This window comes from Grampus griseus, assembly GCF_964374135.1.
Source record: "Grampus griseus genome assembly, chromosome: 6".
NCBI classification, from domain to species: domain Eukaryota; kingdom Metazoa; phylum Chordata; class Mammalia; order Artiodactyla; family Delphinidae; genus Grampus; species Grampus griseus.
The window spans coordinates 87,404,332-87,476,420 of record NC_139000.1 but is presented as its reverse complement, the minus strand read 5'-3'; the positions used below and the strand labels follow the sequence as shown (position 1 = coordinate 87,476,420).

At 39.9% G+C, this 72,089-nt stretch overlaps 1 protein-coding gene and 1 pseudogene across 2 annotated transcripts; one reads left to right on the top strand and one right to left on the bottom strand.

Moving 5' to 3' along the window:
• Window positions 1–9,709: 9,709 nt before the first annotated feature.
• On the bottom strand, window positions 9,710–10,234 carry LOC309824176 (dnaJ homolog subfamily C member 15-like; annotated as a pseudogene). The gene has a single exon. The product of its transcript is annotated as a dnaJ homolog subfamily C member 15-like (transcript).
• A 33,890-nt stretch (window positions 10,235–44,124) lies between these two features.
• Window positions 44,125–50,168, top strand: LOC309823901 (procathepsin L). The gene is made up of 8 exons (XM_082656552.1): window positions 44,125–44,237; window positions 45,418–45,554; window positions 45,862–45,984; window positions 46,081–46,227; window positions 46,326–46,550; window positions 47,005–47,170; window positions 48,045–48,162; window positions 48,916–50,168. Exons 2-8 carry the CDS (start codon window positions 45,429–45,431, stop codon window positions 49,013–49,015), a joined length of 1,005 nt encoding a protein of 334 aa, XP_082512678.1. The 5' UTR covers window positions 44,125–44,237; window positions 45,418–45,428; the 3' UTR covers window positions 49,016–50,168.
• The last annotated feature ends 21,921 nt before the right edge of the window (window positions 50,169–72,089 follow it).

Sequence of the window (72,089 nt, the reverse complement as noted above, 5' to 3'; positions counted from 1 at the left end):
GATGTGGCACATATATACAATGGAATATTACTCAGCCATAAAAAGAAACGAAATTGAGCTATTTGTAATGAGGTGGATAGACCTAGAGTCTGTCATACAGAGTGAAGTAAGTCGGAAAGAGAAAGACAAATACTGTATGCTAACACATATGTATGGAATTTAAGAAAAAAAAATGTCATGAAGAACCTAGGGATAAGACAGGAATAAAGGCATGACCTACTAGAGAACGGACTGGAGGATATGGGGAGGGGGAGGGGTGAGCTGTTACAAAACGAGAGAGTGGCATGGACATATATACACTACCAAACGTAAGGTAGATAGCTAGTGGGAAGCAGCCGCATAGCACAGGGAGATCAGCTTGGTGCTTTGTGACCGCCTGGAGGGGTGGGATAGGGAGGGTGGGAGGGAGGGAGACGCAAGAGAGAAGAGATATGGGAACATATGTATATGTATAGCTGATTTACTTTGTTATAAGGCAGAAGCTAACAGACTATTTTAAAGCAATTATATCCCAATAAAGATGTTAAAAAAAAAAAGAATACATTTTGAGTTAATTTTTGTGAAAGGTGTAAAGTCTATTTCTAGTTTCTTTTTTTAAAACATTTGACTGTGCAATTGTTCTAGCACCATTTGATGAAAGATTATACTTTCTCCAATGTGTTGCCTTTGGTCTTCTGTCAAAAGTCAGTTGATCATATTTGTGTGAGTCTGCTTCTGGGCTCTCTATTCTATTCTACTGATATGTTTATCTTTTCTTTCACCAACACCAGGCTGTCTTGATTATGTAGCTTTATAGCATGTCTTGATGTCAGGTAGTATCTGTCCTCCAACTTCGTTCTTCTTCAGCATTGCTTTGGTTATTCTGGGTCTTTTGTGTTTTCATATAAACTTTATTCAAAGTTCTTTTTCTTTATTTTTTTTACTGAAGTATGGCTGATTTGCAGTTTTGTGCTAGTTTCTGGTGTACAACAAGGTGATTCAGTCATACATACATATACATATTCTTTTCATATTCTTTTACATTATGGTGTGTTTTCATATAAACTTTAGAATAATTTTTTCAATATCTACAAAATAGCTTGCTAGGATTTTGATTTGGATTGTGTAGATTCAATACATAAAGTTGGGAAGAATTGACATCTCAAAAAAAAAAAAAAGAAAAAGTTGCCATTCAATCTAGCCAGAGTTTACTTCTTGAGGCATGTGTAACAAATTGCAGGCATTTATTACATGCTTAGTTGCCTAGATGGTATGTCCTAAAGCTAGAGTCTTTTAAAATGTTGTTTTCTTGACATTTGATTGTTCACTTGAAGCCTTTACACATCTTTCATTGGTGGGGTGTGAATAAAGATTGAGGTTACCTCAGATGGGACCGGAACAGTGGTAGTCATTTCAGAGAAGCTCAAGGCAGGGAGGAGAGAAGCTGAAAAATACAATGCTACCTCTGCCTTGGGTGGATGTTTTTGATTTTCCAAAATTATCAAATGAAAAGGCAGCTGTTCCAGAGACTATCAAGCCCTGTGACTGAACATGACATTTAGCTTCAATTAGCACACATTACCTGCCTTTTATGCTTGATATTTCAGAAGCACTCTGAGGATTGCTCATCCTTGGGTCTAAAAGACTAGAGGTGGACACATAGATGCTATCCCAGCTGCATACAACCAACCGCATTTTATCTACCATCCACAACATGTATGGTTTAGTCAAGATTCTGTCATAGAGCAGCTTTTCAGAAGAAGAAAAAATTGTTTTTGTCAGCTGTCCAATGGAGCAGACTGGGTGTTCCTTCTGTTTTCTCTCTTGGGAGTGGTCCTGAGTCCTCACATGTCCCATGACAAACGTGTCTCAGAGAACAAGTTGTGCTGTGAGCCAGGGAGCATCACTGGAAACTCTACCAGAAATTAGTGTGGGCCTCAGTTAACCCAGCACCAATGCCGCATGCGTAGGTTCCCCTGCACTGGCAGCTGCAAACTTCCTGAGGCTCACAAACTCAGCATGTCAAAAACAAGAACCATGACCCACCTCTCCAAACTCCTTCTCTCTGTGCTTCCTGTCCCAGTCACTGGAACCACCATCCATCTGGAAACATGGAGATCTTTCTTGACTGGTTCCTCCCCTCACTCCCAAAGCAAACTTTCAACAAGTTCAGCCATTGGCCCTCTGACTTTTCTCAAATCTATCCACTTCGCTCCATCTCAACCTCAACACCCTAGTCCAAGCAACACCCATCTCTCTTCTGAAGGACTCTGACACCTTCCCAACTGGTCAGCCACATCCACTGCCCCTCTACCCACTGTCTACCCTAGTCCATGGTAACTTTTCAAAACACAATTCTATTGCTGCCCTTATGAAAGCTCTTCAACAATTTCCCACTGATCTCAGGACAGAGATCAGTATCCAGGTTTGTGGTGGTCTGGCCTCTGCCTGTGACTCCTCATCTCAGGCCATAAAACATCCTCCAAATCTTGACAAACCAGCCCTGCTGGCTTTCCTCTCATCCATGCTCCCTCTCCCCACAAGACATTTGTACCTGCTGTTCCCTCTGTCTGCAATGGAACCATCCCAACACCATTCCCCTTTTATTATTGTGGTAAAATATACATAACATAAAATTTACCATTTTAACTAATTTAAATATACACTTCAGTAGCATTAAGCACTTTCACATTGTTGTGCAAAAATATGGAACACTTCACAAATTTGTGTGTCATCCTTGCACAGGGGCCATGCTAATTGTATTTTTCCAATTTTAGTCTATGTGCTGCTGAAGTGAGCACCTTCTCCCTTCTGACTATAAAGTCTGACTCATCTTCCATTTATTCAGGGAAGCCTTTCAAGACCAGGTCCATCACAATCATACATTCCCCTTGAATGCACAGCACCCAGTATGAGTTATATCAGCCGTCCCCAACCTTTTTGGCACTAGGGACCGGTTTCGTGGAAGACAATTTTTCCACGGGCTGGGGTGAGAGATGGGTCATGTGGTAATGTGAGCGATGGGGAGCGATGGGGAGCGGCAGATAAAGCTTCACTCACTCGCCTGCCGCTCACCTCCTGCTGTGCGGCCAGGTTCCTAACAGGCCGAGGACTGGGGATTGGGGACCCCTGAGTTATATGCTTGTTTCATTGGTGTCTGTTCTGTCTCACTAGACTATGAGCTCCTTGAGGGCAGCACTCAGGGCATAGAGGAATGTTAGGTACACAGTGGGAGCTCAGTGCATCCTAGTTAAATGAATAAACACAGAAATGCAATTCTACCTTCAGTGGAAAACATCTTTGACTTTATTATAGAAAATTATGAAGTTCTGCATTGCCTTGAACTCCATTCCAGAGCAGAATCTTGACTTCACTTTTGAAAAACTAAAATCAATAATGAGGGATTTTTTTTTATCCTTTTCTCAAATAGAAGAATTATTAATGCAGACTTTATCTCTCATAAAAGAGGAAACACCTGATGGTCTTTATTTCTTATATTCATTGAATATATATATTTATTTTTCTATTAAAAATGTTTTTTCATTTTCTGTGATATTTGTTTTTTAAATTTTTAATGGAGTATAGTTGATTGACAATGTTGTGTTAGTTTCTGCTGTACAGAAAAGTGAAGCAGTTATACATATACATATATCCACTCCTTTTTAGATTTTTTTCCCAATGTAGGTCATTACAGAGTACTGAGTAGAGTTCCCTGCACTGTACTGTAGGTCCTTATTAGTTTCCTATTTTATATAGAGTAGTGTATATATGTCAATCCCAATCTCCCAGTTTATCCCCCCCCCCCTTCTCCCCTGGTAAACATAAGTTTGTTTCTTTACATCAGTGACTCTATTTCTGTTTTGTAAATAAGTTCATTTGTACCATTTTTTTTAGATTCCACATACAAGCGATATCATGTGATAGTCTTTAAATAGTAGGTTTTCCTTCGATTCTATGCATCACGGTTTCACAACTATTGACACTCAGACCTCTGAAGCAGTTTGTAATTTCCAAAAACTAACGTAAAGTAGAGCCTATTTTGCCTAAGCCTGCAAGATACCCAGCAAGATGCTGCCCCACCACATCTGTAAAGAAGTCCCCACCTCTCATTGGGGCTGATAGTGGGTTCTGAAGATGGCTTTCCCTGGAACCTGAGGTATGTCTGCAGCCACCAAGTTCATGGAGAACTTGTCACACCCAACTCCAAGAAGGCCTGCTATGGGCCAGACTGGGTAGGTCTGAGATTTCATGAGACCAAGGATGCCAACACTGAGTTATAGCAAAGACAGCTGACATTCACGTGACCCTTCACACTTTATGGGTTATTCATAACACCAAGAGCTCTTAGGAAGCAACATCAACAACAGCGTTCTCATTTTACAGACGAGAGGAAAACACTTAGAAGTCAAGCAGCTGGTCCAACATCCCTTAGCCAGGAGCCAGGCCAGATTTAGCACATGGTTTTGGTGCCTAAACCCTTGCTTTTGTTACTCCACTTTGTGCAATATGTCATTAACTACTGCATTTTTTAAAGGCAACTTCTATTCCCACAGCACCCTAGAAATGGTATCAATAAAGTTCTTCTGGTCACTTTGCACCATGGGTGAAGCCATGGAAAGTAAAAAGAAATGTGGCCTGTGATTATAAGGCCCTTTAATGTGCTTGACCATTTACCTTACCACTTGATCGCATACTCTGTGGTTATTCATTAAGTGTGTTCTGGTCCCCTGGCTGATCAAAAGTCTGGAGGTATCACACGATGATCAAGACTGCTTGGTAACACACAGAACTTTAAAAGCCCTGGGTCCATGAGCTATCCCCAGGCTCTGTCTCCACTGTAGAGTGTGTCTTCGTGCAGACACAGTCTTGAAGCTGGTTCCTGTCCTGGCATTCTGCAAAGTTTCACTTAATCTTTTGGAAAAACTAGAATGCCCTCTGTCTCTAAGCATAGCTTCTGGTAGGCTGAGTCCATTAAGTTTCCTATAAATCCTGCTTGTTCCCACCCTCTTCACAGAGAACATGGTGAAAAACACACTAATCTCTTGGATCAAAGTGAGAACAAATGCGTGATGCTCCCACTGCAGGATGAGAGCGTGCTTGGATAACCCTGTGGGCTCTTGGCTGGGGAGGTGATGAAAGGGAGAGAGGTGCCTGTCACGAGGTCACGGACCAAAACCTTCTGACACCTGTCCCCTTGCCACCATACTTGGCCCTGCTGAGCCCAAGATTCCAGTAACCAAAAATATCCCTCTGTCTGCATGTCCCATCTCCCCGTTAGGTTTTCCTTTTTCATATCTATGAATTTGCCTTTCATCACCTCTGCCACATGGTCCCCTGAGCTCCGTATGACCCTTACCTCCTCTCCCCTTGGCCACAGCTCATTTCTTTTCATGTTAACCATCAAAAATTCAACAGGAGCAGAATGTAGGTAACTTAGCTTTATTCACTCAGCAGTGCATGCACACATCCCCCAAACTTTTATTACCTACCTCCATCTTAGGATTTCTTTTTTAAACAAAGCTGCTTTGTTTAAAAAAGAAATCTTCCCAGGCTTCCTTCATCTCTTACTTCAGTGGTCTCACCTTCCAATTAAAAGACTTCAAACAGTTCGGGGACAGAGGGAAAGGGTTTTATGTTGTTTTCATGATTCTTTAAAATCAACATCATCTTCATCATTGTCATCATCACCGTTATTATTGTTATCATTTAGTATTGATTTTCACTCTGATCCTTACTTACAAAATCCTCTCTCCTAACATAAAAACATTCTACTTTTGTATTACTTGAAATTAATGGTTCTGTTGTTGAATTTTAACTGTCAGCTTAAGAATAGTTTCCACTGGTGTCTGCATTTTACCGTCCATACATGCTCATTTTTCCCCTCAGGTGTGTGTTATTTTTTTAACATAAGGGCTTCACACAAGGAAACTGTGTATAAAAGGCATCAAGAACATATCTGTGGTCAGAGATAACAACTCAGAGGCATAGGAAGACCCTGGTTATTCACGTAGCTATTCCTGTCCTTTAACTTTTCTTACTTTTTCAGAGAAAATTGATGCCCTGAGAAAACCACTAGTGGTTTTGGAGAACTACTGATTTTTTTGAGGGGAAAATCTTGCATTTCCATAACCAGGTGCTTACTTACCAGCACTTATAAACAAACCATTTTACTCTTAAAATTATTCATGACAATGTATCTTGAAGAGCTCATTTAACAAACTTACTATGGAAACCATGGACTGAATGGAAAGGCTACAAAGCAGAAATGGAGAAGAACAGCATACTGATTTGAAAGCACATTAGCAGCTTTCTCTCTGCTAATACTGAAAGGGCCGATCTGAAAAAGAAACCTTTGGGCTGCAAAGCATGGCATTGTGTTGGGAATTAAATTTCTCTTAGCGCACAGAGTATTAAGCAAAACGGATTGCTGTAAGTGTCTATGTGTGGTCATTCAGCGTGTGTAGGAGAATTTGTGTCTGGTAGGAACAACAACAGTCATTACAAAAGTTGAACGTGCCTGGCGAGCACAGGCAGCCAGCTGGGGAGGCAGCCGTGGTGATGGCGACACCAACCTAACCAGACATTCATCGTTGGGTGAGTACCAACCTGACTTCTTGGTGCTTCAAAAGCATAAACAGGAATCACTATATTGTACATCTGTATATTATATAATATTGTACATCAACTATACTTCAATTTTAAAATATGATATTAAAAAAAGCATAGGGCTTCCCTGGTGGCGCAGTGGTTGAGAGTCCGCCTGCCGATGCAGGGGACACGGGTTCGTGCCCCGGTCTGGGAAGATCCCACATGCCGCGGAGCGGCTGGGCCCGTGAGCCATGGCCGCTGAGCCTGCGCGTCCGGAGCCTGTGCTCCGCAACGGGAGAGGCCACAACAGTGAGAGGCCCGCGTACCACAAAAAAAAAAAAAAAAAAAAGCATAAACAAGATGATTTATAGGGACTTGAAATCTAGTTTAGAAAAACAAAATTAGTGGAATGAGACCAACATGGAACTGGTTAGATGCTAAGAGCTGTTCCTAGAGTAGGGGCAGTTTCCTTATTCTTCTGTCACTTTGTTCACTGCCACTTTGACAAGAGACGTCCTCAGTCTTTGTACCTTGGATTGCTACTATGGAAAAATTCCCCAGAGAGTAACTTTATTATGATTCTCTCATTCTTACTCAGTAATTTGTTCCAACATTACCCACCATAGTTATAGAAAACCTATTCTGAATACGCAGAGACTATATTCATTTTGGGTCCCAAAGTAGAAAGGGACAACTTTCTAGCTAATTAATTTTACTTGCATTTTTGTTTTCAGGCCTACATATTTATTTTAAGTAATGCCTTATACACAGCACTCAAAACTGGTTTTTCAGATTAGAGTATACGATATAAAGAACCTCAGACATTTCAATCACTTATAATCATGAAGTATTCTACTGAAACATAACCACTGACCCTGAGCACAGATATTATCTACTGCTGTGTAACAAATTACTCCAAAATTTACTGACTTAAAACAGCAATAAACATTTACTATCTTTTACAGTTTTTGTGAGGCAAGAACTTAGGGTGGTCCTGGATCCATGTCTCTCACAAGGTCATAGTAGGTAAGGGCTGCCAGGATCTGATAGCTTGGTGAGCTGGAAGATCTACATGCATACTAGCCTATCCACACGGCTGGCAGCCAGTACTGGTTGTTGATACCAAGCCTCAGGTCTCTACCATGTGTGCTTCTCCACAAGGCTGGTTGAATATCTCCATGACGTGGTGGCAGGTTTCCCACAGACCAAATGTGATGTGAGAGGTGGAGATTATATCCCGTTTATGACCCAGTCTCAGTAGTCAAATAACATCACTTCTATTCATTAGAAGTGAGTCACTAAGTCCAGCCAGCATTCAAGGGGAAGGGAATTAAGCTCTACATTTTTTTTTTTTTTTTTTTTGCGGTACGCAGGCCTCTCACTGTTGTGGCCTCTCCCATTGCGGAGCACAGGCTCCAGACACGCAGGCTCAGCGGCCATGGCTCACGGGCCCAGCCGCTCCGCGGCATGTGGGATCTTCCCGGACCGGGGCACGAACCCGTGTCCCCTGCATCGGCAGGCGGACTCTCAACCACTGCGCCACCAGGGAAGCCCAAGCTCTACATTTTGAAGGGATGGGTGTCATAATTTGCAGAAGTGTTTTAAAACCATCAGTGGTTATAGATAAATGTAAATTATTTTAAAGCTTTATAGCTTATTTTGAGATATAATTTATGTAAATAAAATTCATAAATCTTAAGTGTAGAGCTGAGTAGTTTTACATGAGTATATACCTGTGTAACCACCACCTAGATCAAAATATATAACATTTTTGTTGTGTATAATGTATAATATTTTTCAGCTCCTTAGAAAGTTTCATCATGTGAATTACACTGAATTTTCTATGTACACAACCACCATCTACAAAGACACCTCTAGTTCTTCCTTTCTCATCTTTATAACTTTTCTTTATACTTCTCTTGATTTTTCTCTACTGTCTGGGACCTCCAGTACAATGTTGAATAGATGTAGTGTGTGTGGACATCCTTGTCTTGTTCTCAACTTAGGGGAATATGTTCCGTATTTCACCATATACATCTGTAGGTTGTTTTGTAGATAACTTTTATCAGATCAAGGAAGCTCCATTCCTGATTTGGTTAAGCATTGGCAGTAGACATATAAAGAGAATCACGGTTCATGACTTTACTACCTGCTCATCAGTATTAAACATTAGCCAGAGTATTGCCTTTAGCTGCAAATGTCCCTTATCTAATTTAGAGAAAAATTATACCAGGTCTACACATTAAAAAAAATATTGCCCAGAGCAGTCCTCAATTTCCAAACATACCGATCTTCAAAAATGTATTTGTTTGTCAGTCCTTTGTAAATTGCAAGACTTTTTCACATGTAAGCTTAATTATGTTTGGTGCTTAACTATAAAAGCCAACTACAAAAGTGTATTTAATCTACCTTGTGCCCGAAGTTACAGTCTCAGCTACTGGCAGGGGATGGTGGTGGAGCTCTGAAGAGAAATGGAAGGAGGAAGAGAGGAAGCCCAAGCAGCAGCAGCAGCCACAGCTTGTGGGGAAGGCAGTTCTTGTTGCCACAGTCTCCCCAAGCAACCCCATAGCTGGGTGTGGCTGACACTTGCAAATTAGCATCATGTAAATCAGGGCTCTCTGAACCTCACCATATGTGCTGAAGAATTTTTAAATGTCTCAACACCCAATTCGTATAGCTCTAAAAGCAATAAACTTTAAAATAAGAACACTGGAATAGCACTGACAAAGTGGTCTCCAAATTCATTGTCACATTTACTCCCCACAGCAGGCCTGTGAGGTTAACAGATGAGGACACAGGCTTAGAGACATTCAGTGACTTGCCCAAGATTTCCCAGCCTAGAACATTTGCACCCAGGACCTGATCCAAGACTAGGAGCATGAAGTCTTTTCACTGTATCATGTTGGCAACTGATTGTCTTTTTTTTTAATGTTTTCTTTTAATCCCTGCCACGGGTGTGTTCATGCTTAATGTAACTTTTTCTGATTGTTCATCTTTTACTATTATATAGTTTAGTAGTGGAAGAAATGATTGTGGTCAGTACATGTATGACAATTATGAAGGCCATGGTTTAGATTAACTTGCAGGACATTTTTTATGAGGTTCCCCCTTTTTCTGCTTCAGAGTTGTCCTTGAGCATCAGTCAACGTTTGGTGGTTGCTTCTAGCAAGTCTTTTGCTTCATTAATTTTGGTTGCTAAGTAAGGAGATCCACCTTTATCTGGGTGATTCAAAATCATGATTCTCCTGTGAGCTGCTCTAATCTTGGCCTTGCTGGCAGATGGGCTGACACCCAAAATAAAACTCACTTCTCACCTATTCATTTTCTGTTCAAATCCTCCTTTATAGTAGGATGAAAAGCTAGGAGTTGAAATCTTCTTTGCAGTTTCTGTGATTTCTTGTCCTAGAGGTTTCCAGATCTGAAATGCACAATGACCTGAAAATCCAAGAGCTGCAATATCCAGCCCCACAGCTATCAAACTTCTTGCCAGTCCCCGGTCGCCGTTGGCATCTGACCGCTTGGTGTGGGGTGGGGGGGTTAGACGGCTGGGATGCCACCGCCAAGGGCTTAATGTAACTTTAGATGTTACTTTGATGTAAATTGAAGCAACTATTATAAAAACGGCTATTTTTAGATTCCCAACCTTGGTCACAGTGCATTTAGCCATTTGGTTGAACAAATAGAGAAATTTTCTTCCTCGTCCTCCAGTGTGTGTACCTTTATCACATTTTAAGACTTCTGCTACAAAACATCTATCAATAGAAGACTTGTCAAATAAATTTTGACATCTTAAAAAAAAAAAAAGGAATTCTGCTTCAGGTGACAAGGTATAAAAGTGGGACAAAGCTGATAAAGGAATAGTTCTGTAATTTGGCAAGTACCCTAAATATTACCCACCAGAAGACTAATAATAATAATGAAAGTCATTCAGCATCATCATTTCATTATGTCAGCACATCCATTTCCCACCGCCGTGTGCAAGGTCCTGCCTTGAGCATTCTTAGAGCCATGACTAAGTAAAACTTCAGCAAGCAAGTCTCAATTTACTAATACTTCCTAATGCAGATGTTGGGATCATATTTGCTTTTCAAATGGAAAAACACAAAACACACACAAGGACACTGTAGGATATACACATTTTGGACATCATATTGATTTTTACAGTAGGAGGTGTTCTGCAAGGCTGCTTTTGATACCAGATATGCAGGCATTGGTGAGCAGGTGAGGGCTGTCTCCGATCTCCATCTAGAGAGAAAGTCCCATTTATCATGTGACATTCACATGCACCAGAGGGGAATGGCATTAGGGCACAGAGAGGCCTGGTGATCCCACCTCTAAGTGACGCAACTGTAGATCCATCCAAAGGGCTGATCAAAGAGCAGCTGGCTGGGCTGGATGTGTGCCAGGGTAGCTATGACTTACAGATCCAGCAAGGACAACGAAGGGACTCTCAATGTTTAAATAATAAATGACAGCCTCGAGGGGAGACAGACTCACTTTTCTCAAGGTTTTCTATTTGAACAAGATGACCTCAGCATCAAGTATGAAAGGGCATCTTTCCAAAGGCTGTTAATATTAGTCTCGCTTGCTATGTAAACAATAACAGAAGGCATCAAAGCCAGAATGCCATTACTCCTTGGCTTGTGAACATTCAAGTAGAGCTGATTGCTCTGTTTTTATTACTATTGTTATTAAATCATTGATTGGATCATCCCATGGAACATGAAAGTTTACATCAAGATTGATTTTTCCAAAAGTAAAGCTGCAACAGTATTTGAGTGTGGCTTTTACCTCCTTAATTTTCTGAAGTTCTCTTAAGTGAGAAAGCCAGTGATCTAAATAGTTGGTAGGCAGGATTTAGAAGGCTTTTTCAGGTCTCTAGTTAGCATGAAATCTTTTTTTAAATTACTGCTCCTCTAGACATTTATTTTGAAGTGCCCTGCCATGGCTTTGATGACTGCCAGTCTAGGTTTCAAACCTCTCCCCTGCCTACCATGCGATTAGGAGTACATCACTTCCTGCAGATAAAAGGATGACAAGAACCCCTGGCTCCACTGGGAGAATCAGAGGATAGACACTGGAGAGAACTTGGTCTTTTCTGGAGGTCACCTGAGAAAAGTAAGGTGTTCTGTCATCCTTCCCTGATAGGTGATTTCTTAAGCTAATTACTCTCTCCTTTAAATGTAGTCTCTACAAGATATCACAGGAAATGAATTTTTGGCTCTCTCTCACTGAGCTGCTTTTCAAGTGCTTTCTAATGAAATTCACATTGTTTACCCCAATTTCATCTATTCATAGTTTGTGGCATTTTTCCAAGCTCTAGTTTATATTTTTTCATGCTCCCTTTTTGTTCTTTGATATAAAGCTTTCAGAGTTTTGCCATTCTGCTGTGAGGCTGTGTCTTACTCATATTAGAAAAATTAATGCCAAGGAAGGAAGGTTTCAGTTGTTTCTTCTGAGGTCCTGCTTTAGACAGGTTTGTCAAGTTCCTTCATGTGATTTTTTATGGCTCCCCCACCTAAGTATAAAAGTAGGCACCAGTGATCATTTTATCAAATGAACTGACTCAGAACTTTGATAAAGACTAATACAAGTATGTTAAGACCTAAATTTATTTCTTCCAATCTGTAGTTTTGTTTTATTTTGTTTTTTACTAATTACTAACTTATAGAGTAGTTAAAGGGGAGTGGACAAGATAATGAAGTAGGAAGACACTGAACTCACCTCCTCCCGTGGATAAATCAAAATTACAACTATTTACAGAGAAACTATTGATGAGAAAAACCATATGAATAGCAGAAAAGATGTAAAGAAGGAACCACGACAAGATGGGTAGGAGTCAAGACCCATACCCCTGGGTAAGCAACCCACAAATGGAAGGATAATTACAATTTCAGAGGTTTTCCCCAAGGAACAAGGAGACTGATACCCACACTGGGCTTCCTGGCCCAGGAGTCCTGCACAGGAATAATAAGCCCCTAGAATGTTTGGCCTTAAAAGCCAGTGGGGCTTACTTTCAGGAGAACCAGAGGGCTGTGGCAAGTAAAGACCCCAATCCTAAAAGATGTATACAAAATTTTGCATGCTCTAGGACCTAGGGCAGAAGCAGTAATTTAAATGAAGCCTGGGTCAGACCCACCTGCTGATCTTGGAGAGCCTTCAGGAGGCAACTGGAGCTCACCCTGGAGACATAGACACTGCTGGCAGCCATCTGGGGGAGCTTGCTCTACCACGTGCATACTAGTGCTGGCAAGCACCATTTTGGAATCCTCCTTCTAGATTATTAGTTCCAGGACCAAGCCCCACCCACCAAGCTGTCAGTACTAGTCTGAGACTCCTTGGGGCAAGTAACTAGATGGGTGCAGCCACAGCCCACTCATGAGCAGGTAAGCTGCCATAAGACCCCCTGAGCCCACAACCACCCCAGGACCCAGTTCTGTCCACCAGAGGGCCCAGGATCCAGTGCACTGGCACTAAACCCCAAGGGCTCTCCAGGCAGGGACCCTGGGACCCACATCTGCCAACCAGCGGAACAGCACTATCCCCAAGACCCCCTGGGCCTCAGCCCCACACACCAGTGGACAGGCACCAGTCCTGGGACTCCAGAGGCCTTGACCCCACTAATCACTGGTGGACACCAGCCCCAGGACCATCACAGCCCTGCAGCTATATCAGAACCTGGGCTATTCACCAGCAGACCGGCATCCACACCAATACCACCTGGGCCACAGCCCTGCTCACCAGCAAGCCAACAGCAGCTTTAGGACACCTTGGGCCCCTCAGCCAGCTGCCCCAGGATCCAGCCCAACCAACCAGAGGGCTAATACCAACTTCAGGACATCCAGGGACCTGCAGCCAGGGACTGGGGAACCCAGCTCCACCCACCAATGGGCTGGCTCTAGTCCAAGGACCCCCTGGGCCCCAGCCTCACCTACCAGGAGGCTATACAATCTCTAAGATATCTTGGACCCATCATCCAGCCATCCTCAGATCCAGCCCCTTTCACCAAGGGACTAACACCACGGACCACACAACCAGCTGTGTCAGGAACTGGCTCCACCCATCAGAAGACCAACAGTAGATCCAAGACTTCCAGTCCTGCAACCACCCACCTGGAACTCAGCCAAACCCATGAGTGGGCTGGCAGTAGGTCTGGGACCACTCAAGGCCTACAGCCAGTAGCCTCCAGACCAGGCTGCACCCACCAGCAGCTGGCAGCCTACAAACAAGGCAAGGCCTGACAATCAACTTGACCAAAAGCCAGCCACACCCACCAGACCACCCACAGTAGTCAACCCTCCACAACAGAAAGACCCACACAGCCCACATGGGGGCATCCCAGAGAATATATACTTTGGTGACCAGAGGGGAGTGTGCTGTGTGATGCATAGGACATCTCCTATGAAAGGACATTTCTCCAAGGTTGGGAAACATGACCAACCTACCTATTTCTATAAATAGAAATAAAAACAGCAAATGTGGCAAAATGAAAACACAGAAGAAAATGTTTCAGATGAAGGAACAAGGTAAAAACTCAGAAGAACTAAATGAAGTAGATAGGCAACTACCCAGTAAAATGTTCAAGGTAATGATCATAAAGATATTCAAAGAACTCAGGAGAAGACTGGAAGAAGAGAGTGAGAATATAGAAGTATTTAATGAAGAGTTAGAAAATATAAAGAAAACAAAACAGGGGTGAAGAATACATTAACTGAAATGAAAAATACATTAAAAGGAATCAACAGTAGATTAGATAATAAAGAGGAACAGATAAGTGAGCGGGAAGACAGAGTAGTGGAAATCATTGAAACTAAACAGATAAACAGAATGAAAAGAAATGAAAACAGTTTAAGAGACCTCTAAGAAAAATCAAGCATACTATCATTCTCATTATAGGGGTCCCAGAAGGACAAGGGACAGAGAAGGGGCAAAGAACATATTTGAATACATAATAGCTGAAAACTTCACTAACCTGGGAAAGGAAACAGACATCTAAGTCCAGGAAGTGCAGAGAGTCCCATACAGGATTAACCCAAAGAGGAACACACCAAGACACACTATAATTAAAATAGCACAAATTAAAGATAAAGAGAGAATATTAAAAGCATCAAGGGAAAAGCAACAAGTTACATACAAGGGAACTCCCATAAGGCCATCCACTGACTTTTCAGCAGAAATTCTGCAGGCCAGAAGGGAGCAGAACAATATATTTAAAGTGATGAAAGGGGAAAATCTACAGCCAAGAATACATGGCAAGGCTCTCATTCAGATTTGATGGAGAGATCAAAAGTTCTACAGACAAACAAAAGCTAAAAGAATTCAGCACCATGAAAAAAGCTTTACAAGAAATGTTAAGGGGACTTCTGTAAGTGGAAAAAAAATAGGCTACAACTAGAAACATGAAAATTATGAAAGGAAAAAGCACATTGGTAAAGGCAAATATACAGCAAAGGTAGTAAATCATCCATGTGTAAACCTAGTAGGAAAGTTAAAGACAAAAGTGATAAAATCATCTATATCCACAATAAGTAGTTAAGGGATATGCAAAATAAAAGGATGTAAAATATGATGTCAAAAACAGTAAACATGTGGGGAGGGTATGAAGGCAGGGTTTTTTAAAACACATTTGAACATAAGAAATCAGCAAATTAGAATAATCAAATATACATAGATTGCTATATATAAACCTCACAGTAACCACAAACCAAAATCTATAACAAGTACACACACGTACAAACACACACACAAGAAAGTAATCCAAACATAACACTAAAGATAGTCATCAAACACAAGTGGAAAGAAAAAAAGAGAAAGAAAGGAACAGAAAAGAACTACAAAAGCAGCCCCAAAACAATAAACAAAATGACATTAAGTACGTACCTATCAATATAATTTTAAATGTAAAGGCTCCAATCAAAAGACATAGAGTGGCTGAATGGATAAAAAACAAGACCCATATATATGCTGCCTACAAGAGACTCACTTCAGATCTAAAAACAGACTGAAAGTGAACAGATAGAAAAAGGTATTCCATGCAAATGGAAATTAAAAGAAAATCAGGGTAGCAATACATACATCAGAAAAATAGACTTTAAAACAAAGACTCTAACAAGGGACAAAGAAGGACATTACATAATGATCAAGGGATCAATCCAAGAAGAAGATACAACAACAGTAAATATATATGTACCTGATACAGGAGCACCTAAATACATAAAGCAAATATTAACAGACATAAAGGGAGAAACTGACAATAGCACAATAGCAATGGGAGACTTTAACACCCCACCTATATCAATGGACAGATCATCCATACAGAAAACCAATAAGGGAAACACTGGCCTTAAATGACACATTACACCAGTTGAACTTAATAGATAGAACATTCCCTCACAAAGCAGCAGAATACCCATTCTTTTCAACTGCAGTGGAACATTCTCCCAGATAGATCACATACTAAGTCACATAACAAGTCTCAGTAAATTTAAGATTAAAAGCATATCAAGCATCTTTTCTATCCAAAACACTGTAAGACTAGAAATCAAATACAAGGGGGAAAAAAAGCAAAAAACCTAGACACGTGTAAGTTAAACAATATGTTACTAAGAAAATCAATGGGTCACTAAATAAATCAAAGAAGAAATTTAAAAATACCTAGAGACAAATGAAAATGAAGGCACAATTATCCAAAATCTATGAGATGCATCAAAAGCACTTCTATGAGGGAAGTTTATAGTCATACAAGCCTACATCAGGAAACAAGAAAAATCTCAAATAAACAACCTAACCTTACACCTAAAGGAATGAGAAAAAGAAGAGAAAACAAACCCCAAAATTAGTAGAAGGAAAGAAATCATAAAGATCAGAGCAGAAATAAATGAAATAGAGACTTTAAAAAACAATAGAAAAGGTCAGTGAAACTAAGAGCTGGTTCTTTGATAAGATAAACAAAATTGACAAAACTTTAGTCAGACTCATGAAGAAAAAAAGAGAGAATGCCCAAATCAAAAATAAGAAATGAAAAATAAGTTATAACCAACATCCCTAGAAATAAAAATGATCATGAGATTACTATGAACAACTATATATGAATAAAATGGACCTAGAAGAAATGAACATATTCCTAGAAATGTACAATCTCCCAAGACTGAACCAGGAAGAAATAGAAAATATGAAGAGACCAATTACCAGTAATGAAATTGACTCAGTAAGCAAAAAACTCCCAACAAACAAAAGTCCAGAACCAGATGGCTTCACAGGTGAATTCTACCAAACATATAAAGAAGAAATTATAACCAGCCTTCTCAAACTATTCCAAAAAATTGCAGAGGAAAGAACACTTCTGCACTCATTCTATGAGGCTAGCATCACCCTGTTACCAAAACCAGACAAAGATATCACACACAAGAAACTATAGGCCAATATCACTGATGAACATAGATGCAAAAATCCTCAACAAAATATTAGTAGATTGAATTCAAAACATATTAAAAGGATTATACAGCACAATAAAGTGGGATTTATCACAGGATGCAAGGATGTTTCAATACCTGCAAATCAATCAATGTGACACACCACATTAACAAACGGAAGGGTAGAAATTTCATGATCATCTCAATAGGCACAGAAAAAGCATTTGACGAAATTCAACATCAATTCATGATAAAAAAAAAAAAAAAACCTCAACAAGTTTGGTATGGAGGGAATATATCTCAATATAGGCCATTTATGACAAACCCACAGCTAACATCATACTTAATGGTGAAAAGCTGAAAGCTTTTCCTCTAAAATCAGGAACAAGATATAAATACCCACTCTCACCACTTCTATCTAACATAGTATTGGAAGTCTTACTCACAGTTGGCAGACAGGTAAATGAAATTAAAGGCATCCAAATGTGATGGGAAGAAGTTCAGCTGTCACTATTTGCAGATGACATGATACTATATATAGAAAACCCTAAAGTCTCCACCAAAAAACTATTAGAACTAATAAATGAATTCAGTAAAGTTGCAGGACACAAGATTAATATACAGAAATCTGTTGCTTTCCTATACACTAATAATGAACTATCAGAAAGAGAAATTAAGAAAACAATCCTGTTTACAATCACATCAGAAAGAATAAAATATCTAAGAATAAACTTAACCAAGGAGGTAAAAGACCTATATTCTTAAAACTATAAAACACTGATGAAGGACTTTGAAAATGATACAAAGAAATGGAAAGATATTCCATGTTCATAAATTAGAAGAATTAATATTGTGAAAATGTTTGTATTACCCAAAGCAGTCTACAGATATCATGCAAGCCTTATCAAAATACCCATGACATTTTTCAGAGTGAGAACAAATAATCCTAAAATGTGTGTGGAACCACAAAAGACCCTGAATTGCAAAGTAATCTTTAGGAAAACAGACAAAGCTGGAGGTATCATGCTCCCTGACTTCAGACTATATTACAAAGCTACAGTAATCAAAACAGTGTGGTGCTGGCACAGAAACAGACACATAGATCAATGCAACAAAATAGAGTTCCAGAAGTATACCAACACACTTATGGTCAATTAATCTATGACAAAGGAAGCAAGAGTATATAATGCTCTTGGGAAAAGATAGTCCCTTCAAAAGTGATGCTGGAAAAATTAGACAGCAACATGTAAAAGAATGAAATTGGAACACTTTCTCACACTGTACAAAAAAATAAACTCAAAATAGATTAAAGACCTAAATGTAAGACATGAAACTATAAAATTCATAGAAGGGAACATAGGTAGAACACTTTTTGAAATAAATAGTAGTTTTTTTTTTTTTGGATCTGTCTCCTTTTTTTTTTTTGTGGTACGCGGGCCTCTCACTGCTGTGGTCTCTCCTGTTGCGGAGCACAGGCTCCGGACGCGCAGGCTCAGTGGCCATGGCTCACGGACCCAGCCGCTCCGCGACATGTGGGATCCTCCCGGACTGGGGCACGAACCCGCGTCCGCTGCATCGGCAGGAGATGGAAACAACCTAAGTGCCCATAATCGGATGAATGGATGAAGAAGATGTGGCACATATATACAATGGAATATTACTCAGTCATAAAAAGAAACGAAATTGAGCTATTTGTAATGAGGTGGATAGACCTAGAGTCTGTCATACAGAGTGAAGTAAGTCAGAAAGAGAAAGACAAATACCGTATGCTAACACATATATATGGAATTTAAGGGGAAAAAAATGTCATGAAGAACCTAGGGGTAAGACAGGAATAAAGGCATGACCTACTAGAGAACGGACTTGAGGATATGGGGAGGGGGAAGGGTGAGCTGTGACAAAGGGAGAGAGTGGCATGGACATATATACACTACCATACGTGAGGTAGATAGCTAGTGGGAAGCAGCCGCATAGCACAGAGATATCAGCTCGGTGCTTTGTGACCCCCTGGAGGGGTGGGATAGGGAGGGTGGGAGGGAGGGAGATGCCAGAGGGAAGAAATATGGGAACATATGTATATGTATAACTGATTCACTTTGTTATAAAGCAGAAACCAACACACCATTGTAAAGCAATTATACCCCAATAAAGATGTTAAAAAAAAAAATTCTTTTCTGAGAGAAGAGTTTTGAAGGTCCAGCCGTGGCATCCACCTACACCAATAACGAATCACGCTGAGATCTGAGCCAACAGGAGGACAGATAGGCCCAAGGAAGCTTGGTCAAAAATCCTTCTGTTTTTCTATATTGTATGCTTACTCATGGAAGAAAGCAAGTAATAAAACAAAGAAAGAAACTATATTGAAATGATTACATATGCAGGATAACGTACCAAGAGAAGATATCGCAAAACGCTTATTAAAAAATAAAGTATGTCGTAGGCTGACAACAGAGAGCAAAGCTTGACAGGCTCAGACACCATCTTAGAGCACAGCGCTCTGCTGACTCCTAGTGGCTTCTTTGCAAATGGTAGATGTGAACGTGAGAAATTGAGACTATAACATCCCTTATCAGAATCTACCCTAAAACTAACTGGTCCTAAATCTTTTTGTTTGTTTCTTTATGCGTTTCAGATCCTCTCATGGTTGCTGGTTATTTTCTAGGGCTACAGACCCTGCAGGGATGACAATGGTCAAAATGTTTGAATAAATCAGGTTTATCTTTGTCAGGGTTTCAAAAACCTTGTTTCTTTCTTTCTCTTCACATAGATACTTCACATTCCCTGACCACTTGGTGTAGCAAACCTTGCCCCCATCCATCTCTTGACCCCACAAATGCTTGCTCCATTAGGTGCCACAGGTCAACGCAGCTGTAGTAAGGTGTTCAGAGGAAGCCCACTGATCACACCAAAGGGGAAGTGGGTGCTGGCTTCAGATTAACTGTGCTGGTTAAACAAATAAATCCCTAATCAGGAGTTGAGGCACAATGACAAAGTGAAGAATTTCAGGGGAAATATTCAGGAGCGACGGTTACTTCTAAGGTCTCCTTTTGAGCCTAGCTCTGCCCCCAGAGTGCGAGGAATGGTAGGAGGGGAAGTAGAACTTTCTTTTTCAACTTTGAATAAAAGGCCCAGGGGAGCAGACACCCATACTCGACCCATGGGCAGAAGGCCCATTCTGGACACAAAAGCCCGCAAGTGTGGATGTGATAGGAGCAGTTGTCATTGACACTCATGAGTGGGGCTGAAGTCTACGTGAGACTTAGGGTTACCCAATAAGCTCTCTAGGACAGGCACCCTGTGACCCAACAGGCTTTCTGATTATTTTTCTCTCTTCTCTTCCTTCTTTAACAGTCCCCATCCCCTCAGTTCTTTTAATGATAGAAATTATAAGCCCAAAGGATGAGCCCTGCATATCATAGCCTGTCAACCATGCAAGTAGAGTTGCTCTGATCAAATAGCCTATGACAGACACAAGTCAAGCATTTTATTTCCTTTCCTTTTTTTTGTTCTAAGTGCACACTCCTAAGACAGAGGAACGAGCGATAGTATATTGTGTCTTAAAGGCAACTCTGTGGTTGACTTGGCAGCAGACCATCATGTTGACAAAAGGAAATAAATGCACAGATAATCCAGGCTTTTTGAACTTCAAGAAGTTCTAGAAATCACCTCCAGGGGTCTCTCTCAGGGAGGAATCTGACCCAGAGAGGTTAACTGACCCAAAATCATGCAGTGCAGTGTCAGGGGCCAGAGCAAAACTAGAGGACAGACCTACAGGCACACCACAGACTTCATTTCAGTAGACACGTGTGCTTTTAGACAACACTTATTTGTTTACTATGGGAACATACTAATATATCTTGAGAGGGGAATTTCTTTTCTAAGTTTGGTACACTGTTAATAAAAATATGCTTGAAACAACAACATATTTTCTTTCATGAACTAACATTCTGTGTACTTTTATGTGAACCCTTGCATACAACACTTGCTGCTTTGAATATTAGAAGTGTGTATTAAAGTGTGTATATAAAACACTTTTATATGAATGCACTTTTGCATATAAAAGTATACAGCAAGATTAGGCTTTGGTTTTGTTTATTTTCTCTACAAAGTTCTACTTTAAGCAGACTGTCTTAGCTGAATGTATAAAAATAGAAGTGTCTAGTAAATTGCCTTATTTTTAATAGCTTTACTTTTTATAGATGTATTACTTTGAACCATAGGAATTTGCCATTGTTTCTGGTCCAAAAAATGGAATTTGGTAGTTTTTTATGGTTCAACCTAGTGCACTGGGTAAAGAGAAAAAATTTAGAGAATTTTACTTTGTATAAGAATTTTTTCTTTTTTTTTTTTTGTCTATTTATTTATTTGGCTGTGTGAGGTCTTAGTTGCGGCATGCGGGATCTTGCCTGCAGTGTGTGGGATCTTGACTTAAGGCATGCGGGATCTAGATCCCTGACCAGGGATTGAAGCCGGGACCCCTGTATTAGGAGTGCAGAATCTTAACTGCTGTACCACCAGGGAAGTCCCAAGAATTCTTTACACTGATTTAACAGTTTTGGGGAGAATTTTTTTGCTTTTATGCAAAAAATATTGCTGTTATTCTGATATTCTAGAAGCCTACAGTTGTTAACAAGAATACAAGACTTGCATTTTGGTGGAAAAGAAAAATACAACACAAATAGTTTCCAATAATCTTTACATGTTCTTTTTTACTTCCCAAAGGAAACTAATGTTGTAAAGAGATTAGACAATCATTTCTACCATCACTATGAGGCAAACATCAATAAATTAAGGAAATGAGATTTGAAATCTATTTGTTTCATCACTGTTCAAATGATGCTATTTCATTATGTAGTGCTGGTTAAGTTTGCTGTCCCTGTCAGATTGGTTAGTTTTTGCCTGTTTATTCTTTTTTTTTCTTAACATCTTTATTGGAGTATAATTGCTTTACAATGGGGTGTTACTTTCTGCTTTATAACAAAGTGAATCAGTTACACATATACATATGTTCCCATATCTCTTCCGTCTTGCATCTCCCTCCCTCCCACCCTCCCTATCCCACCCTTCTAGGTGGTCACAAAGCACCGAGCTGATCTCCCTGTGCTATGCGGCTCCTTCCCGCTAGCTATCTATTTTACATTTGGTAGTGTATATATGTCCATGCTACACTCTCACTTTATCACAGCTTACCCTTCCCCCTCCCCATAGCCCCAAGTCCATTCTCCAGTAGGTCTGTGTCTTTATTCTTGTCTTACCCCTAGGTTCTTCATGACCTTATTCTTTTTTCTTTCTTAGATTCCATATATATGTGTTAGCATACGGTATTTGTTTTTCTCTTTCTGACTTACTTCACTCTGTATGACAGAATCTAGGTCCATCCACCTCACTACAAATAACTCAATTTCGTTTCTTTTTATGGCTGTATATATGGGCCACATCTTCTTTATCCATTCATCCGATGATGGACACTTAGGTTGCTTCCATGTCCTGGCTATTGTAAATAGACCTGCAATGAACATTTTGGTACATGACGCTTTTTGAATTATGGTTTTCTCAGAGTATATGCCCAGTAGTGGGATTGCTGGGTCATATGGTAGTTCTATTTGTAGTTTTTTAAGGAACATCCATACTGTTTTCAATAGTGGCTGTATCAATTTACATTCCTACCAGCAGTGCAAGAGGGTTCCCTTTTCTCCACACCTTCTCCAGCATTTATTGTTTCTAGATTTTTTGATGATGGCCATTCTGAGTGGTGTGAGATGATATCTCATTGCAGTTTTGATTTGCATTTCTCTAATGATTAATGATGTTGAGCATTCTTTCATGTGTTTGTTGGCAATCTGTATATCTTCTTTGGAGAAATGTCTATTTAGGTCTTCTGCCCATTTTTGGATTGGGTTGTTTATTTTTTTGTTATTGAGCTGCATGAGCTGCTTGTAAATTTTGGAGATTAATCATTTGTCAGTTACTTCATTTGCAAATATTTTCTCCCATTCTGAGGGTTGTCTTTTGGTCTTGTTTATGGTTTCCTTTGCTGTGCAAAAGCTTTGAAGTTTCTTTAGGTCCTGTTTGTTTATTTTTGTTTTTATTTCCATTTCTCTGGGAGGTGAGTCACAAAGGATCTTGCTGTGATTTATGTCATAGAGTGTTCTGCCTATGTTTTCCTCTAAGAGTTTGATAGTTTCTGGCCTTACATTTAGGTCTTTAATTCATTTTGAGCTTATTTTTGTGTATGGTGTTAGGGAGTGTTCTAATCTCATACTTTTACATGTACCTGTCCAGCTTTCCCAGCACCACTTATTGAAGAGACTGTCTTTTCTCCACTGTATATTCTTGCCACCTTTATCAAAGATAAGGTGACCATATGTGCGTGGGTTTATCTCTATCCTGTTCCATTGATCTATATTTCTGTTTTTGTGCCAGTACCATACTGTCTTGATTACTGTAGCTTTGCAGTATAATCTGAAGTCAGGGAGCCTCATTCCTCCAGCTCCGTTTTTGTTCACAAGATTGCTTTGGCTATTCGGGGTCTTTTGTGTTTCCATACAAATTGTGAAATTTTTTGTTCTAGTTCTGTAAAAAATGCCATTGGTAGTTTGATAGGGATTGCACTGAATCTGTAGATTGCTTTGGGTAGTATACTCATTTTCATAATGTTGATTTTTCCAATCCAAGAACATGGTATATCTCTCCATCTGTTTGTATCATCTTTAATTTCCTTCATCAGTATGTTATGGTTTTCTGCATACAGGTCTTATGTCTCCTTAGGTAGGTTTATTCCTAGATATTTTATTCTTTTTGTTGCAGTGGTAAATGTGAGTGTTTCCTTAGTTTCTCTTTCAGATTTTTCATCATTAGTGTATAGGAATGCCAGAGATTTCTGTGCATTAATTTTGTGTCTTGCTGCTTTACCAAATTCATTGATTAGCTCTAGTAGGTTTTTGGTAGCATATTTGGGATTCTCTATGTATAGTTTCATGTCATCTGCAAACAGTGACAGCTTTACTTCTTCTTTTCTGATTCGGATTCCTTTTATTTCTTTTTCTTCTCTGATTGTTGTGGTTAAAACTTCCAAAACTATGTTGAATAAGAGTGTTGAGAGTGGTCAGCCTTGTCTTGTTCCTGATCTTAGTGGAAATGGTTTCAGTTTTTCACCATTGAGGATGATGTTGGCTGTGGGTTTCTCATATATGGCCTTTATTATGTTGAGGAAAGTTCCCTCTATGCCTACTTTCTGCAGGGTTTTTATCAGAAATAGGTGTTGAATTTTGTCGAAAGATTTCTCTGCATCTGTTGAGATGATCATATGGTTTTTCTCCTCAATTTGTTAATATAGTGTATCACGTTGATTGATTTGAGTATATTGAAGAATCCTTGCATTCCTGGAATAAACCCTACTTGATCATGGTGTATGATGCTTTTAATGTGCTGTTGGATTCTGTTTGCTAGTATTTTGTTGAGGATGTTTGCATCTATGTTCATCAGTGATATTGGCTTGTAGTTTTCTTTCTTTGTGACATGTTTGTCTGGTGTTGGTATCAGGGTGATGGTGGCTTCGTAGAATGAGTTTGGGAGTGTTTCTCCCTCTGCTATATTTTGGAAGAGTTTGAGAAGAATAGGTGTTAGCTCTTCTCTTAATGTTTGATCGAATTCTCCTGTGAAGCCATCTGGTCCTGGGCTTTTTTTGTTGGAAGATTTTTAATCACAGTCTCAATTTCAGTGTTTGTGATTGGTCTGTCTGTTCATATATTCTATTTCTTCCTGATTCAGTTTTGGCAGGTTGTGCATTTCTAAGAATTTGTCCATTTCTTCCAGGTTGTCATTTTATTGGCATAGAGTTGCTTGTAGTAATCTCTCATGATCTTTTGTATTTCTGCATTGTCAGTTGTTACTTCTCCTTTTTCATTTGTAATTCTATTGATTTGAGTCTTCTCCCTTTTTTTCTTGATGAGTCTGGCTAATGATTTATCAATTTTATTTATCTTCTCAGAGAACCAGCTTTTAGTTTTATTGACCTTTGCTATCATTTCCTTCATTTCTTTTTCAGTTATTTCTGATCTGATCTTTATGATTTCTTTCCTTCTGCTACCTTTCGGGGTTTTTTTTGTTCTTCTTTCTCTAATTGCTTTAGGTGCAAGGTTAGCTTGTTTATTCTAGATGTTTCCTGTTTCTTAAGGTAGGATTGTATTGCTATAAACTTCCCTCTTAGAACTGCTTTTCCTACATCCCATAGGTTTTGGGTCGTGTCTCCATTGTCATTTGTTTCTAGGTATTTTTTGATTTCCTCTTTGATTTCTTCAGAGATCACTTGGTTATTAAGTAGTGTATTTTTTAGCCTCCATGTGTTTGTATTTTTCACACATCTTTTCCTGTGATTGATATCTAGTCTCATAGCGTTGTGGTCGGAAAAGATACTTGTTACAATTTCAATTTTCTTAAATTTATCATGGCTTGATTTGTGACCCAAAATATGACCTATCCTGGAGAATGTTCCATGAGCACTTGAGAAAAATGTGTATTCTGTTGTTTTTGGATGGAATGTTGTATAAATATCAATTGAGCCCATATTGTTTAATGTATCATTTAAAGCTTGTGTTTCTTTATTTATTTTCATTTTGGATGATCTGTCCATTGGTAAAAGTGGGGTTTTAAAGTCCCCTACTATGAATATGTTACTGTTGATTTCCCCTTTTATGGCTGTTAGTATTTGCCTTATGTATTGAGGTGTTCCTATGTTGGGTGCATAAATATTTACAATTGTTTTATCTTCTTCTTGGATCGATCCCTTGATCATTATGTAGTGTCCTTCTTTGTCTCTTGTAATAGTCTTTATTTTAAAGTCTATTTTGTGTGCTATGAGAATTGCTACTCCAGCTTTCTTTTGGTTTCCATTTGCATGGAATATCTTTTTCCATCCCCTCACTTTCAGTCTGTATGTGTCCCTAGGTCTGAAGTGGGTCTCTTGTAAATAGTATATATATGGTTCTTGTTTTTGTATCCATTCAGCCAATATGTGTCTTTTGGTGGGAGCATTTAGTCCATTTACACTTAAGGTAATTATCGATATGTATGTTTCTGTTCCCATTTTCTTAATTGTTTGGGGTTCATTATTGTAAGTCTTTTCCTTTTCTTGTGTTTCTTGCCTAGAGAAGTTCCTTTAGCATTTGTTGTAAAGCTGGTTTTGTGGTGCTGAACTCTCTCAGCTTTTGCTTGTCTGTAAAGGTTTTAATTTCTCCATCAAATCTGAATCAGATCCTTGCTGGGTAGAGTAATCTTTTTTTTTTTTAATTTTTCTTTTTAATTAATTAATTTTTTTTTTGCGGTACACGGGCCTCTCATTGTTTTGGCCTCTCCCGTTGCAGAGCACAGGCTCCGGACACACAGGCTCAGCGGCCATGGCTCATGAGCCTAGCCGCTCCGCGGCCTGTGGGATCTTCCTGGACTGGAGCACGAACCCGTGTCCCCTGCAGCGGCAGGCAGACTCTCAACCACTGCACCACCAGGAAAGCCCTGTATGAATCTTTTTTATGTGACCTAAGGCATCACTTAAAGCACAGAATAACCCTGGCCAATAAACTGAAGTTGATCTGAATGCCTTCCAGCTGAGACACTGTCAAAACCATCAGGGGACGTGTAAAAATAGTACAATCCCTAAGGGCACAGTTCAACTATTACTGCACCCCATGCAGAACACACAGTAAGTCCCACAGGTTAACAAAAGTCTGACTCGGTGCCCAGCCCTGGGATTTCTAGCTCAGGTGGAAAAATTTAGGGTGAACCCTTGGTTTTAGAGGGACTGCTAGGAGACAGTGGCTTCCAGTTTTGTATGTGTTTTGCATGAAAAGTGAGGAGTTGAGGCCACCCACACTGTCCCATTGCCAGCACTGCTGTGAGTGATCAAGTTTCAGTAGTTGCTCTGAATTCAGAACTTTCTGAGCAGCTTGGAAAGCACACAGGAGGAGTTTTCCTTCTGGATGAGGGGAAGGTTTCCTGGAATGGTTTTGAAAACCAAAGATCATTAATGCGCCTCTCCCTGAGCCCCCCAATCCCTCCATGCCTTCCAGATACTACTGGGGTTTTGTTTTCTCTATCACTGTTGCAAAATAAGTGTGTCCTTTTTAATCATTATAACTTTACATTTTTTAAATCATTCCCTGCTCTTATCCAGACGTTTCACCAGGAGGTGTTGTGTGCAAGAGGAATAAAAGTATTTTCATCGAAAAACACTTTTATACAGCTTAACTAGAAAGACATGTTATGTTCAGGAAAGAGTCAAGAGAAAATCTTGAATTTTAAAAAATTTATAAGTAGGTTTTCACAACCTGCACCTAGAAAAAATTAATCCCTTTTGGGGGTAGCTGCACTTGATGATCAACTTGCTTTACTAAGTATGTATACCAGGAGAAGGACAAGGAAAGTTGGGTCCGTTTATCAGACTCTTGCTGCAAACTGCAACTAATCCAGAAAGGCAAATATAATCATCAACAACAGTGAGCCACCCCTGAGAGGAGGTCAAGAGTCCACTCAGCCAGGAGTGGGCAGAGAATTCACTGTCTTCCCCAGACTTGTAGTTTGAGGCAAAAATCACAGGTTAGGAATGCAATTATTTTGTGTGTTGGTAATACAGCCTGATTTCAGATGGTCCATTAGAGAACAAGCTCTGTCATGTGGACATTTGTGTGTGACCCAGGCAGCCCAGCCAGCGTCCATGATGTTTTCAGAGTCTGTGGCCCCACAGAGGCGTGTCCTGAAGCTACAGTGATAACACGGTCTGAGTTTTGTCTGCTTTAGTCCACCAGACTTTGTGCTGTGGCTGAAATAGCACATAGCAGATAGTATCAGGTTTCAGCTTAGAGTCAGATTCAGGCAATTAAAATCAGTGAGGCAGAATTCCAGGAAAAAAACACTGGCTTTGGCCCTGCACAGCCAGTAACAGTGTTCTAAGTCCAAGTGACAAGCCAGGCTTTTCTAAATCCTGTTAATCTTGTTATTCTTAGAGTCCAAGTTGACCCATTCAAAAATATACACAGAAGACAGAAAATTAACAGCCTCTATCACAGGTCTGATTTTACAAGAACTCATTAATAATTAAATTGCTTTTTAAAATTCCCAAAGTGTCTACTTAGAGATTACCTATTATTTCATATTGTTTCACTTTTTTCAAAGGTACTAATAGGTAAAAATTGAGGCAAATGTCATGGGCAGAGTCAAGATGGCAGAGTAGGAGGATGAGGAGTTTGCGTCTCCTCACAACTAGGGCATCCACCAGATGCCACTGGGGGACCTCAACACCCAAGGGGATGGGAGGAACCCCTGAGGCACCAGGTAGGATGTGGGGGGGAGTGAGGGGGGAGGAAAAGTGGAGGTGGGATGGGACTAGGGCCCCTGAGAAGTGGCTGTGGGGAGGGGAGAGGTTTCCACACCTGGAGAGGCCCACTAACTGTGAGGGGATCAACGGGAATGGGGAGAGATCCTCGGGGGTTCGGAGGATTGGAGGGGAATGTGGCTAGTGTTTCCTTCACCCATTCAGTCCCGGGGATCGTGCTGGGGTCCTGGGCCTGGTCCTCTGCCCTCCGAGGACCCCTCTGGCCGTGTGGGTCCTGGGGGTGTGGGAGAGAGTGGGGGAGGAAGAGTAGAGGAGAATGGGGATGAACCCTTGGAGATCATAGATTGCGGGGGACATGGCTAACATTTCCTCCACTCACTCGGGTCCTAGCAATCCCTGGTCAGGGAACTAGATCACACATGTATGCTGCAACTAAAGAGTTCGCATGCCACAACTAAGGAACCCACAGGCTGCAACTAAAGGGCCCTCCAGCTACAACTAAGGCAAACACATGTCACAACTAAGGAGCACAAGTGTCGCAACTAAGGAGCCAGTGAGCTGCTCCTAAGACCCAGCACAACCAAAATAAATAAATAAAATTGATAAAATTAATAATTAAATAAAAGACTAGGGAGTGGGTCACTTAAGGCAGAAATCTGATTCAAAAAAACAATCTTCCAACAAACAAAAATCCAGGACCAGATGGCTTCACAGGTGAATTCTATCAAACATTTAGTGAAGAGCTAACACCTATCCTTCACAAACTCTTCCAAAAAATTGCAGAGGGAGAAACACTCCCAGATATGTTCCATGAGTCCACCTTCACCCAGATAGCAAAACCAGACAAAGATATCACAAAAAAGAAAATTACAGACCAGTATCACTGATGAACATAGACACAAAAATCCTCAACAAAATACTAGCAAAGAGAATCCAACAAAACATTAAAAGGCTCATGCACCATGACCAAGTGGGATTTATCCCAGGAATGCAGGGATTCTTCAATATATAAAAATCAAACAATGTGATACACCATATTAACAAATTAAAGAATAAAAACCATATGATCATCTCAGTAGATGCAGATAAAGCTTTTGACAAAATTCAACATCCATTCACAACAAAAACTCTCCAAAAAATAGTCATAGAGGGATCCTATCTCAACATTATAAAGGCCACATACAACAAATCCACAGCAAAGATCATTCTCAATGCTGAAAAACTGAAAGCATTTCCACTAAGATCAGGAACAATACAAGGATGTCCTCTCTTGCCACTCTTATTCAACAGTTTTGGAAGTCCTAGCCACAGCAATCAGAAAGGAAAAAGAAATAAATGAATCTAAATTGGAAAAGAAGTAAAACTGTCACTGTTTGCAGATGACATGATACTATACACAGAAAATCCTAAAGATGCCACCAGAAAACTACTAGAGCTAGTCAATGAATTTGGTAAAGTTGTAGGATGCAAAATTAATGTACAGAAATCACTTGCATTTGTATACACTAACAATGAAACATCACAAAGGGAAATTAAGGAAACAATCCCATTTACCATCACAACAAAAAGAATAAAATATCTAGGAATAATCCTACCTAAGGAGGGAAAATTTCTGCACTCAGAAAACTATAAAACACTGATGAAAGAAATCAAAGATGACACAAACAGATGGAGAAACATACCATGTTCTTGGACTGGAGAACCAATATTGTGAAAATGACTATACTACCCAAAGCAATCTACAGATTCAATGCAATCCCTGTCAAATTACCAATGGCATTCTTCACAGAATTAGAACAAAAAAATTTGCAATTTGTATGGAAACACAAAAGACCCTGAATAGCCAAAGCAATCTTAAGAAAGAAAAATGGAGCTGTAGGAATCAGGCTCCCCAACTTCAAACTATACTACAAAGCTACAGTAATCAAGACAGTATGGTACTAGCACAAAACCAGAAATACAGATCAATGGTACAGGATAGAAAACTCAGAGATTAACCCATGCACCTATGGTCACCTAATCTATGACAAAGAAGGCAAGGATATACAATGGAGAAAAGACAGCCTCTTCAATAAATTGTGCTGGGAAAACTGGACAGCTACATGTAAAAGAATGACATTAGAATGCTAACTAACACCATACATAAAAATAAACTCAAAATGGATGAAAGACCTAAAGCTAAGGTGAGACACTATAAAACTCTTAGAGGAGAACATAGGCAGAACACTCTCCGAGATAAATTGCAGCAAGATCTTTTTTGACCCACCTCCTAGAGTAATGAAAATAAAAACAAAAATAAACAAATGGGACCTAGTTAAACTTAAAATCTTTTGCACAGCAAAGGAAACCATAAGCAAAACGAAAAGACAACCCTCAGAATGGGAGAAAATATTTGCAAATGAAGCAAGCCTCAAGGGATTAATCTCCAAAATACATAAACAGCAGCTCAATTTCAAAAGAACAAACAACCCATTCAAAAAATGGGCATTTCTCCAAAGAAGACATACAGATGGGCAAGAGGCACATGAAAATATGCTCAACATCACTAATTATTAGAGAAATGCAAATCAAAATTACAATGAGGTATCACCTCACACGGGTCAGAATGGCCATCATCAAAAATCTACAAACAATAAAGGCTGGAGAGGGTGTGGAGAAAAGGGAATCCTCCTACATTGTTGTTGGGAATGTAAATTGATACAGCCACTATGGAGAACAGTATGGAGTTTCCTTAAAAAACTAAAAATAGAACTACCATACGACCCAGCCATCCCACTACTGGGCATATACCCTGAGAAAACCATAATTCAAAAAGACACATGTAATCCAGTATTCATTGCAGCACTATTTACAATAGCCAGGTCATGGAAATAACTTAAATGTCCATTGACAGACAAAACTGTAAAGAAATGTGGTACATATATACAATGGAATATTACTCAGCCACAAAAAGGAACAAAAATGGGTCATTTGTAGAGTTGTGGATGGACGTAGAGTCTGTCATGCAGAGCAAAATATGTCAGAAAGAAACAACAAATATCATGTATTAACACATACATGTGGAATCTAGAAAAATGGTACTGAAGAACCTATTTCCAGGGCAGGAATATAGACGCAGATGTAGAGAATGGACACGTGGACACAGTGGGGGAAGGGGAGGGTGGGGTGAATTGTGAGATTAGGATTGATATATATATACTACCATGTGTAAACTATATAGCTAGTGGGAACCTGCTATAAAGCACAGGAAGCTCAGCTAGGTGCTCTGTGATGACCTAGATGGGTGGGATGGGTGGGGGTGGGAAGAAAATCCAAGAGGGAGGGGATATATGTATACATACACCTGATTCACTTTGTTGTACAGCAGAAACTGACACAACATTCTAATTTACTATATGCCAATAAAAAATAAAATTATAAAAATAAATAAAACTCTAGTCAAAAAATTAAAAATAAAGTAAATGTCTTCACTTATAGAAACCTATCTTTGTTTTTAATACTCAAAGACTTTACATTTCAATCCACCCACCAGCAGCAAAAAGAAAGTTATATAACATCTTAGGGTTTGCTTTTTTGGGTTTTTTTGGCTTTCCTAATCAGAAAATTATTTCTGAAATTATGAACTTAAACATAGAATATTTTACATAAGTTTTCTCTCATAGCATAAATCATAAAGTCATTTTTTAAATTATTTTTCCTCTCATTGTAAATTTACTCAAGTCTCCAGCAACAAGTTTAGCATTTACAGGGTTAAACTTACAGCTGACAGGTAATGCCCAGAACTGATGGGTGGGTGGGATGATGCTGAAGCATTATCTGAAGTGGGTTTTTTTCTTCTTCTTTTTTTTTCCTTCTGGTTTATCTAAAGCCCTGAAACTTGATTTAATTGTTTATAGGTGTTGACTTAAAAAATGTACAACCTAAAAGTGGAGAATTATGTTTTATTTGACAGACATACTGAGGAGTTAAGCCCAGGAAATAGCCTCTCATATAGCTCTGAGGACTATTCCAAAGAAGTAAGGGAGGAACCAGGATATATAGGCGTTTTTCAAAAACAAATCAGGTAGTTGAACGTCAAAAGATTTCTGCTAATTAAAGAAAAAACAAACATCTCAAGTTATTGAATTTAGCACTTTTCCATTGTAAAATAAAATCCATATTTTATGGCAAGGCAAGAAAAATTTAAACATGGAAAATTTTCTCTGCCCTTTGGCCTTTTCTCTCCCTTCTACTGTGCATTGTGTATCTGCATTATGCATCAACCAAACCTCCCCCTCTGGCAGAAATACCTGCTTAAACGCAAAGAACAACATTCTCCGAGTACCAACAAGCCAGCTCCTTAAATGATAACATTCCTTCTTGATCTTGTAAGGGATCATGATGGCCCATCACTTTGTTCTTGCAGATCTGGATTGTGTAAATTGTCAATAATACGTCATCTAATGTACAGCCCTCTGTCTCAAAAAGTTTATATAACTGTGTTTTGACTTCTAACAGGTGGAACAGTTCTCAGAGCTTTCTGAGAAGCTGTTCCCAGGTTATAATCCTCAATTTAGCTCAAGCAAAATTTTCCATCTTTCTTAGATCAACTAAGTAATTTTTCATTGACATGCATGATGCAGCTGGCAGGATATGAAAGACACACCTACCAAAGGACACCTGGAGTCTACCCAGAACCTGTGCTCTGTACCAAGTATTGGCCCACTGAACCCCACTGGCTGCTTGGAACTCCTCAGGTGTTCTGGTGAGTTCTCCTGATATCCAGATCTCATTGTTCAAGTGATGATCCTGAAAATTTTATTCAAGCTGTTTCACTTAAGACTTGGGCACCAGTGCATTTCCTAGGCAGGATCTAGGGGGTCTGGGCAAGAGGCCCAGGGAAATATAGGTGGATGGGCTTTTGTTCAATTTGGCTTAAACTTTTTAAAAAGTTTATTTTCCCTACAGTTCAATTTTTCTATTATTATTTTATTTTATTTATTTTTGGCTGCGTTGGGTCTTCATTGTTGCACACGGGCTTTCTCTAGTTGCGGCAAGTGGGGGCTACTCTCGGTTGCAGTGCGTGGGCTTCTCATTGCAGTGGCTTCTCTTGTTGCGGAGCACAGGCTCTAGGTGTGCAGGCTTCATTAGTCGTGGCACGCAGGCTCAGTAGTTGTGGCACATGGGCTTAGTTGCTCCCCAGCATGTGGGATCTTCTCAGACCAGGGTTCAAACCCGTGTCCCCTGCATTGGCAGGCAGATTCTTAACCACTGCACCACCAGGAAAGTCCCTTAAATTTTTTCTTAAATGAATTGATATATGGTCTGAACAAAGCTTTTGCTAGTGAAATGAGAGACTGAATTATGTAGCTCTGAAGAATAAGGGAAACCCACTATAATCATTAAGTAAATACTGCTCATCCAGTGGGGGTGCTACAGAGGCTGGTACCTAGCTCTCGTGAGCACCCAACGTGATTTTAGACTGTCGCATGAAGAAACCAAGACAGGTAAGAGAGTCAAACCGACCCAAACGTAACTCCTTGGGGAGCTAGACTCAGAAGCAGCACATATTCCATCTGCCATGCTGTCCTCAGGAAGCTGTTGAGATCATATCTCATATCTGAATTAGTGTTCCAAGTTAATAATGGGAAATTGTGCCTCAAAGGCCAAACAGCTCCCAGATGGATAGCCACCTATGGGAGTACCAGCTCGGTTGGATTTATGTATACTTGCATGTTCTTAACTGAGAACTAAAAGAAATTGAGCCCTGAAATGGGGCTCTTTTGGCACTCCCAAACTGAATTCTAAACATGCAACTAAGGCCAGCAGTCTTCTGGATCTGTGCCTACAGGGTCTACTGGAAACAACAGTGGTAAGAGTTTTTCGACTTTCTAAAGTTAGATTAGCAGGAGAAAATATTTGTAGGGTTAGCTGCTTGGATCCTTTGAATTGTAGAAACTTCTAAATTAACATTTAGAAGAGCAAAATTTTAGAGAGCTCTCATTTTAAACTATTGCACCTATTTGAATTGGTACACAGAAGCCCCAAACGGCTTCAAAATTCTAAAACAGCCTCATTGAAAGATTGGTTGTAGAAGGCTAATGAAAGATTAATGATATAAAAGGTACCTAAAACTTTAGCTACTCCTCCCATCTATCCCTCTTTATTTCAGTACTCATTCTAGTAACACACTATAAAAGGGTTACCTTTAGAAATGGAACTACCTGAGGCTGTAGGCAAGCCTCTTCAGAGCAAAGGCTGAACTGAGGGCCATAGTTTAAAAATTTCTTAAACCCAGGGAGAATCCTCAAAACTGTTTATAAATGGATTATCAAGATGAGAGACCACTACTCTGACTAAACTGACGATGGCTGATATTCAGAGCCTGAGAGGAATTTTCTTTGAAGGGGAGGCTTCTCCCCTAAACAAAATGAGGGAAAGTAAAACATTCCAACATAGATAAATTTGTATGTCAGTCCTTTGATATCATTGAGGTGGCCACCCTATTCTTTGAGGAAAAACCAACTGTTCTTGTTTACAAGTCTGGTCTTTATAGGATTAGAGGTGTGGTTCCAGAAATAATTCAAAGCCCACCAATCCTTTTACCACTCCCCTGAACCTCCCCTATTTATCTCAAAAGACGTGTAAGTATTGAAAAAAAAAACTCTAGCCTTAAGGGAACAAAGTCAAGAGAGGAGGAACTTGCCTTTCTCCTCCTATGCCTTTGAGATGTGAATGCTCTACCTGATCTTTTCCAGGAAGCCTTATCCCTGCCATCTTTTTAAAATGCAAATTTCAGGAAAGTGGGTAGGTAATTTGGAACTTGACTTGTCACGGACAAATAGAAATCTTAAGTGTCTTCTCCATAAATATTAGCCATCTAGACAAGTGACCTTGACTTGTTCATCTGACAGAGACCCAACTTGAATCCAACCTCTTTTGTAACTGATGTGTTTTTATTATTGTACCTGTTTCATGGCTGAGATTTTGGAATGGGAACTATGAGGTTTCTGTGTCTGTGTGTTTGTGCATATCTGAATATATGTGTTGTAGGTGTGTGGTATTGCCAGAATTAATTTATAAAATAGTTCTATTTAATTGTCTTAAAGGAAATTAAGTGCTTATTTAGATACTCAGAAATAGAAAAGAAACTGGCCAGAATGAATTTCAGGTTCATGTGAGCTGGGAAATATTTAGTATTGAATTAATACCAGAGTATTAAAGTTAGTTTAAGCTTGTTGGTTTAGTTAATACAGACATATATTTAGAGTCATCAACATTACTTTTATTGTACCTAGATTTACTAGAAATAAAATAAGAAAGACCTTATTCCTGTTACAAAGTTTGTCAACAAAAATAATGATATGATGAAATTTTAAGTAAATAAAGTAGAGGTGAATGAGATAAGAGCTTTTACGTAAACTTTAGGAATAATGGTGTTTTGGGGATGTCTATCTAAAATTGTCTCTCAAAAATGGAAATAAAAACAAAAATAAACAGATGGGACCTAATGAAACTTCAAAGCTTTTGCACAGCAAAGGAAACCATAAACGAGACAAAAAGACAACCCTCAGAATGGGAGAAAATATTTGCAAATGAAGCAACTGACAAAGGATTAATCTCCAAAATATACAAGCAGCTCATGCAGCTCAATAACAAAAAAACAAACAACCCAATCCAAAAACGGGCAGAAGGCCTAAATAGACATTTCTCCAAAGAAGATATACAATTTGCCAACAAACACATGAAAGGATGCTCAACATCACTAATCATTAGAGAAATGCAAATCAAAACCACAATGAGGTACCACCTCACACCAGGCAGAATGGGCATTATCAAAAAATCTAGAAACAATAAATGCTGGAGAGGGTGTGGAGAAAAGGGAACCCTCTTGCACTGTTGGTGGGAATGTAAATTGATACAGCCACTATGGAGAACAGTATGGAAGGTCCTTAAAAAACTAAAAATAGAACTACAATATGACCCAGCAATCCCACTACTGGGCATATACCCTGAGAAAACCATAATTCAAAAAGAGACATATACCCCAATGTTCACTGCAGCACTATTTACAATAGCCAGGACATGGAAGCAACCTAAGTGTCCATCAACAGATGAATGGATAAAGAATATGTGGCAAATATATACATATATAAAATGTAATATTACTCAGCCATAAAAAGAAACAAAGTTGAGTTATTTGTAGTGAGGTGGTTGAAACTAGAGTCTGTCATACAGAGTGAAGTAAGTCAGAAAGAGAAAAACAAATACTGCATGCTAACACATATATATGGAATCTAAAAAAAGGAAAGTTCTGATGAACCTAGGGGCAGGACGGGAATAAAAACACAGACGTAGAGAATGGACTTGAAGACACGGGGAGGGGAAAGGGTAAACTGGGACAAAGTGAGAGAGTAGCATTGACATATATATACTACCAAATGTAAAACTAGCTAGCTAGCGGGAAGCAGCTGCATAGCACAGGGAGATCAGCTCGGTGCTTTGTGACCACCTAGAGGGATGGGATAGGGAGGGTGGGAGGGAGGTGCAAAAGGAAGGGGATATGGGGATATATGTATAAACATAAATGATTCACTTTGTTACACAGCAGAAACTAACACAACATTGTAAAGCAATTATACTCCAGTAAAGATGTTAATAAAATAAAATAAAATAAAGTAAAATTAAATTAAAAGTCTCTCCAGATTTTGATAACTTGAAACTTTAAAGTTGTGCTAAATTAACTTAAATAATAGGAATTCATTGAATATTTAGATCATTTCCAATTAAAATACTGGAATATTAATTGCTAAACATAATTTTGTCTTCTTATGAGAAACTAAAGATGTTTGTGTTTATTAGACACATGTCTTGTACTATACTGAGGAAAGAAAATCTATGAGAAGGTGTATGTTTCTAAAGGTTATAAAATATATTTGTAAGTGCCAATCAGAAAATGTTGGTATGACAGTTTACAATTACTTGCTTCTAGGTTTTTGCTATAAATTAGGTTTTAAGGTTAAGAAGTATAATATATGTAACTAAAGCTACTAAAATAATAAGGGAAATATTTGAGTATACAAGGAAAGTAAGAGGTTTTTTTATCGGGAAAAAAAAAGGTGTGAAGATTGGAAATACTTTTTATTAAGGGAAGGAAGTTAATTTTGTCCTAGAGCTGGTTGTTTCTGACTGGAAAAGAAAATATGGACAGAATAATATGGATACTGAAAGTTGTGGAAGGTTTGTGGATAAAGGAACACTGAGAAAGTTTTTGTGCATGGTCAGGATTCGCTAAGATAAGATTGAATTAATTAAGAAAATGAATTTTAAAGGTAAAGTGGTACAATAGCTGAATTTAATTTCCTCTCTAAAAGGACAAAGTTTTCTTAAAATATTGAACTGCTTTTGGTAATAGATTGCATGAGTTTCTTTGCATTTAAGTGATGTATTACTACATTTAAGATCTTTTATTTTCACTTTGGTTAAGTGAATGCATATTGTCTCACAGTGACCTACGATCCCATTTGACCGGGTGTTTTGAACATTTTTTGATATTTTTGACAACCTTCCCAAAGATCAAATTCTAAATGAAATTTGTTTCACCTCTAGCTAACTTTGAGGTTTTCCAAAGGGTCCCTGGAATACCTCAAAATATTTGTTTTCTCTCCATCTCAGAGAGTAATATTAAACTAATTAGGCTTATTTGGTATGTTAAATAACAGGGAATTTCCGCCCATGGAAATTTAGAAACTGGGAAAATGTGTGTTAGGGGTAGGATGCTATGCAGAGGGGTGGGTGCGTTTAAATTTTATTTATTTATTTTTGGCTGCGTTGGGTCTTCGTTGCTGAGCGTGGGTTTTCTCTAGTTGCGGCGAGCAGGGGCTACTCTCATCGCGGTGGCTTCTCTTGCTGTGGAGCATGGGCTCTCGGTGCTAGGGCTTCAGTATTTGTGGCACATGGGCTCAGTAGTTGTGGCTCTAGAGTGCGGGCTCAGTAGTTGTGACTCATGGGCTTAGCTGCTCCGCGGCATGTGGGATCTTCCCAGACCAGGGCTCGAACCCGTGTCCCCTGCATCGGCAGGCGGATTCTTAACCACTGTGCCACCAGGGAAGCCCATGGGGGTGGGTGCATTTAGAAAACACACATGCCATATCCACAGTGTAGATGCAAATTAGCCTTGGAATGGCCACCTTGTGTGATCCTTGTTCTCTGGACAAGAAACCTGGCATGATGGGAAGGAAACACTCAGGCAGAACAACCAGACTGCAAGCTTACTAATTCAACGTGTGGTGGGGCTACAAGACTGGGGGTACCTGTGCATTCTGCCATCTGCCTGATTTCTCCTCCTATAGTGGGAGAACACCATCTGAGCAGGGGATGCTGTTAATAAAAAAATGCATTTAAAAGAAGCAGTTGTTGCTTCCTTCAACCAGAACTGTGTGTTCTATACGGAACTCTTACGTGCTATTTTATCTGGCCATGTCAGCAACGATCTCCAAGAAAGATCAGATTCCATGTTCATAGGAGTGGGTTAGTTCTCAAAAGTGGAAGCTGGGTTCCTCAGTGGATCCTATGGATATAAGGATGAAGTTTAGATGTGATTGAGACCACAGTTACAGGACAGATTTGATAACAATGAAACCAAGAGAGAGAGGTAGCAATCACTGGGGGTTTTTTTTTGGAGGGGGCACGGGGGGAGGGGTGGACACTCAGGACACAAGAAAAAAGCGTATGTAAATCACCAGAGTGGAGTCAGTAACTCAGTAAAATTACCAAAGCTTTTATCGAAAAATTTCCCTGGTTTTGGTTTTTGAGGTGATCATACAGGGAACTGGCGATACTTAATTGTATGGTTCCATTTCCATTTTTGTGGCCTCAATGTTTTTAAAAGGAATATTCCATGTGTGTGTTTTTAGAATTGGTGAATGAATGAACCTCACTTTTTTAATACCTGAGCTTCTCAAAATCATGAATCACTGAAGCATTGTCATCAGAAGTAGGCTTAAAAATCTGACAATGACTTGATCATAGGTAAGATGTAGAACTTTTGTCTCTGAGAAGTGATCAAACAAGGAAACACCCAGGAAGCACAAGGCAAAACACCCTCCTGGAGGCCGATGGGGTGGGAAGAGGCCCAGCCCAGGGCAGGCAGCATGGCTTCTGTGTGGCTCACCTGTCTTTTCCCCCTTTCACGTGACACCAGATAAGCCAGCGTTGGCACTGAAGTCCAGAGCCTGGCCCTGGGGAGCTTTGGTTCCCTACCTCACCATGTCCTCAGTGCTCATGTTTCATTCTGGTACCCCAGAGTCCAGTTTGCCAAGTGATTGATGGGGGCTGGGGGTGAGGGACAAAGGCAAAGTCTCCAAAGCTCAGCTTCCTTTTCTAAGCTCTGCTGGCCTGAAGCACATTTATTTCTTCACTTTAGTGAGGAATCTGGCACCTTGATTTTGTATACCTCACTGCTGTGACCATCTTCCTCTGTAAAATGGGGCATATAATAGCACCCATCTCCTCGGGTTGTGGTTCTCCAAGTGGGTCCCCACTGGTAGCATCTGTATCACTTGGGAACTTGTTAGAAAAGCAAACCCTGGAACCCCCTCCCAGACCCACTGACTCCGACACTCGACACTCGGGGGATAGAGGTAAGCAATCTGACCCTGAGGTGATTCTGATGCACCCTCAAGTTGGAGAACCACTGTCATAGGGTTGTTGGGAACAGTAAATGAAGGAGCACATATAAAAAGCTCAGAACATTGCCTGGCACCTGTGTTATTTAGATATGAGAATCATCATTATCATGGCAGGAACCTTTTCTAATCATGCTTTAATTACCAGGAGTACCAGGTACTCACAGGTGGAGATCCTTTCCTGTGGAACACTGCTCTCCCCATACCCTCCCCTCTCATGAATATGTATGCAAGTTCTATTAACAGCACAAATGTCTTGACCACTTCGCATAATGACACAGGTGTCAGGGGAAAGACTCTATGCAAGTAAAGACTTTATGCAAAGAAAGACTTTATTAATGGGGATGATTGCAATAGGGAGATGCTCAAAGCCTAAACCAGAAATATCTCAGGGCAGGAGTGGGTGAGCAACGCTTTTATATGCAGAGACCATGGAATAGGCGGTTGTGGACAGAGTAAGGAGGGAAGGGGAGGTAATAAAAGCTGCTGCGTGGGAGTCCTGGAACCTAAAAAACTGTCAAACATTGCACTAGCAGGAGAGTCAGGGCAGGAGCTGTTGTCTATAATCAGGCACATGAGTAAAGCAGTTACAGAGCGGGAAGGTCATATAGAGGGCCTAGCTGTACTAGTGAAGCCAGCCTAAAGATATGTTAAACACAAGTTTGAAACACAGTCAAGAAGCTGGCTCTTACTTATACCATGTGCAGTAGGCTAAATAATGGTCCCCAAACATATCAGGTCTTAATTCTTAGAACCTGTAAATGTTACCTTATATTGTAAAGATTTTGTAAATATGATTAAGAATTGTGAGATGGAGAGATTACCCTGCATTATCTGGGCAGGCCTAAATGCCCAAGTGTTCTGGTAAGAGTGAGGTGCGGGGAAATTTGACACAGACTGAAGAGGAGAAGGCAATGTGACCACAGAGGCAGAGATGAGAGTGATGCAGCCACAAATCAAGGAGTGCCTGGAGGCCCCAGAAGCTGGAAGAGGAGAGGAACAGGTTCTCTCCTAGAGCCTCTGGAGGGAGTACAGCCCTACCAACCCCTGGTTTTCGGCCCAAGTGATGCTGATTTTGGACTTCTGATCTCCATAACTGTGAGAGAATAAATTCTTTTGTTTGAAGCCACCAAGTTTGTGAGAATTTGTTACAGCAGCCATAAGAAACTAATATGCCTTGTTTCATGAAAAGACTTTTTCAGATTTTAGGAAGAGATCCTCTTATAGTCTTAGGGGTGGGAAAAAAATCCCTCAAGTTCAGCTCCTATGTTACCTACTGCACCAATACGCTTTGCCATAATCTCATTTAAATATATTGATCATGGCTGTGCTCATATGCTGTAAAATCAAGACTACCGCAGTTAATTTCAGATTTTAAAATGGAAAGGCTGAGCTTCAGAAAAGTTGCCAGGAAAGTTACATGTAGAATGTGTCTAAGTAAATGCACAAACTCACAGGGAGCAGTCAATGAGCACAAAGTAAGAGTTTAATTAATTCTTGTAGATTGATTTACTAACTTAAAAAATTGGCTGACTGTTTAACCCTATAGGAAAAGCAAGGTTACAGTAGCTTAGAAAAATAAATTATTTCTTAAGTGGAATCATAAACATACTTTTCTATAAAGTTATAAATGGTAATAAACCACTTTACAAATGGACTGGACAATGTTTCTAAGAGTAAATCGTGGCTCACTGAAGTTAAACAAATTGGAGGGGGTTGTTATATTGGGGAGAGGTGTTAAGTGGCCTCAGGGTCTTGAATACCACAACACAAGATTTGTTCATACCCCCTTGGTTTAAAACTTACAGAGATGGGGTAAAGAATTTATATCCTGTTTCATTATTGAGCAAAAGAAATCTAGACAAATGCACACAAAAATATACTTTTGCAGATACTGCATTTTAAATAGGAAGAGTTAAGTTCTACCAACGCATTTTATCAAAGGCAGAGCTAAGGCTTGGTTACTTGGCTAAAATGTGACCATTTTAATAATTAACACTCATCTAAGTTACTTTGCAAAGAAATGGGAATAGAAGAAAAGGAACACAATGGTTAGTAATAACACCTCTGTAATGCTATTATTTAACAGATAATGTATAAGTAGATTTCATGAGTTGGAGCAATAATCCACTCTCTTGTTTAAATGGGTTTCTCCTGAATTTAGATATTCCTTGATTTAATTTTAGGGTTTGAGCATACTTGCTAAAAAAGGAGTCCATTTTTCCTTCCACTGTGTTTGTATAACATTCCAAGAAACAAAGGAGACGCCACCCTTTGGAGCAGCACCAGCCACACAGCCTCCAGTCACAGATGGTCATGAAGCAGCAGGTTTTTCCACCCTCTGCAGTCTTCAAGAGCTGTGACCCAAGGGCAACTGTAAAACCCACATGTTAGAATAACTTAGATTTCTTGTGATAGACTGAGTAAACAAACGGACAATGGCTAGACTTTATATGACCATAGAACGCTGACCCCCAAAAGAAAATTCTGCAGCAACCACCTCAGAACAGTCAGGACTTCCTGAATAACTAACAACTTATTTTTGCTTCTACTTCCAGGACAAACCAGAGAAATCCAACTATTCTCCCCGAACCAATCACAAAGGATATTCCATTTCTAGTTATTCCTCTTCCAGTTTCCTCATAACAGCCTCTAATCAGGGTTTATGGAAACTTCTCTGTTTTCTCATTATAAAGCTTGTCCTCACCCAGACAAGAATTGCCTCCCTCCTCATAGCAAATTGCTCCCATGTAGGCGGTCTTCATTTATTTCCATGTGTGAATGATACTTGTGTTGACTGGATGACTACTTCTAAAAAAAGAAAAGAAAAAAAAAACCTCCAGCCATATGCAATACAATGTACTTCTGTAACCACCTGAGAAATTCTGGCCCCTCGTTGTGTTTGAGAGGAAAGGGATTCTACTTGAAAGGACACAAAATAGAAATATTTAATAAATTGATTTTTAAAAATATTTGTCTGTGCTTCTATGAAGGTTACCAATTTAATTTTAACTAAGAATTTACAAATCGACATGCACTATGACTCCATTTTTGTTTTATATACATATAGAGAGAGAGAGAGAGAGAGAGAGAGAGAGAGAGAGATGCCTATAAAGGAGTTATAGGTGAGGGGACGGGGGTGTTTACTTTCTAAAATATGTTTTCTATAACGAATGTGTTTCTTATATAATTTTTTAAAGTCACTTTTTAAAAAGTTTCTGAATTAATTTCCTTAAATCTTTAGTTCTCTACTTTTTCCTCCACTAAAACATTTCTTCGAACCATGTAAACCTGAACCCTGATATTAAATGTGATTAAACTACTCTTTTTAGAAGTACATTTCTTATATCTGAAGAAAAGCACTTTGGATATTGAGGAAGACTTAATGATCCATAATGCAGAGAGTGGGGAAGCAAAAGCGGTTTCTGCTCTTTCCCACCCGTTCTTCTTTTAATTAAGACAAATTTTTCTGTAAATAACTCGTTTCTGTTGGTTTTGAGGAAAGCTTGCGAGGCGAGAAGAACCCCTGACCGGGAAGACAGGAAAGGGGCATTACAAAATGCCATGCCTTCTCTGGAGACCCACCCAGCCCGTCCCCTTTCCCTCCTGGGCTTTGGGTAGAGACCAGCGCGTCACGGGCTTTGAAGAACTGCCATTCCGCTCCGATTCTTCTCAAACTCAGCTGGTACCACCCTCAACCCGGGAGGTAACGCCTCTGCCTGAGGGCTCCGCATTCCTCCAGCCCGCCCCACCTTTGCTGTGGAATAAGCGGGAACCCCTAAACTAGACAGTTCTCAGCCCTCCTGCAGACTTTCACCAAAAACTCTAGGACCAAAGGAGGCACAGGGTTACGCTGAAAATCCTCTTGGGCCTCCCTGTTGCTTCTTTTTCGTGAACCACCGGCCGAGCGCAATCGAGGTAATTAGTTGATCCAGGTCCCCAGAGACGCCGGACTCCTCCTCAGCGCTGCCCAGGGGCCCCCAGCTCTTCGTCTTCGGTTCCACTGAGGCTAGCACTGCCCTCCCTGGGACAAGTTGGGACAGAGTCGCATCACGAGCGCAGAGTACTCACGCCCGGAGGCCCTGCCCACTGGCCAGCTCAGCCAATCGCGGCGCGGGCAGGCGGTGGGGGCAGGGGCGGCCGGGCCGCAAACCAGGGCCTTAAAGGCAGAGTCAGGCACGACCCGGCCAGAACCTCCGGCCTCGGAGACCTGGGGAGAGCTACGTGCGTCCGTGGAGTGCGCCTGCGCAGCTGTGGCAGCCGCAGGTCAGCGACCTAGTCTGGGGCCGAGGCGGGTCAGGGACGGGGACTGGAGGGAGGGATATCCAGGGACTCGGGTGAGGGGGCACGCGCGACCCGCAGGAACGACAGCGTCTGCCCGCCGGCAGTTGATGAGGCTGGGTCGGCGCTCCCTCAAGCTTTGGCAGCCTGAGGTGGGGAAGGGGGCAGGGCTATTTGGTAAACCCAGGGCAGAGCTGACGCCACCCGGGGGGCGGGGGAGGTCCTAGGCCGGTCAGCCTCTGGGAGGTGGCAGGCACAAGTTCGGGTCGGTCGCGGCAGTGTGACCCCCGAACCCCGGGCTAAGGGGCCCGTCGCTCCCTGCGCCGCCGTAAACAGCCTCTGGAAGCGACGGGAGTGTGCGAAGGGCTGGGAGCTGGGCAGCAAGTCCCCGGCCTGGCCCCGCCTACAGCGCGGGTGCGGGCTCAAACCAGACGGGTTCTTTGAGCCCCAAGAGTCTGGCCCTCACCGGGCACGAGAACTGGGGGCTCTGGGCGCCGTCGTGCCACGTGATCGCGTGCCCGGTTTGGAGGGCGAGGGAGGGGGTGTGGGCTACACAGGACAAGGGTAGAGACGGTAGAGCGCAGTGTGCACTCCTGCCCACCTTCTCCTGGGAAGGCTTTTTAGAAAGATTTCAATTTAGGTATAGCAGAGATTCGAAGTCATATCTCACCCCCTGCTGTTTATTAGCCAAGAAGAAAGGTGTGAGGTAGCCATCTAACTCTTTGAGATCCATGTCTGTCCCTACTTAGGATCAGGCGTCCTGATAAATAAAATTCTTGGGTCACCTCCATACGTTCAGTAAATAACCTGGACCAACGGTTTCCTAGTTGTTGCCTTAAGATGCCGACACATAAGTTGTGGCAGAAATTCTTATCAAAACCTCAATTATCATTGCACTCATAGTGAAGTCTGTTTCAATTCCTATAGCACTTGTCAACCTGTTTTTCATTTTGATGGCTGAATCAAATACCTCCACTGTGTTAAGTCTTTGACCTGTTTTTCTCCACCCATATCTTTAGCCTTCTTTCACAGACTTTCCGTAAATATTTGAGAAGATCATTTAAATGTTCTTAGTCCACCATAGTGGCTATAACATCCAGGAGAAAGTAGGATGGCTTTTTTAAAGCATTGGCCTCATCAAATACTAATTCTTTTTCTTTCCTAGGTTTTTGAAACATGAATCCTTCACTCTTCCTGACTGCCCTTTGCTTGGGAATAGCCTCAGCTGCTCCAAAACTTGATCAAATGTTAGATGCACACTGGTACCAGTGGAAGGCAACACACAGGAGACTGTATGGCATGGTTGGTAACATCTGAAAATTTCCAGAGGGACCTCACAGACAATCGTCCATGCTGTTGGAGTTTACAGCCGGAGAGTAGTTTCTGGAGTAGTTGTTTTAGCTTTTATCAAGGCAGGAACTTAATGGCACCTATTTCTGAGTACAGCATGGGCATATTTTCCTGTGTCAGTGTTTGGAGAACAGCTCTCAGAAGTATAAAGCCATCCCTGACAACAGTTTTTCTTTTTCTCTGTCTGCAAATCCATTTGGTGAACATGGGTTGGGTTTTAAATAGAAGTAAAAATGACCAGTTATATGTTTGCATCTAGAATGAAGAAGGATGGAGGAGAGCAGTGTGGGAGAAGAATATGAAAATGATTGACCTACACAATCAGGAATACAGCCAAGGGAAACATGGCTTCACCATGGCAATGAATGCCTTTGGTGACATGGTGAGTGTGGCATGAGTTGCTGAACTTTTTGTGCCTCCTCTTCTCAGTACTTTAGCAAAATAACTTCTTCAACATTTTATTTACTTTTCCTTAAAGACCAGTGAAGAATTTAAGCAGGTGATGAATGGCTTTCAAATCCAGAAGCACAAGAAGGGGAAAGTGTTCCATGAACCTCTCTTTCTTGAAGTTCCCAAATCTGTGGATTGGACTAAGAAAGGCTATGTAACTCCTGTGAAGAATCAGGTATGACAGTATTCAGATTCAGATTTTCTTAAGAATGTTTAGGTATATGGGCTGTTGTTGGTCTTTGTCTTGTAAACTGATGGCTTTTTTATTTTCAGGGTCAGTGTGGTTCTTGTTGGGCTTTTAGTGCCACTGGCGCCCTTGAAGGACAGATGTTCTGGAAAACTGGCAAACTTGTCTCACTGAGTGAGCAGAACCTGGTGGACTGCTCTCGGCCTCAAGGCAATGAGGGTTGCAGTGGTGGCTTAATGGATAATGCCTTCCAGTATGTTAAGGACAATGGAGGCCTGGACACAGAGGAGTCCTATCCATATCTTGGAAAGGTAAAAGGAGCTCCTTATCTTGTCATTACAGCTCTGCTTTTGAACACTTTCAGAGATAACAGACATCTTATTCAGCATTCACATTTTAGATGTAAACTGTCAGAACTGTCATTATAAATTATCAGCTGTTGCACAGGTCTCTGATTAGATGGTTAACATAGCTTGTCTTACTTCTATGTAACGTGAAGAATATGTACACCATTCTGCCTATAATGCATATTTCTCCATAGTGAAAAATTTCTTATGGCCAGGTAGACCTAATTGGTCTTACTGAAGAAATATCTACTAATTTTTCCATTTCAAACCAATCAACAGCATTTTGTTGGGCTGCTTTATAACAAAATTGACTTAGAAATTATTAAGCTGCAAACTGCTGCGTCTTATGGTCCTATAATTCATGTTCCTCATAAGGTGGATGGTAATAATCAAGTCTCTTTCCCTTTATCTTTAAAAGGAAACAAACAGCTGTAAGTATAAGCCCGAGTGTTCTGCTGTCAATGACACTGGCTTCGTGGACATCCCTCAGCGGGAGAAGGCCCTTATGAAGGCAGTGGCAACTGTGGGGCCCATCTCTGTTGCTATTGATGCAGGCCATACATCCTTCCAGTTCTATAAATCAGGTAGGTGTTTTTGTTTTATTATAGAAATTCAGGCAGGGAAAAGTGGAAAATATGACCATGATTGACTCTGGTATGGAGTCCTGTTTTCTAGGACTGTAGAATTTTGAGTGTATGCATTTAATAACAATGATGTTTCCATTTGACATACTTTAAGCATTTTCTCATGATGACAAACTTCATAAATATTTTTAAATGGCTATGTAACTATTCTTCAATTGTTGGTCCCTTTTTCCAAAAGTTTTTTACTATTGTAGTTAGATCTGTAAAGAACCCTGTGGTTCAAGTTTTTTTTTTTTTTTTTGCGGTATGCGGGCCTCTCACTGTTGTGGCCTCTCCCGTTGCGGAGCACAGGCTCCGGACGCGCAGGCTCAGCGGCCATGGCTCATGGGCCCAGCCGCTCCGCGACATGTGGGATCTTCCCGGACCGGGCCAGGAACCTGCATCCCCTGCATCCGCAGGCGGACTCTCAACCACTGCGCCACTAGGGAAGCCCAAGTATTTTTTTGTTTTGTGCTGTTTTCTTAGTTGGCATTCAAGGAGTAGAAAGGATTATGCTAATTAATATTAGTAGTTAGTAGTTGAATGCCTAAATCACCTTAACCTTGATAACTAGGTCTTATTATTGGAAATACGTTTTAGGTAGAAAATATATCTAAGATTTTGTTGAATTTTGTTGATTTCTAGTGAGTTAAATTTTTCTTTTTCCTTTTCATCAGCCGTTACTATTTTTGGTCAAATATTTAAGTCTTATTTGGAATTTGTTTATGACATTTCACTGAATTTTGAGATACTTCTCTTAATTGGTTGGTAGCTTGGGTTACTGTCATGTGTCACTTGGAACTCCTCACCCTAACGTTGAATTTTACTCTCCCAGGTATTTATTATGATTCAGAATGCAGCAGCGAAGACCTGGATCATGGTGTTTTGGTGGTTGGCTATGGCTTTGAAGGAACAGATTCAAATAACAATAAATTTTGGATTGTCAAGAACAGGTATAAAACTCCAAATGTTATATTTATATTTTAGATTGAAAAGGGAATCCTTATTTGGAAGCAGTATTTGATTCCAGGTCCAAAAAAGCTCAATTTTGAAATCCCAGAAGTCTTTCTCCCACTTAAACACAGAAATACTGATATGTGATTATAAGATTCTGTAGCAAGTTTGTTGGGGTTATTATTATGTATTTGTAACATTGCATTTCTAAATTCTGAAAATTTTCTTAATTCAGAAACACATCCAGCCCCAGGGGTTTCATATAAAGGATTTTGCACCTGTAGAGTTGAGGGCTGGTTTCCTTTTTCTGTCTCTAATTTTTGAACAAGGAGTGGTGGGCAGAAACATCTGCCTCTGCCCATTCTTTAAGTCTGAAAGATTGTCCAAGAGTCCAGTGGCCTCTGTGCATCCTTTCTGATAATCATTTGATATCCTGTCATTGCATTCTACTCCCAGCTCTCAGAGGTCTTTGAGGGTTGTGAGGATCAATTTTCACAGCTAAAGTTCTTTAACTGAGATGAGCCTGAGGAGACAGACTGCTACATTGGAATGCCAGTTCTGCCTCAGTTTCCTATCTTAAAAAGTTAAGATAAGGACCCACAGGAGTTAATATACTTATAAATATATGTAACAGAACTTAGAATAGTACCTGATACATGCTATGCACTATTTTAATTATTAGTTATTATTATTAATGAAGGTAATATGTACTCGATGCTTTGTATAAAATGGAAAACATGTTCTTCTTTCAGTTGGGGTCCAGAATGGGGCTGGAATGGCTACATAAAAATGGCCAAAGACAAGAACAACCATTGTGGAATTGCCACAGCAGCCAGCTATCCCATTGTGTGAGCTGATGGATGGTGATAATAGAGAACTTGAGGACAGCATACCTGGAGGAATTTTATCTTAAAACTGGCCAAACCCTTATTGTATAAGATAAGATACGGAACCATTGAGGATCCAAGTTGTGATTTGAATTCTGTGACATTTTTATAAGGGTTAGATGTTACCACTACTTTTGTGTGTGTGTGTGTGTGTGTGTGTGGTACACGGGCCTCTCACTGTTGTGGCCTCTCCCGTTGCGGATTACAGGCTCCGGACGCGCAGGCTCAGCAGCCATGGCTCAGGGGCCCAGCCGCTCCGCGGCATGTGGGATCTTCCCAGACCGGGGCATGAACCCGTGTCCCCTGCATCGGCAGGGGGACTCTCAACCACTGCGCCACCAGGGAAGCCCCAAACACTACTTTAATTACTGTTATAAATAGCTTTATAATGTTGAAGACTCATCGCTTAACTCTAAGACTTTTGAATTTTCATTTTTTAAAAGGATACATAAAACTTTACCTTTTACAATAAATTTTAATTCAACACGTAAAGGTGGAACTTTCTCTTTTTAATGCATTAACTTGTAGTAGTTGGGGTATATAATTGGGCTGTAAAGACATAACTGAATGTGCAAATGATTCATTAGGAGAAAGACACTGGGTGGCTCTGCAGATATTCTAGTTATAAATATGCAGATTTTATGTCAACCATGTTACCTAGTGTTCCCAAAAGTAAATTTAATGGTTGTGATTAACAAATTTCAGGTGCTTGTTAGTAACTGGAGAAATCTGTTCAAGATCCATAAGAAATGAGGCTGGCCTAGAAAAATAGTCCTCTGGCCTCAGAAGATTGATGAGAGATCACTAGGTCAAACTTGGGCTTAGCTACCTAATCTCTGAATTAAAAAACTCAGAAAGGAACAAAACAGCCCAAGCATATGGTTACACAGATAGTAAATACAAATAACAGTATTTTTGTATATTTAAAAGATGGGAAGGAAATATGCCAAACTTCTGGGTGAATTAGGGACGATTATTTTCTTTAACCTGTTCTGCAGAAACCACGTATTTTTATTAGAAAAAAAAATAGTAAAAATATACCTACATTCTGCAAGCTGAAGAAGCACGTGTATATGTTTTAAAAAATCTCATGTTCCCAATCAAGGAAATACAAGGAATAAACTGCAGAAATATTTAATCCAGCCATAATCCATTGTGAAGGGAATGAGTGATGGAGCACAACTGGAGCTTTATATCCCACAAAACCTTCACTAGCCTTTGTCCACAGCCATTTTTGGAAAACACAGTCTACCACATGCAGTCAGGGATTCCTTCATCTTACATTACAGCAGCAGGCTAGCTCAGAGTGCTGTGTACAGCATCCTGGAACAACTAAAGACTAAGGAAACATCTAGGTGCTAAATTGAATGAAAGTATGGTGGCTTTTTATTTAATAAAAGTTTCAAGTCTGTCAAATCAGAAGACCCCCCCGCAGATGTCTAAATTATATTTTAGTATATTTGGTGTTTCTATAACTTTCAAATATATTAAGCTTGCAAAAAGTTCCAAACCGTATCTATCATCTAACAGGATTTTTCAAAGAAGCCAATAGACTTGAAATAAATAGAACTGGAAACAAATTTGATCATCACAAAAATCTGAAGTACAAACTTAACTACCAGTATTATTTATAGTCCAGATATCTAAACAGTTCCTTATTATAGTTAAATTGCAAAGGAAATAGGGAAAGGTGAGAGAGAATTCAGCAAATGTGAGGAAGGAACTGGCTTACATGGGTATGTAGCTCTAAAACTTGGGCACCTTCTTAGGGGAGGGAAAAGGCTCCGTAATAAGGAAATCTCCATTCATAGCACGTATTTCAATCAGTATCTCCAAGGTACGTTTACAAAATCTTAAAAGCAATTATAGCCTGCCTATTTCTGTTAATGGTTGGTGATTGACGAAAGTTAGAGTAATAAGACCACGTTAGGTGTTTTGCCTGTAAAACTTTAATTTGGCCATGTTTCCTAATCTCAGTTACCTTTTGACTGATATAAAAGTCTGAAAAGCAAGGCTTCCCTGGTGGCGCAGTGGTTGAGAGTCCACCTGCCAATGCAGGGGACACGGGTTCGTGCCCCGGTCTGGGAAGATCTCACATGCCGTGGAGCGGCTGGGTCCGTGAGCCTGTGCCTCCAGAGCCTGCGCTCCGCAACGGGAGAAGTCTGATAAAGCAAAACAAAAAAACAAAAAAAAACTTCTGGGATTTAAAAAAGCAAATATTAGTGGTATCCCATCACTTCACTTTAATCATGGAATTTCACAAATGTCCATGATCATCTCTATTTTTAAATAAGTTAGTAAGAAACTATTACCAAGAGCTGCTCCATGGTCTCGTTCCTTAGTACTACTTTTTAAAACTTTTCTAGTTCATATATTTACTTGTTCAAGTATTCGTCACTTTTATGTGACAGCACTGTATGGGCTCTAGGGACACGAGTAAAGCAAATAGTCACAGTTCCTCCCTTATGGAGCTCACATTCTCATGTTGCTGAGCCGATGCATAACCTCCATCCCTACCACAATGGCCACTTTGTTCATGAGCCCATTGGCAATGACAGGAGTGGCTGGGAAAAGAATCTGACTGGTATTCACAGAACAGGTTGTCCTATTCACTTGATTCACTGAGGTTACGCTTAGGTGAGCATTCACATGGGACACAAATATACTCATGCTTTTTGCCCATTCAGAGAGCTCTATCCACATACCTCTTCTCCAGACCTCTTTGTCAGCAATTTTCCAATTATGTTCCTTCCAAGTCTCAGACCATCCAGCCAAACCATGGCCACAGCCCATGAATCAGTATACAATCACACATCTGGCCAGTTTTCCTTCCAAGCAAAATGAACAACCAAATGCTCAACGTTCTGCTCACAGGGAGAATTATCCTTCACCCCTGTCCTTCAGGGGTGTCCCAGAAAGGGGCTATAGTGCTGCAGCTGTCCACTTCACTTGGTGCCTGTATATCATGCAAAACCATCTGTGAATCAGGCCCAAGTATTTTCTTCCTCAGGCAACTCATTGTAGAGAACTCCATGTGAGGCCGTAGGCCTCCATGCAGGCTGGGAGAGAGAAGGCAGAAGTAGGGGCTACAGGCATTTGGGCAACTCCTTAATGTAACTTACTTTTGCCTTTAGGGCCTGCTCAGGCCATCTCATATATACCACTTCTACTTGATCATGGAGTGCTGTTTTTTGGCTTGATGGGTTGGGTAATACCCAGTTCATGATGAGCAGCTCATGAACTTGGTAGCCCATGGTTAAGCATTCATTCTCTACTAAGACCCAGTAGCAAGCTAAAAACTGTTTCTCAAAAGAACAGTAGTTATACACAGAGGATACCGTAACTTCGCTCCAAAAGCCTAAGGGTCTGCATGATGATTTGCCTACTGGAGTCTGTCAATGGCTCCAAACAGCATCTCTCTTTGCCACTGACATTTAAAACACCATTAGATATATTGGATCACCTGGCCCAAGTGGAAGAACAGCGTGCATGGCAACCTGGACTTGTTAGAGAGCCTTCTCTTGTTCTGAGCCCCACTCAAAACTAAGCTTTTTGGGTTGCTCAATCGATGGACCAAAGTAGCATGCCCAAATGAGAAATATGTTGCCTCTAAAATCTAAAGAGTCCCACTAGGCATTGTGCCTCTTTTTTGGTTATAGGAGGGGCCAGATGCAACAACTCACCCTTCATCTTAGAAGGGATATCTTGACAAGCTCAACTGAACACCTAGAAATTTTACTGAGATGGGAAGCCCCTGAATTTTTGTAGAGTTTATTTTCCACCCTCTGACATGCAAGTGTCTTACTAATAAGACCAATAAGTCTAGGATAGTTGCTACTTCTTGCTCACTAGTTCCATTTAGCATAATGTCACCAATGTAATGGATCAGTGTGATGTCTTGTGGAAGGAAAAAACAATCATGATCCATGCAGTCTAAATTATGACATAGGGCTAGAGAGTTGATATACACCCAAGGCAAAGCAATGAAAATGTATTCTTGACCTTGCCAGCTGAAAACAAACTGCTTCTAGTGATCTTTACTAATAGGTATGGAGAAAAAGCATTTGCCAGATCAATATACTGCATACCAGGAACTAGGGGATGTATGAATTTGCTCAAACTATTTCACCACATCTGAAACAGCATCTACAATTGGAGTTACCACCTGGTCATGTTTATGATAATTTATTGTCATTCCCCAAGATCCATCTGTTTTCTTCACAGGCCAAATAGGCAAGTGGAATGGGAACGTGGTGAAAATCACAATCCCTGCATCCTTCAGGTTCTTGATAGTGGTACTGATTGCTGCAGTCTTCAAGGAATGAGTCATTACTTTTGGTTTATTATTTTGCTTGACAGAGGCAGTTCTAGTGGCTTCCACTTGGCCTTTCCTACCATAATAGCCCTCACTCCACATGTAACGAACCACTGTGGAGATTCTGCCAGTTGCTGAGTATGTCTATTCCAATTATCTGTTCTGGAACTGGGGAAATAACTACACTGCAACCACTGTGAGATGGACCAGAGCAAAAACTCCATTGATCATTTGACCTCTACAAGCCCCTACTCTAACTTGCAGACCACAGTGACATTTTTGGGTATCCTGGAATTAGTGTCAGTTCAGATCCAGTATCCAGTAGTCCCCCAAATATCTGATTATCTCCTTTTCTCCAATGTACAGTCACCTTGGTAAACAGCTATTGATCCCTTTGGGGAAGGCTGAGAGAAAGATTAACAGTATAAATTTTTGGCAGTGTAGTGGGGTACCAGTATTCCCTTCATTTAAGGGTTTGGGGATCTGTAAAAGTTCTCAAGTCTGGGAATCGATTGAGGGGCTGTGACTCTGGTTTATTATTATTATTTTATTATTATTATTATTCAAGTTCACTTACTTGCCCTAGAACTCTTCCACTTACACAGATCAAATAAAAATTTAGTAGACTGCCCATTTATTTCTCTTCTAGGGACACCATGATCTCTATTGAACTCTAGTTAATGATATTCCTGCTAAATTATTTAAGAGGAAGTACTGATATTTTTCTACAAAATACTATTTTTTCATTTTATGTGGCAAAATATACATAATATAAAACTTACCATTTTAACCACATATAATTCAGTGGCATTAAATATATTCATGATGTTGTACAAACATCATTACTAACCACTTCTAGATTTTTTTCATCATCCCAAACAGAAGCTCTGTACGCATTAACAATAACTCTCCATTGTCCCCTCCTACCAGCCCCTAGTAATCTCTATTCTACTTTCTGTCTCTATGAATTTGTCTATTCTAGGTACCTCTATAAGTGGAATCATACAATATTTGTTCTTCTGTGTCTGATTTATTTCACTTAGCATGATGCTTTCAAGGTTCATCCATGTTTTGCATGTATCAGAATTTTATTATTCTTTAAAGCTGCATACTGTTCTGTTGTATGCATATACCGCATCTTGTTTATCCACTCGTGTGTTGATGGATATTTGGGTTGTTTCTACCTGCGGACTATTATAAAGAATATGGTAATTCTTTTTAAGAACTTTTTTAAGGAACCACCAAATTCTATATTTGACTTTTTAAGGAACCGCCAACTGTTTTCCACAGCAGCTGTAACATTTTACATTCATGCCAACAATATGACCTGGATGAAAGAAAGCTAAACCATGGTACCCAAATACTGTTAGTTACTATAAATTTGCACTTGGTTCCCAGTGGCAAATAACCAGGGTGTGTCTCTGACTAGATCCTCCTCAGTGATTTTTTTTTTTTTTTGCGGTACGCGGGCCTCTCACTGTTGTGGCCTCTCCCGTTGCGCAGCACAGGCTCCGGACGCGCAGGCTCAGCGGCCATGGCTCACGGGCCCAGCCGCTCCGCGGCATGTGGGATCTTCCCGGACCGGGGCACGAACCCGTGTCCCCTGCATCGGCAGGCGGACTCTCAACCACTGCGCCACCAGGGAAGCCCTCCCTCAGTGATTTTTATCAGCCATTTAAATCAACACAGTGACAGCAATGACACATAAGGAAGCTTATGGGAACTTTCTTCTAACATAAGCATACACACAAATCCATCCCACCCCACTAAACCACCCCAAACACACATGAAATACAAATAAAAACAATGTTTGCTGGGATTTCCCTGGTGGTGCAGTGGTTAAGACTATGAGCTCCCAATGCAGGTGGCTGGGTTTGATCCCTGGCCAGGGAACTAGATCCCACATGCATGCTGCAACTAAGAGTTTGCAAGACACAACCAAGGATCCAGTGAGCTGCAACTAAGGACCCCAAGAGCTGCAACTAACGAAGCCTGTCAGCCACAACTAAGGAGCACATGTGCCACAACTAAGGAGCAGGTGAACCGCAGCTGGGGAGCCTGCGAGCCACAACTGACGAGCCCGCCTACTGCAACTAAGACCCGGCACAACAAAATAAATAAATTTTTTTAAAAAAGTATCTAGATAAGGTAAGAATATTTTAAAAGAAAAGGAAAAAAAAAAACGTTTGCTATGGAAATGCAGCTCTGAAACGAATCCCCTGGACCCCAGGTCACCACCAACCCCTCCTATGAGGAAATGATTGACAAAGCTGCAGTAACAAAATTTTCAGGGAGGGTCTATTAAACAAAACTCTTGACTGCAAGTGACAGAAATCAACCTTAAACTGGCTTATGCAAGAGGACTTCTTGGCTGCAGACATGGCTGGATCTAGGACTCAGAAAACGTCTCCAACACCTTGTTGCTCCTGCCTCCAGGATCCACTTCCTCCATGTTGGTCATGCTCCGAGTCAGGCTTTCCCTTTTACCCTCTGTGGAGGAAAGTGTTTTTCCCAGTTATCTCCAGGGCTGGTGTTGCTAGGCCCTGCATGGGTTACATGCCTTCCTCAGAATGTGGGGGGTGGTCTACACACCAAAATCACATGAATTGGCATTGGAAGAGTGGTGGTTCCACAGAAAAACCAGGGTGTCTTCACCAGGTAGGCAAGAATAACATATGCCCATGATAGAGAGTGTATACTCTGAATTTAAAAAATCAGTATTTAAAAAGAGAGAGAAAGATAAAGTATATTTTTAAATAAAAAATAGTAATAATAAAAATACAGAAAAAGAAAAGAAAGAAGATAGAGAAAAGGATTTCCAAACCCTAGAAAGATTAAAACTAATAGAATGAAACTTACTGTCATAAATGTAAAGCTCGATACTGAGATTAAATATGTACACATTAAATTTTATTTAAAATTATATGTACATATACATAAAGCAAGTATAGAATAAAAGAGAAATGTTTAATAATACCCTTTTAAAAATCTTAGTTTTTGGTTACCAATAATTTTGATATGATTAACATGATTTGGGCACCCAAAAGTTTGCAATAATGGAATTAAATGTCTGGATAAAGAAGACAGTGACTTTAATTTTTACTTCATGGCATTATGTCTGGTATATTGTCTTCAGGCCTGGGAGCCACATTTTAAGAAGGGTGCTGGTGAGCATCCAGAGAAGGATCAGTATCTAGCTAAGAACTGTGTCTTTGGTGAAGGGAAATGCTTATTGCTATGAGGCAGGAGGTGTAATCCAGAAAGAAGACAAGAAGATGACATTATGGAGAGAATTCCTGCTTTGCATAAGAAGGATGGTGTCTTCAAATAGGTCGACCAGGTAGGCCTAATAGGCTTCCTGCAAAGTCCCATGGCCCCACTCAGGAACTGCAGGTCATGCTGCAGACCTCAGGTGACTTTCTAGACCAGTGTTAGAAAGGGCTCTCAAAGATCAGAAGTTTCTGGAACTCTGGTACTACCTGATTTTGCAGAGAGCAACAGTCTCTGGCAGGTAAAACTGAGGCATCTACAGCCTCCAGGGACTTTGGGGGATCTGGGGATCATGGCAGGTGTTTTTCCTGGTCAGCTAGGTACACTGCCCAGGCTGCAGAGCAGTGCTTCCCGCACATGAATCTTCTCTTCTGCATGGTCTCTGAGAACAGGAGTGGCCTGGGCACCTGCAGAAGGGCAAGGCAGCTGCAGCTGTGGACACAGAGTATGACTTTAGCTCTGGACCACACCCAAGCTTGCGAAGGAAGGAGTGTGCTACCGGTATTTCTAAGAAACACACTGGTTATTTGTTTTCACGTTATTCAGTCTATTTTTCTTGGTAAAAAGTGAATACAATTTTTTAAAAATTATGTCTACTAGTTCTATCAATCACCGAGAGTGGGTATCGAAGTCCCCAACTATAATTGTGGATTTGTCTATTTCTCCTTTCAGCCTTGTCAGTTTTTGCTTCATGTATCTTGATGTGTACACATTTAGGATCATTATGTCTTCCTGGTGAATTGATCCTTTTATCATTCTGTAATATTCCTCTTTGCCTCCAGTAATTATCTTTGCTCTCAAGTCTACTTCAACTGATGTTAATTTGGCCCCTGTGCAACCATTTAAGTTAATGTTTGCATGGTATGTCTTTTCATCCTTTTACTTCCAACTTACCTCTGTCCTTGTATTTTTTTTTTTTTTTTTTTGCGAGTACACGGGCCTCTCCCTGTTGTGGCCTCTCCCGTTGCAGAGCACAGGCTCCGGACGCGCAGGCTCAGTGGCCATGGCTCACGGGCCCAGCTGCTCTGCGGCATGTGGGATTTTCCTGGACCGGGGCACAAACCCGTGTCCCCTGCATCAGCAGGTGGACTCTCAACCACTGCGCCACCAGGGAAGCCCCTGTCCTTCTATTTGAAGTGAGTTTCTTGTAAACAGCATATTGTTGGGTCATGTTTTTTAATCCACTGTGCCAATCGCTGTCTTTTAATTAGTGTATTTAGACTATTCACATTTAAGGTAATTCTGATATTTTAGGGCTGAAGTCTGCCATTTTATTGTTTGCTTTCTGTTTGTTTCCTATGTTTCTTGTTCTTATATCTCTTTTCTTACCTTCCTGTGGGATATTTGAATATTTACTAGGATTCTGCCATGATTTACCTAGGGTTTTTTTAATATAGCTTTGTATATTTTCTTAGTGATTGCTTTAGGTATTCCAATATATATATGTAACTTATCAGACTACCAATATTGATGTTTAACCATTTTTAGTGAAGTACAGAAAACTTATTTCCATTTGAGTCCCTTTACCCTCCCACTTTTTAAATATAATTGTTGTATTTCCTCCTTATATTTTGAACACCATGTGGGATGATGTTTTAATTTTTGTTTCACCAATCAAATATGATTTAAGAAACTCATGAAACACTGGATAATCTTTTACATTTACCCCTATTTTTACCCATTCTCATGTTCTTTCCTTTCTGAAGTTCCAGGGTTTTCTGTTAGGGAACTTCCTTTAACCATTTTTTAAGAGTATGTTTGCTAGCATAAGATTCTCTTCGTTTTATTTCATCTGATAATATTGTGATTTCGCCTTCATTCTTGAAGGATATTTTCACTGGATAAAGAATTCTGGGTTGACAGTTTTTTTTTCTTTCAACACTTGAAAAATGTTTTCTACTTTCTTCTGGCCCCAGGGTTTCAGATAAGAAGTCTGTTGTTAATAAAATTGGTGTCCCCCTATAAGTAATGTGTTGCTTCTCTGGATGTTTTCAAGACTTTATCTTTAGTTTTCAGAAATTGAATTATGATGTGTCTTTGGCACGGATTTCTTTGGATTTTTCTTCTCTGGGAATCATCCAGTTTCTTGAATCTGTAGATTTATATCTTTTCCCAAATTTGAGAAGTTTCAGACACTATTTTTTCCAAATGCTTTTTCAGTGCTACTCTCCCTCTCGTCTCTGGGTTTCTGATGACATATATGTTAACCCTTTTGTTATTGTCCTACAAGTCCTTGAGATGCTGTCTTTTTTAATGTCTATTTTGTTGTTGTTGCTGCTGCTGTTTCTCACATGGGGTAAATTCTACTGATTTGTCTTCAGATTCTTTGAATTTATCTTGTTATGTCCACCCAACTATTGAGCTTATACAGCAAGTTCTTCATTTTGATTATTGCATTTTTTCAGTTCTCTAATTTCCATTTGCTTTCTTTTTAGAATTTTTATTTCTTTGGTTAAATTTTCTATTTTTCATTTGTTTCCAAGAAATATGTAACTGCTTGTCGAATCTTTTTTTGTGTGTGTGGTACGTGGGCCTCTCACTGTTGTGGCCTCTCCCATTGTGGAGCACAGGCTCCAGATGCGCAGGCTCAGTGGCCATGGCTCACGGGCCCAGTGGCTCCATGGCATGTGGGATCTTCCCAGACCGGGACACGAACCTGTGTCCCCTGCATCTGCAGGTGGACTCCCAACCACTGCGCCACCAGGGAAGCCCCTGAATCATTTTTAAGATGGCTGCTGTAAAATCCTTGTCAGATAATTACGTCTGATTTCTCTTGGGATTGGTGTCTGTTCATTGTCTTTTCTCATTTCTGTTGTGATTTTCCTGGTTCTTGGAAAGATGAGTGTTTTTTTGTTATATCCTAGATATTTTGTGTATTATAAGATTATGGACTCCATTTAATTTTCTTTTTAGCAGTCATTGTGCAAGAGCCAGGTGGGTATATTTGTTCAGCTTCCTGCCAGGCTCTTACAAACCATCCTGGCCAAAATGGGACACTGACTCACACTGCTTTCTTGCAGATGGGTAGGGTGAAAGTTCAGGTCCCTCATCACCTCATTGTCACCTTCCTGGCAAAGGTGGGGCACTGACCCACACCACCTTGTTGCCTCTGAGTGGTGGTGTATGACCAGCTCACTGCTTGGCTCCACTGCCTCCCAGGTAGGGAAAGAGGGTGAGCAGAAGGCTGACTGACACCATTTTGTTACTGTGGGTAGGGGTGAAGCATCAGCTCCCCACAGGGCCCCACTGACATCAGGGGAGGGGAGAAGCAGAGTGTCAGCTACCCCACCTTGCACTACTCCCTTCTGCCTCATTGATGCCAGGTGAGGTGGAGGGTTAGCTACCCAATAGGCCTTGATGACAGGGGTGGGAAAGGTGAAGCCTAGTTGTAACTAGCTCTACCTTGTATATTCTTGTGAAGTTTCATTGCTGCCACGTGGGGGTGGAGGCTCAGTTCAATGCTTGGCCCCACTGATGCTCTCCTGGAGGAGTGGGGGGAAATAAGACCACTGCTTGCTTCCAGGAAAGTATGGAATCCCAGCCCCTTTGACACTACTGTCTCTCTCTTGTTGTTTGTGTCTGGGTTTCAAAAATATGGTGGCTTTGCTTTCTGAGATGTCCTGCTTTTATTCTCCTTCCTAATTTCAGTTTAAATCTCCTCTTTTCATTATCTCTGTTTTCCCTATCATGCTTGATTTTGATTCCACTGTAAGCAATTTCTCCTCATTGTGGGGCCTTGTCCTAAAAGGGAACCCCAGCAGGTCAATTCAGAGTTCATAGGAGCTATACTGCTCTTTCCCTTTTAGTCCATCTTAACATAGGCTCCTTGCACCCAAGTGGTACTGGAGACAATTAACTTCCTTTTAGAGCTGCTGTTCTCAAACTGTCCCATCTCATTGTTTTCCTTTCTTTCTCTTGCACAGATGCTACTAGTATGCAGGTCGTTTGTCTCCACATCCATATTTTGGAATTTGTGGGGATATCTTGTCATCTGTTTTCCTTTCTTTGGTAAATTAGTCCCTGATGTTTGATGCTTAGTTTTGTTTTGATACCTAAATGCTCTTTTTTTTTTTAATATGATTTTTGTTTGTTTGTTTTTGCAGCACACAGGCCTCTCACTGCCACGGCCTCTCCCATTGTGGAGCACAGGCTCCAGACGCACAGGCCCAGTGGCCATAGCTCACGGGCCCAGCTGCTCTGTGGCACATGGGATCCTCACGGACCGGGGCATGAAACCACGTCCCCTGCATCAGCAGGCAGACCCCCAACCACTGAGCCACCAGGGAAGCCCTAATATGATTTTTAAATTTTTATTTATTTATTTTTGGCCGCGTTGGGTCTTCGTTGCTGCACGCGGGCTTTCTCTAGTTGCAGCGAGTGGGGGCTACTCTTCGTTGTGGTGCAGTTTCTCACTGCAGTGGCTTCTCTTGTTGCGGAGCATGGGCTCTAGGCGTGTGTGCCTCAGTGGTTGTGGCACGTGGGCTCAGTAATTGTGGATCGCAGGCTCAGTAGTTGTGGCACATGGGCTTCGTTGCTCGGCGGCATGTGGGATCTTCCTGGACCAGGGCTCAAACCCGTGTCCCCTGCATTGGCAGGCATATTCTTAACCACTGCACCACCAGGGAAGCCCACTCTGTCTTTTTTTTTTTTTTTTTTTTTTTTAATGGTACATGGGCCTCTCACTGCCGTGGTCTCTCCCGTTGCAGAGCACAGGCTCCGGACGCGCAAGCTCAGCAGCCATGGCTCACGGGCCCAGCCGCTCCGCGGCATGTGGGATCCTCCCGGACTGGGGCACGAACCCGTGTCCCCCGCATCAGCAGGCGGACTCTCAACCACTGCGCCACCAGGGAAGCCCCTCTGTCTTTTTTTATGTAGCAGTTTAGAGTGATTAAACAACTTTTCTACCACTGTTGTTGTCTTCCCAGAATCCTCTCTTTCTTTCCATTCTTCATTTTCTATTGTCCATTCTTCTCAGAACAGTCAGTGTGATGTTCTCTCTGCATTGTTTCTTCATGGATGAAGTGGTATCACATGTGTTCACATGTTATCCAAACAGAAGAGAATTCTCATTTTGAGTCAATGACTGATTTAAGCCACCCCTTCTACAGGTTCAATGATGATAACTGCTGCAAAGGAAACTTCAGCTAGTCTTTTATAGCCAACAGTGTGGAAGGATGAGATGTGTTCTTCAAATTTAAAATTTCTGTAATGGCACTGACATTTCATAATTAGACATAATATAAATATGCATGCAGTTAAAACGAATATATAACTCTTGCCACATGACTGAGACCAAGAGATTGATTCTTCCCTACTAATGTTTTTGTGAATTTTTTAAATCAGAGGCTTGCTGGTTCCACAGTTTCCAAGGAATAGAGATTAAAATGAGTCTAAAAAATCATCTTTTAAAATGAAATAGAAAATGTTTATCAAGAAATTAATATAATCTCTGTAATTTAGAATCAAAGGATAATTCAAAATACCTTATTAAAGGAAGCCTATCCTTCTAGAAATGCCCAATTTTCCATTGGTGCTCAAGCTTAAAAAGAATTTATCATGCGAAATCTGCATAAGGAAATAATGAAAAACTTACTGGGAAAAGGCTACTAATATGGCCTCATTATGATTACTAATAGATGAATATGCTCAAATTCTCAATAACTAAGGCTGCTTCCCTCCAATAACTCAGCAAATAGTTTTTATTTTTAAAAACTCAGATATAGTCTCTTTTCTCATGGCCTTTAAAATCCCTCTCTTCACAGAAACCTGTAGAATTTTAAAACACAAATTAACTTATCTTCATGAATTTAGGTCCTTTTTGGGGAACCTATTTTTCAATCACATCAATCTACATAAATGTCAAGTAAATGACTAAATTCTGAACATTTTTAATATGAATATGATTTTCCATATTATTTGTTTAGATATCTGATAATATGTTGTTAGAATAAGTACACACACATTTCCAAACTATTTCATTTTATGCAATCCAAGCATTTTTTATTAAATTAACAAGAAAAGTTTAACATTCATGTGGAGATGCAAAAGATCTAAATAACCAAAACAATTTTATAAAATAAAAATAAAGTTGGAGGGTTTATATTATCTGATTTGAAGAATTACTATAAATCTATAGTAATCAAAATAGTGTGATATTGGCATAAGGATGGGCATACAGAGCAATAGAGTAGAATAGCAAATCCAGAAATAAACTGAAATATTATGGTCTGGTCAATTAATTTTCTATACAGGTTCCAAGGTACTTCAATGAACAAGGATAGTCTTTTCCATAAATAGTGATGGAATAACTGAATATTTGTAGAGGGGAAAAGCTTAATCCTTACCACATACTCCATATTATGCATAAAAATTAACACAAAGTGGATAATAGTCCTTACTTTAAAAGTTAAAAATGTAAAGTTTCTAAAGGGTGAAATTGTTTTTATGACTGTGAGGTAGGCAAGGATTTCTTTACAGATAACATTAAGCAAAAAGGAAAAAAAATCTATAAATTAGACTTCATCATAATGAAACCTTCTGCTCTTTGAGAAAATCTCTTAAGAAAATAAAAAGCTAATCATGCGATGAAATGTTTTATATCTTGATTATCAATGTCAAATCCGGTTATGATGCTTCACTATTGCTTTGCAAGATATTACCATTGGAGGAAAATGGATACATGGGATATCTCTGTACATTTCTTACAACTGAATATTTATCTACAATTACCTCAAAATAAAATGTTTAATCTAAAAAGAGCACACCACAGACTGAGAGAAAACATTCTCAAAATATATATCTGACAAAGAGCCTGTATACAAAATATATTTTAAAATTTTAGAGCTAAAAATTAAGAAGATGAAATCTCAATAAAAGACAAAAATTTGAACAGACCCTTCATAAAATGTTGCATACAAATAATGACAGGAAAATACACTCAATATAATTTTCTATTCAAGAGATGCAAGTGAAACCCCTAACCAATAGAATGGCTAAAATTAAATGACTGATACTTTTCTGGTTCCAGACTAGATATAAGCACATGCTCCTATGTTCCCCCTACTATTTACAAAACAAACAAACAAAAAACCAAAATAACCCTAGACAAAATTTATAAAGCAACCAACAAAATACTCTGAAGGTAAAGGGAAGAAGACAGATTGTATAAAGATCTTGAGACTAGAGAAAAGCCAGTGGTGATTTCCTGTAGGTTTTTTGTTTGTTTGTTTTTGTTTTTTTGCCTCATATATCATAGCCTAGGCACTGAAGAGACCTGGAAAAAACGATGGGCACAGACAAAATTGGTCACAGACAATGGGCACAGACAAACAGAAAAACTTCCAGAAAAATCCCACTCTCTCTAGCAAAAGGACCAGGAAAAAGGACAGAAACTTTTTACCATTCCTTCCCAATTTAGGAAAACAGAAAAAAGCACACACACACACACACACACACACACACACACACACTCCCCTTAATTGTCACTGGGCACTGCAGCTGCAGAGACTGTAGACAGAGTCTTGTCTTCCATCCCCACCCTGCAATAACAGGGAGGCACCCCCTTGTCAGCCATGTCCCCCTGTGTATGAAGTCCTGACATTCATTCCTGACAAGTAATAATGAAGCAGCACTTTCCATTTACAACCATGGAGACTGTGGGAAAAGACTGATTTTCTATCTCTTCCCTTCAATAACTAGGTGGAATCCAACCCTCTCTAGATAACCAGAGACTGTGGGAACAGACTTGTCTTCCATGCCTGACCTGAAATAGCAAGGTGGTATCCCTTCCCCTCCACATTGAATGCTGCAGCTGCAGAGAATATCAACAAAGTTCTGTCTGTGCTTAACACCCTTCAGAAAAAGGGATGCCCCTCCCAACTAGATAATGGGAAGGGGGGCACTATAGAGAGAAGTGAACTAGAGAAAGAAATTTTCTTAATCTGTGCATGAAGTCCTGGACAGAACTCTGGACAGCCGATGCATAAAACCAACAAGAAACAAGAAAAGGTTTGAGAACTGAACACTGGTGTGGAATTCTGCCCAGGTTTCAAATGGGTCTCTGGACAGCACACAGTGGAACAAATCTGGATAGCCCTGCAAAGCCTTTGAAAACTAAATTAATTTTTGAACCACAGCCCACAAAATTGGAACAGGAAGTGCATTTTAAACCAAAACATTTGCCTGCTAAAATGGAAGATTTAAATAGGAACCAGAATCTCAACCCAAAATTGCACATCACGTTGAGATGCTAAAAAGTCTCAACTTAAATGAGAAATATAAATCATAGACTAGCAACACTGATATGACACAGAGGTTGGAATTACTGACAAGGGTTTTAAAGTAGTTGTCATAAAAATGCCACAATAAGCAATTGTGAATTATCTTGAAACAAATGAGAAAATAGAAATTCTTAGCAAAGAAAAATAACAGATAAGGAAGTGGAAATCTGTCAAAGTGAAAAATGCATTAACTGAAATAAAAATTCACTGGATGGGCTCATTACCTGAATGAAGACGAAAGAAGAAAGAATTAGTGAATTCAAGGAAATATCAATAGAAATTATCCAATCTAAATGACAGACAGAAAACAACCTTAGGGACCTGTGGAACAAAAACCAAAGGTCTGACATTGATGTCCTCAAAGTCCCAGAAACAGAGAAAGAGTATGGAACTGAATAAATATTTGAAGAAATAGTAACCGTGAACTTCCAATACTTAGAAAAAGGCAAAAAACTAATGTCTGAAGAAGCTGAGCAAAGCCCTGACAAGAAAAATCCAAATAATTCCATATTGAGACATATCAGAATAAAATTTCTGAAAAATAAGCACAAAGAAACATCCTTGAAAGCAGCCAGAGATAAATGAGGCTTAACTTATAGGAGAGTAATGATTTGAATAACAGAGGATTTATCATCAGAAACGATGGAAGCCAGAATGAATGGCAAAACCTTTTTTTAAAGTGCTGAAAGAAAGAACTGTCAACCCAAAGTTTTATATCCAGAAAAAATATTCTCTAAGACGAAGATGAAATAAAGACATTCTCAAATGAATCAAAAGTAAGAGAATTTGTCATCAGCAGATCTTCTCTAAAAGAATGGGTAAAGTAAGTTCTTCAGACAGAAAGGAAATAATAGCAAAAGAAAGCTTAGAACATCCAAAATGGAGGAAAACCAATAGGCAGAGTAAATATATAGTTAATACAATATACTATTCTTTCTGTCTTCTGAGTTTTTCAGTTTTTAGTGGGTCAAAGTAAAAATGATAACATTGTCTAATGTGATTCTCAATGTAAGTAGAAGTAATATTTAAGACAACTGTATTATAAAGAGGGTAATTTAAGGGACCAGAAAGCTCATAAAGCTTCTACATAATCTTTGAAGTAGTAAGGCATTGATACCAGTAGAGAGTGATATGTTACAGATTGGAAGAATGGATTATGAGAAACAAAGACAAAACAAAAAAAGACCAAACTATATGCTACGTACAGAAAACTCACTTGAAATGTAATGATATAGGTATGCTCAAAGTAAAAGTACCAAAAAGATATAACAGGCAAACACTAAGCCAAGAAAACTGGAATAACCATATTAATATCAGACAAAGTAGATTCCAGAACAACAAAAAAAATTACCAGAGACAAAAAGAACATTACGTAATTATAAAATAAAAGAGTTACTTCATGAAGAAGAGATAACAATTCTAATTATATATGCATCGAACAACAGAGATTCAAAATACAGTACATGAAGCAAAATCTGACAGAACTGAAAGGAGAAATAGACGATAGACTATAATTATAGGTTGGGATTTTAACACCTCAGTGATGATAGAAGCAATGAACAGAAAGTCAGCAAAGATATAAAAGAATTGAAGAACACCATCGATCGACAGGATCTAGGGAATTCCCTGGTGGTCCGGTGGTTAGCACTCGGTGCTTTCACTGCCATGGGCCCAGGTTCAATCCCTGGTCGGGGAACTAAGATCCCACAAGCCATGTAGCATGGCAAAAAAAAACCCCCAAACAGGATCTAATTGAAATTTATTAAATAACAGCAGAATACATCATTTCAAGTGCACCTGGAACACAAAGATAGGCTATGTCCTGGGAAATAAAACAAATATGAAAAACATTAAAAGAATTAAAGTCATACAAAATATATTCTCTGACCATGAGGGAATCAAACTTGAAAGCAATAACAGAAAAGTAATAGGAAAATCTCCTGACCTTGGAAATTAAACAACACTATTCTCAACATTCCAGTGGTCAAAAGGAAGCTTCATGAAAAAAATACGTAAGTGAAAGTAAAAATATAGCATAACATCTATTGGATGTAGGTAAAGCAGTGTTTAAAAGGAAATTTAGAGCACTAAAGTTTTATATTAGAAAAAAAATCTCAAACCAACAATTTAAGTTTCTACCACAAGAAAATAGAAAAAGAAGGGAAAATAAACAGAAAGCTAGAAGAAAGGGAATGATAAAGATAAGAACAAGAATTAGTACAATTAAAACATGAAAACAAAAGAGAAAATCAAAGGCAAAACTTTGGGTTTTTTGAAAATATAAGTGAAATTGATAAACTTCTAGCAAGACTGACAATGACAAAAGGAAGATACAAATTACCAACATCAGGGATGAAAGAATTCCTACAGAACCCACAGATATTAAAAAGGATAATAAGAGAATAACATGAACAAGTCTATACATAGAAATTCAACAAATTAGACAAAATGGTCCAATTCCTTGAAAACTACAAAACTCACCCAAGATGAAATCAATCATTTAAGTAGTCTTATATTAAATAGATTGAACGTGCAGAAAAACACACACACACACAAACACACACACATACCTGCAAAAAAGGAAATTTCCAGATCAGTTTTCTTCACTGGTGAGTCTACCAAACATTTAAAGATGAAATAATGTGTGGAATCTAGTCAAACTCATAGAAGCAGACAGTAGAATTGTGATTGCCCAGGGCTGGGAGGAGGAGGAAATGGGGAGATGCTGGTGACAGGGTACAAAGTTTCAGGTATGCAAGATAAGTTCTGGAAATCTAATGTATGGTGGGCAATGTGACTAAAATTAACAATATTTGAAATTTGCTATGAGATAAATTGTAAGTGTTATCACTGTAAAAAAAGAAGAAGAAAAAGAAAATGGTAACTATGTGAGGTAGTGGATATGTAAATTAGCTTCTTTGTGGTGATCACAATATATATGTATATCAAAGTACCAAGTTATACACCTTGAATATAAATGATTTTTATTTGTCAATTATACCTCAATGAAGCTGGGAGTGACATAACACCAATTCTACACAAACTCTTCCAGAAAACAAAAGTGGAGGGAACACTTCCCACCTCATTTTATAAGGCCAATATCAAAGTCAAAGACAGTACGAAAAAAGAAAACTATATCAATTTCCCTTATGAACAAGACATACAAGTTCTCAACAAAATATAAGTCAATCATATCCATAAGTATATAAAAAGAAAGATACAATATAACCAGGTACAGTTTAGTCCACAAATGCAAGGCTGGTTCAATATATGAAAATTAACCAGTGTAATCTGCAATTTTGACAGGGTAAAGAAGAAAAACCACATGATCCGATCAGTTGGTACAGAAAAAGCACTGGACCAAAGGCAACATTTATTCAACAACAACTCTCAGCAAACTAGAAATAAAAGGGAATTTCCTCAATCTGATAAAGAACTACAAAATTACTGAAGCTAACATCACACTTAATGATTTAAGTCCTAATGCTTTTCCCTTAAAATTATTACCACAGCAAGGGTGCTCACTTTCCCCAAAACAACTTACATTGTACTGGAAACCCTGGCTATTTCAATAATTTGAGAAAAGAAAAAGCAAGGCAAGTCATACAAATTGGAAAGGAAAAACTAAATCTACCCTTGCTTGCTGATTGCATGATCGTCTACATAGAAAATCCAAGGAATTTACCGAAACATTCCTAAAACTATAGAGTTTAGCAAGATCATGGAATACAAGATCAACACACAAATATCAGTTATATTTCTATACATTAGCAATGAATATTGGAAACTGAAATAAAAAACATATTATTATTTACAATTGTTCCAAAAAATTAAAAAGAATTTGACAAAACATGTGCAGGATCTGTACACAAAAAATACAAAATGTTGGCTAAAAAATCAAAGAAGAAAAATGGAGACACATGCCATGTTCATAGATTAGAAGCCTCAATACAGCTCAGGTTCCTGGGGTTTTGCAGTAAGTTATGCCTTTACCTCATGATAATCATCCTCCATTTGAAAAGCAGCTTCTGATTTGCCATTGGGTCCTGATGGAGACTGAACATGGGATACCAAGAGACTATGTGAACCAAAATATCTATCATCAACTTGTATAATCTACTTCACTGAACCAAAATATTGGATATGTGTAAAGCTATTCCTTTGTTAAATGGGATGGTAAATATAAGACCAGACCAAAACAGGACCAGAAGGTATAAGCAAACTGTATAATCAAGTGGTTCACAGTCATATGGTACTTACATTAGGGAACTGTTGACCAAAACCGCCTGCACATATGGCCAGGTATAATGATAACCACTTGCATGAGGTATCTCACAATAAGAGATCCCAATAAGGAACACAGTGCTGTCACAAAAACTAACTGGGAGAATTCAGGAGGGGCCTAAAAGAGGCGGGAGACACCAGTCCATGTCCTACCAACCTCCCAGAATCCTTCTCACTGGAATCCATCTTGGCTGAGAGATGCACGGGCCACCAGGAAGGACCATTGACTCAGACCGAATATGGGCCAAGAAAGATGATTGGCCAGAGACAACCCGGAAACTAATCACATTACCATAAAACCCAAGACTGTGAGCCACGTGGCAGAGCAGTTCTTCTGGGTTCCCTTACCCTGCTGCTCTCTGCCCGGGCACCCCTTCCCAATAAAGTCTTCTGCTTTGTCAGTACACGTGTTTCCTCGGACAATTCATTTCTGAGCGTTAGACAAGAGCCCACTCTCGGGCCCTGGAAGGGGTCCCCTTTCCTGCAACACTTACTCCTATTGACTCACCACATGACCTTCAATGCTCCTTAGAGTCCCATGGGGGGTCCACTATAAATGTTTAACAGAGGAGGAAAGAGTACTCTCCTTGGGTGACAGATGTGTCTGCAAGGGAAGGTGGCAGAATGCTGGGCCTGAAAGGCTGTAGTGAAGAGAAATCCCCCTTAGTGGGCAGAGTTTGGGGAGGTATATCTGATTGTCCACTTTGTGTGGAAGGAGATGTGTTTAGAATCATAATAATTCAATATGAATGGCTCAATGAACTCACTGGTAATCCGGGGCTGGTAAAGAATATAACCGGAAAATTAACAAGGAGACCTGGAGGAGACTCTGTGGATGCACTTCTAGGAACCAAACAGAGTGGGAGGATGTAAATAGTCACTACCGGACAGGACATGAGAGGGTGAAAAACAAGTGAAGTTTGGGTATTTATTCCTTTGGCCTTCTATACTAAGCCATTCTAATGTTCCTCTTAAGACCATAGCTCCTCTTGGGGCAGTCTTTCCTGCCAAGTTGTAGTTATACTCCCTGCATGCCTTTTGGTGATAATGTCTCCCTACAGTCACTAGTCACAGGGTGTGTCTCACCAACCCTGTCCTTATTTCATTAGATCTCCTTAAGTGTCCCATTGTTTCTTAACAACTGACCACAGCAACCCTGATCACAAACTCTACAAGAGTAGGGACTTTTATCGCTTATATTGTTTGTTAAAATCCCAACATCTAGAATGATGTGTCACACAGCAGGCTTTCAATAACTGTTTGTTGAATGAATATATGTATGGTCCACTTTCTCTCCATTAGAACATGAATAGCAATTCCTTAAGCATCACTAATAATTACTTATCAAAAATGCATGCTATCTGGTGTTGGAATGGATGTGAGGAAACAACATAAATTGATACAGCCTTTCTCAGGACTATTTGTTAGCATCTATAAAATGTTTAACATGTACACTTTTTTCTTTTCTTTTTTTTTTTTTTCATTTTTTTTTTTGCCACGTGGCTTTCAGGATGTTGGTTCCTGGACCAGGGGTGGAAACCGGCCCTTGGCAGTGAAAGCACAGAGTCCTAACCACTGGTCCACCAGGGAATTCCCACTTGCACACATTTTAACTGAGCAAGTCTATCATTTTGGCTTTTTTGCCAAAGGAATAATCACACATATATGCAAAAGATGTATGGGCAATGATGTTTGCTATATATTATTTATAAAAGTGAAAATTGGAAACAAACTGAACATCAATAACAAAAAGATTGATTAAATAAACATGATATACCCCTACAATGCAGCTAAGGAAAAGAATGATTTAGCCTGACCAGACAACTGGATCAGGAGACAACTTGGACAAAAACAAGTTGTAAATAAGTAGTAACCATGCTTTTTGAAAAATGCAGTTAGCTGTAACATAAAGTCTAGAATTCAGCATCAGTTAATACTGGTTTTATATGGAAGATGGTATGGAGAGTAGAGGTAAATTCCATTATCCAGCATGTATTTATAATTTAAAAAGAAACATTTAAATATACTTACATTAAAAAATAAACAGGAACAACTCAAGTGTTTAAAAAATAACAAGGCTTATTTAATAGCCTTGCTCAGCACATAACGTAAGGGTGATAGAATATCAAGTTGCAAAGCTTATTACAACACTAATTAATGTAGTTGGGTTGACTGTCTACTATACTGTCACACTTAGCTTTCACAGTATGAGTTCAAGGATATTTATCTAGAAAGCTGCACTTAACAAAAAAGTGTATTTGATTATTAATAAACCAATTGCATTTTTTATGGATAATATGGTTTTTTTGTCCTTCCCAAAGAGTCCACATGACAGAGTAGGGTTCATTTTTGCAAAGATGGAAAATTCAGTCTAATTAAGGGGACATACCTGAAGCAGGAGACAGATGGGCCCCAGGCTGAACAGTTTCTCCCCTGTGGACAGAAACTCCACAATGGAGGATGATGGAGGAAGCTGGGATGATGGATGGAGGCTGGGATCTGCACAGATAAGAGATAAAAGACCACATATTCCTCATTCTCGAAGTCAAGGAGACCTCCCTGACTACACATGCGCAGAAAGGCTCCTTGGAGGTCAAAAAGGGAGGGAGCACCACCCACAGTAAGTGATGCCAACATACCCATAGGCTTTTTCGCTAGAACCCATCTTGGCTAAGAGATGCGCACATGGGAGGACCCTGAGATATACCATATACAGACTCAGAACCAGGCAAAGCAAGATGATTGGCCAAAGGAAACCCGGAAGAAATGCCCCATAAAAGTGATTCAAACTACCGGGAGGGCGTAACTCTATCTGAGGTCGCCCGTGTGTCTCTCCACACATATGTACTCTTTTTCCTCCTAATAAACACTTTCCTTGTTTCACTACTTTC

Excerpts from the sequence above, each read along its gene's own strand:
- LOC309823901 (XM_082656552.1), top strand. The coding sequence starts at position 45,429 with ATGAATCCTTCACTCTTCCTGACTGCCCTTTGCTTGGGAATAGCCTCA. Across the intron at positions 45,985-46,080 it reads TGAATGCCTTTGGTGACATG|ACCAGTGAAGAATTTAAGCA; the intron begins GTGAGTGTGGCA and ends TTTTCCTTAAAG. Across the intron at positions 46,551-47,004 it reads CCTATCCATATCTTGGAAAG|GAAACAAACAGCTGTAAGTA; the intron begins GTAAAAGGAGCT and ends TATCTTTAAAAG.